The sequence below is a fragment of the Dreissena polymorpha genome, chromosome 7, assembly GCF_020536995.1.
Source record: "Dreissena polymorpha isolate Duluth1 chromosome 7, UMN_Dpol_1.0, whole genome shotgun sequence".
Lineage (NCBI taxonomy): Eukaryota > Metazoa > Mollusca > Bivalvia > Myida > Dreissenidae > Dreissena > Dreissena polymorpha.
The window spans coordinates 28,007,485-28,079,573 of NC_068361.1; the positions used below are offsets into that span (position 1 = coordinate 28,007,485).

A 72,089-nucleotide genomic window follows, 5' to 3' on the forward strand; every position below is an offset into this window, starting at 1 on the left:
GACCTAGTTTTTGACCCAGCATGACCCAGTTTAAAACTCGATCGAGATATCATTGGGACAAATCTTCTGACCAAGTTTCATGAAGTTCGGACAATAAATGTGGCCTCTAGAATGTTTACGAACAAATGTTGACGGACGGACGACGGACAAAGACCAGTCACAAAAGATCACCTGAGCAATCAGGTGAGCTAAAAACAAGAGCTGTCACCATAGGATGACAAATGCCCCCTATAAACGCTTTGATACAAGCTATAGCATTTTTCGAAACCTAAGCGCAGATTTCGAAACCTAAACGCGGACCCTAAGTTCAAGATCAAGGTCACAGGGGTCAAAATTTGTGTGCGTATGGAAAGGCCTTGTCCATATAAACATGCATACCAAATATGAAGGTTATATCTCAAGGGACATAGAAGTTATGAGCATTTTTCGAAACCAAAACGCAAATTTCGAAACCTAAACGCGGACCCTAACTTCAAGGTAAAGGTCACACGGTAAAAAATTGTGTGCGTATGGAAAGGCATTGTCCATATACACATGCATACCAAATATGAAGGTTATATCTCAAGGGACATATAAGTTATTAGCATTTTTGGAAACCTAAATGCAAAGTGTGACGGAAAGACGGACAGACAGACAGAAGTTATGAGCATTTTTCGAAACCTAAACACAGATTTCGAAACCTAAACGCGGACCCTAAGTTCAACGTCAAGGTCACAGTGTTAAAAAGTTTTGTGCGTATGGAAAGGCCTTGTCCATTTACATATGCATACCAAATATGAAGGTTATATCTCAAGGGCCATAGAAGTTATGATCATTTTTCGAAACCTAAACGCAGATTTCGAAACCTAAACGCGGACCCTAAGTTCAAGGTCAAGGTCACAGGGGAAAAAAAATTGTGCGTATGGAAAGGCCTTGTCCATATACACATGCATACCAAATATGAAGGTTATATCTCAAGGTACATAGAACTTATGAGCATTTTTCGAAACCTAAAAACAGATTTTGAAACCTAAATGCGGACCCTATTTCAAGGTCAAGGTTACAGGGGTATAGAATTTTGTGCGTATGGAAAGGCCTTGTCCATATACACACGCATACCAAATATGAAGGTTATATCTCAAGGGACATAGAAATTATGAGCATTTTTCGAAACCTAAACACAGATTTCGAAACCTAAACGTGGACCCTAAGTTCAAGGTCACGGTCACAGGGGTTAAAAATTGTGTGCGTTTGGAAAGGTTTGTCCATATACACATGCATACTAAATATGAAGGTTATATCTCAAGGGAAATAGAAGTAATGAGCATTTTTCGAAACCTAAACGCAGATTTCGAAACCTAAACGCGGACCCTAACTTCAAGGTAAAGGTCACACGGTAAAAAATTGTGTGCGTATGGAAAGGCATTGTCCATATACACATGCATACCAAATATGAAGGTTATATCTCAAGGGACATAACAGTAATGAGCATTTTTCGAAACCTAAACGCAGATTTCGAAACCTAAACGCGGACCCTAAGTTCAAGGTCAAGGTCACAGGGATAAAAAGTTTTGTGCGCAAGGAAAGGCCTTGTCCATATACACATGCATACCAAATATGAAGGTTATATCTCGAGGGACATAGAAGTTATTAGCATTTTTGGAAACCTAAATGCAAAGTGTGACGGAAAGACGGACAGACGGACAGACAGACAGACGGACGGACAGTCCAATCACTATATGCCCCCTTTTCTTCAAAAGGGGGCATAATAACATCCAACCTCGAATAACAATTAACACATAAATGAAACACAACTACACTGTACTATTGTGAAAACATTAATAATCAAAGGGGAGTAACTTCTGTAAACTTAAATGCAATATTTAGAAGAGTTGTCTCGCATGTTACATGACCTTAATTAATGATTGTTTGCAAGCCTTTTTACTATATAAATATAAGGAAAACTGCCCCGTCCCCCTGGCAACCATGTTTTTCAACTGACCGGAACCATTTTCAAACTTAACTCACGTATCTAGGAAACAAAAGTTCTGACAAAATTTCATGAAAATTGGGCTAAAAATGTGACTTCTAGAGTGTTGACATGTTTTCATTATATGCATATAGAGAAAAATGCCCCGCCCACTGGCGGCCATGTTTTTTCACCGATCTGGACCATTTTCGAACTCGTCCGTGAAATCAATAAAACCAATGTTTTGGCCAACTTTCATGATGATTGGGTAAAAATTGTGACTTCCAGAGTTTTTACATGGTTTCTCTATAGCCAAATTAGGAAAACTGCCCCACCCACTGGCGGTCATGTTTTTCAACGGACCGGAACCACTTTTGAACTCAACCAACATATCATTAAGACAAACATTTTGACAAAGTTACATGAAGATTGGGCATAAAATGTGACTTCTACAGTATTTACAATTTTTTTCTTTTTTTTAACCTAGTGACCTAGTTTTTGACCCGACACGACCCAGTTTCAAACTCGATCGAGATTTCATTGGGACAAAGCTTCTGACCAAGTTTCATAAAGATCGGACAATAAATGTGGCCTCTTAAGTGTTTACGAACAAATGTTAACGGACGGACGGACAGACGGACGGACGTACGACAGGCAAAGACCGGTCACAAAAGCTCACCTGATCAATCAGTTGAGCTAAAAACTAGGCACCAAATTGTTGGTTATCACATAAAGGAAACCCCATTTTTTGTTCTTTGAAAAAGCTAGGCACAATACATGTAGTAAATCACATCAAAACGAACCCTTTTGTTCTCAGAATTACAGAGCAGTACTAGGGCACCGTACATCATAGTAAATAACATCATAGCAAACCCTTCATTGAAGACTTGTATTCAAAATATTTTTTAAAACAAGAGCACCGCATAACGGGTGCCAACGCTCGGCTGCGGATGCAGTTTTGAATGAAAGAAAGCTTGTCAGAAAGCTTCAGTGACCTTGACCTTTGACCTAGTGACCCAAAAATGGGTGTGGTGTGTAGAACTTATCAAGGTGCATCTACATATGAAGTTTCAAAGTTGTAGGTGGAAGCGCTTTGATTTTAGAGCCAATGTAAAGGTTATAGCACAACACGGATACGGCGGACGTTGGGCAACGAGCTGGCTATGACAATATCTTGAGTTTTCTCCGAAAACAGCCGAGCTAATAAAATCATAATTGTGTTCACATCAAAGACAAGCATTAAGGTCTGAAGGCGATTCTTTGAGGACCTTCAGTCTGAAAATTACAGCCTTTCCTTCGTAGTTTTGAAAGAAAATTAAAAGCATTTTAAGGCTAAATTTGAACTTTGACCTTTAAGTGTGACCTTGAACTTTAAGGGAAGGGATACACACCACGTAGTGTTATTCTGCTTATAATTTTTGCAAGTTTATTTTAAATTTTTTCAAATAAATGGCAAAATGGTAGAGCCTGAAATTGTTGATCTGCTGCATGGCCAAATTAGACCTTTGACCTCTAATTGTGTGACCTTGACCTTATGCGGGGGCATAAAAAGCTTTGTTGAAATTCAAGATTTTGAATAATAACTTATTATTGGTGATGATCAATCCTTATTGTTATTTAGGCAGATTGCACACAACATACACAGGTAATGATTTAAATGATACATACAAATGTTATAAAGTACATAATTATTTACCGTGTTACTCACTTGAGACTAGTAAAATACATCATTACACGTCAAGTTACTGCTAACCGCTTTATGTATAACATTAGAATTTACATGTTGTGTTACTGCTTTCCACTTTGTATATGAGAGTAGAATTTACATGATGAGTAACTGCTTTCCACTTTGTATATGACAGTAGGATTTACATGTTGAGTAACTGCTTATCCCTTTGTATATAAGAGTAGAATTTACACGTTACTTTACTGGTAACCACTTTATGTATAGCAGTAGAATTTACATGTCCAGTAACTGTTAATCCCTTTATATATAAAAGTAAGGGTTACATATCGAGTAACTGCTTACCACTTTATATATAGCAGTAGAATTTACATGTTGAGTTACTGCTTATCCCTTTGTATTTAAGAGTATAATTTACATTTCGAGTTAATACATATTACTGTACACTTAATACATATCAATAGAGCTTACGTTTTCCAACAATGTCAAGCAGTACTTTTTACACACATATAACAGTATCACTTACGTTTGCCGACACTGTCAAGCAGTATTTTATACACACATATAACAGTATCACTTACGTTTGCCGACTAATGTCAAGCAGTATTTTTTCTTATTGTCGTTGTGACAGGCCCGTGGGAAAGTTTCCCACAAACAGGGATATACTGGGGCCATGTGGGTCCGCCCTCTGCTGCAGGTAGTAGCGCGTCATCTGGTTCTGACGTAACGACTCCTGCATGAGATAACAAGAGATGTGTTTGTCAGAAACACAATGCCCCCTATTGCGCCGCTTTAGAGCCATAAATTTTACCTTTGACCTTGAAGGATGACCTTGACCTTTCACCACTCAAAATGTGCAGCTTCATGAGATACACATACATGCCAGTTATCAAGTTGCTATCTTCAATATTGCAAAAGTGATGGGCAATGTTAAAGTTTTTGGACGGACGCACACGCTGACGGACTGATGGTCAGTTCAACTGCTATATGCCACCCTACCAGGGCATAAAAACATTACATAATACATGATATGTGATGCAACGACTTCTGGATGGAAAACAAGCACATTACACTTTGTGTGACACAATGACTCTTGCGATGGATACAGGTATATGCAGTGATACAAATTAGCACTTTTTACAAGCATGCTCAAATTCTTACAATATTCCTTGAAACATAAAAAGTTATCAAACCCGAAACCTTTAAAATAGTGTGCTCAGATGAGCTTAAAAAGATCTTAAAATAGGGTTAAAATACTTCAAAGTTAGTTTTATTACATTAAATAGGTCAGATATACCACTTGCAAAAGAATGACAATCCTTAGAATTACGTCTTACTTTAAAGGTCAAATTCTTTATTCTCTGGTTTTGCTGCTTAATTTATCAATAAGGCTTTAAAAATACCTAGGCTTACATACAATGGATACATTGAACATTAGATACATAAGCTTAAACAACACCCTTACCTTTCTGCAGTTTTTTGATGAGTTCCCACGGCAAGTCATTGTGTGCCAGCGTCCTCTCCGAGACCCTCTTATCCAGGAGGACTTCTATCTACCGGTACCGACTGGGATCAGAGTCCTGCAAACAGCACTTAAGAATTGATTCTTATTTTTCGGGCGTTTATGCAGTATGAACGCTCAGGGCGAGTTGTGAAAATTCTCTGAAGCGGGCTAGCGCTTCTCGGTAAATTTTCAAATTTATCACTGAATAACTACACATCAGTGTCTTGTAACCATTGGTCCAATTTTAGAAGCTCCGACTTCGAAGGCGGTAATGCCGGCTTACGGGTTATGCAAAATGAACTCGTTCATTTTTCTACAGAAAATTAAGAGTGAATGTAAATATAACAACTTAACCATTTCCCACTCAGAAGTGAAAACGGTTATTTGTAAACAGCACAAAACCAGAACAGCCTGCGAGTAACTTGCAGTCTGTTCAGGTTTTGTGCTGTTTGCTGCTCATCAGTACCTAAGGGTTGGAACTAAAACCTTTAAATCTTGGATCTAGTAAGAAAGGTTTTTAATAAAATTTAACTTTCTGTGGGACTACAAATGCATAAAAATACATATCTTAGGGTTAACATGAAATTAGAACAGAAATAAGTAGCGCTTTGGGTAAATGAGGTTTAATGCATGTGCGTAAAGTGTCTTCCCAGATTAGCTTTTGCAATCTGCACAGGTTAAATGGGGACAATACTTTTTACCATAGACTGGATTTCTAATTAGAACACAAGTTCTCTAAAAGAAAATTCCATATAACCAGCGAGTGTGGTCCCAGATTAGCCTGTTTAGACTGCACAGGCTAATCTGGAACAACACATTTCAAACATGCAATAAGCCCAACTTTTCCAAAGCACAAATCTAAAGAAGACTATTGCCAAGCAATAAAAGTCCCTTACTGGCTCCACCATTGTCAGACATTCCACCATTGTCAGAATATTTGTATTTAATGCCATAGCAACCAGAAATTTAGACTTAGGAACAAAATGAAATGACATGCATAATGTCCATATTGCCATCTACCTATGTTCCAAGTTTTCAGCAGTATTTCTAGTCTATTTGTTGCCATAGCAACCAGAATTTTAGACGTAGTAACAAAATGAAATGACGTGCATAATGTCCATATTGCCATCTACCTATGTTCCAAGTTTCATGAAAAAAGATTAAGAACTTTTAAAGTTATCACAGGATCCAGAAAAGTCAGACAGACTGACGGACACACAGAGCGCAAACCATAAGTCCCCTCCGGTGAAACCAGTAGGGGACTAATATAATTTCAAATCAGTAGGTGTTTAGCTTATATCACAAGTCACCAGAACATATTTTTTTAAGAATCTTGGTACACCATGTAACCATGACCTTTCACATCGAAATCAATACGCATTTCCATAACTCAAAAGTAATATAAATTTGGCTGATCATAGGTCAAACCATTCTCCAGAAGTCATTCAAAAATGATATTTCTGTTAAAAAGTCACTGTGACCTGGACCTTTCACTTGTCAACCTCAAAATTTAAAGGCATCTTTCCTCCCAAGTATCCAGAATACCAAATCATGAAACAGAGGGGCAAAGCGTTTTCTTGATGTGTGAAAACAATAGTTGTACTGACAAACCAATTGTCCATCAAACTGACTAACAGCTGCAAAGTTATACACCCAACTTTTTTGTTCTTTATAATGGTAAATAATCAACTAGTTTAATTCTAGTTACTAATTTGCTTTAATTTTAAACAAGAGGCCCTGAATCGCTCTACTGGCTGGAATCAATAGGGCTCAAGCCCTTGATAGTATGAACAATCCGAGTAAGTTTCAAATAAACATACCCAAAATGGGAAATTTATCGCATAAACAAGAAGAAAGGTAAAATTTTAACTTCAAATGGCTCCTTTTCAACAATAAGTTGGACAAATTTTCTTCACTCTCAATGGGGTTCTGGCCCTTGATGATATAAAACATCCGTTAAAGTTTCAAAATGATAGAACTTTATATGTAACCAAACAAGAAATGTGTTTGTCGGAAACACTATGTCCCCTGCTGCGCCGCTTTGAGTTTTTTTGACCTTTGACCTTGAAGGATGACCTTAACCTTTCACCACTCAAAATGTGCAGCTCAATGAAATACACATGCATGCCAAATATGAAGTTGCTATCTTCAATATTGCAAAAGTTATGGCAAAATGTTAAAGATTTTCATTTTTTTCTCAAATTGAAGGGAATATAATTCAGGACTTATAACTCCGATATTGCTCATTTTAAATAGGGTTTGACTCATCATTCAGATAAACACAATATGCAAGTTGGGAAATGATTGGATGAAAACTGTGGACTTTATTGCGTAAACAATCCTTATTTCACAATTTTCTCAAATTCAAAGAGAGATCATTCTGGACTTTTTACTTTGATGTAACCCATTTTCAATAGGGTTCGAGTCCTCATTAATATAACAACACTGAACAAGTTTGAAAAGAATCGGATGAAAACTGTGGACTTTATTGCGTAAACAATAAAAAGTCTAACGCACGCACGCACGGACGGACGACGGAAACCACGCCATGACATAAGCTCTTCAGGCCTTCGGCCAGTAAAGCTAAAATCACATTCCTGTATACATGCACTTTTGTGAAAACCCAGTTTACATAAACTCACATTTGCAAAATAGGAGGATTCCCGCCCATTCAAATGCGAGTTGCTAAAGCAGTTGATGTTGATGTTGCAAAAGCACAGTGTCCGAAATCATAGACCAAACCTAAATATGATGTTAACATTTTCTTAACCCTTTCCCACTCAAAGGCAAAGTAAAAATGGGTACATGCAACCAGTATTAAATAAAAACAGCCTGCAAGTAAGTTGAAAGAAAGTAAGAACAGCAAATAACGTGCAGGCTGTTCAGGTTTGATGCTAATTACTGCTCATCAATACCTAAGGATTGGAAAAGAAGGCTTTACAAATTGATTCTTGTAAAAAAGGTCTTAAATTTATTGTTATTTTCTCAGTGACAAAAAACAAACCAAAGTGCGTATCTGAGTGGTAAAGTGGTTAAGTGTACTCCATTGAAAGAATGGCTTACATGAACATCAATTCCAAACTTCTTCAAGGCTGTTCGTATAATGTCCTCTGTTGTGGATTTACTGGTCACCGTGATGTTCTTGTGACCAGAGGAAACTCTACAAACCACACAAAATGATTAACATTAATTGCAGCTTGTTCTGGGAAAATGGGGCTAAATGCATTTGCATAGTGTCATTCTGGAATCGCCTGTGAAGTCCACACAAGATATTAAGGACAATGCTTTCCACTTTAATGGAATTTTTTGTTTAAATGAAGACTCTTCTTAGCAAAAATCCAATGGGACCGGAATGTGTTGTCCCTGTTTAGCCTGTGAATATTGCACAGGCTAAACAGGGACAACACTTTATGCACATTCATTAAGCCAAGTTTTTCCAGAACAGGGCTCAATTTTTTTTTTGACAATAGGACTGTAACATTTGCTTAGCTTCATGAACAAGAAACCGTCGGAGACGGGTGATGCTCCCCAAAGGTTTTTTGTCACAATTTTGCACTATATATTCAGATAAAAGGAAATATCTTGAGGGCACAGTAGTTGGGGGGACAATAATTTGTTTATTGAAAATTTCAAAGGGCCATAACTCTGTGAAAAATCATCCGACCAGAACCCGCTGATAATATGCACATCTCCTCTTGGTAGTGAAGCTTCCCATAAAGTTTCATTGAATTCCGGTCATTAGTTGCTGAGAAATAGCCCGGACAAGAATTGCACTATATGTACAGTAAATGGAAAATTTCAAAAATGTCAAAGGGCCATAACTCTGTGAAAAATCATCCGACCAGAACCCGCTGATAATATGCACATCTCCTCTTGGTAGTGAAGCTTCCCATAAAGTTTCATTGAATTCCGGTCATTAGTTGCTGAGAAATAACCCAGACAAAAATTGTACACGGACGGACAGACAGACAGACGCACACACGGACAGACAAAGCGGCGACTATATATATAAACAAATTTTGGGGAGCATAATAAATGTACGTCTTCTGGCTTGCTTTGGAAAACTACAAATTGAGGTGACTTGTTCAATTAATTGGAGACCTCTCTTGTAAATAAATAACGGTTCAGTAAAAATTCTGTGCATGCTAACATTTTCCATTCTTACTTCTACATTTCTTTACGTAATTTATTACAAACATCAAGCTGATTCAGTAAGGAATTAGGGTTCACTGAACACGATACAACTGAAGGGTTATTTTAAATCAACAGGGGGTTTGTTTCTTTCAGGCTATCGAGTAACTGCTTCATTATTCAAATGAGTTATTTTAACATTTATAATGTAATGTAATGTTAGCCGGTGCAATCCCCACAGGCTTATCAGGGACGACACTCTCGCTTTTTCAATATATTTTCTTTAAAAAAGTCTCTTCTTAGCAAAAATCCAGTTTAGGAGGAAAGTGTTGTCCCTGATTAGCCTGCGCGGACTGCATAGGCTAATCTCGGAAAACACTTTAGGCACATGCATTAAACCCCTTTTTCATAGAGCATGGCTCATATCTGTCTTAACAAAGTCTAAATCCCACTCTACAAAATGAGACACAAGCCCAAGGTGTCAAAATTTCAGTTCAGGCTAACTAAAGTCAAGACTGTAGGCCTAATGGGTGTGTATAAATCATGATGACTGTGTATACAAAACCAGAAGAAACTCACTTTAAGCAACCCGGATAAACTTTTATATGCCCTTTGTCCGGATCACTCTCCTTGTATCTGAGGAATATTGATGGCTGCTTCGCGTCAGGGGTTTTCAACTGGGCACGTATGGGTTTGCTTTCATCCAACTCCCGCTCACCTACAAACAAAGCTGGAAGTATAAGGCCTGGAGTCAGAATGGTCACACACAAGCATGTACAAACATAGCTGGAACAAAAAGGGCTTGGGTCAGAATGGTCACACACAAGCATGTACAAAACATAGCTGGAACAATAAGGCGTTGGATCAGAATGGTCACACACAAGCCTGTACAATAAGAGCTGGAACGATAAGGCCTCGAGTCAGAATGGTCACATACAAGGATGTACAAACATAGCTGGAAAAAAGGCCTTGGTTGAGAATGGATGCACACAAACATGTTAAAACATAGCTGGAACGATAAGGCCTTGGGTCAAAATGGTCACACACAAACATGTACAATTAGAGTTGTAAATGTTCGACCTTAATCACTTTTTTATCAAAAACAAAGCATAGAATGAAGGATATGGCCTTTAACACACACAAAGTATATCTGAAGCTTCATCATCGTCAGTGACATTGGTACCACAATCAATACAAGAAAACATAGTGCCCGCCATGATGTTGGTATGGTTTTACATATTGAATATCACCAGCATATATACACACTTAAACAATTGAGCAACAACACTTACCTTAATTACTTGATAACCCGTGAAAACATTATCTTTATCATCCCTTTGATTTTTTCTTTGAAAATGACCGTGATAATTTTATAATTACAAACTTACCTAATTATTTATACCACAAATAAACATCCTTTGATAACACCACCAGTTAATTTTTTGTTAACATGATAAAGGAAGAAAATGTTTGATTTTTTCACAGGTTGAAAGTTAAGGGCATTCTCTAAACATGATTAAAGAAGGAAATAATTTGATTTTTTACAGTTTGAAAATGAAGGTCATATTCCTTCTTGTCTTCATAGTATCACATATTTCAATTATACACTAGGAAATACAAACATTTTAGACTTAGTCAGGATAAGATAGAGACAAATGGATTTTAATCATTCACTTCGATTTCAGGTAATAATAATGAATCATTTATTATTACTATCTTTTTAAACAAATAAGTTTTTTTTAGTAAAGTGCAGCCGCGCGTTTGAACGGTTAGAAAAATGTCGGATCAGTGTGGGGACTTCGTATTACAAACGCGCAGTTTCACTTTACTGAAAAAAATACTTATTTGTTTAAAAAGATTATGATACCTCACGAATAAGCGGGCTCTCCACTTTATCTCATTAAAAATGGTGAAATATATAAAAAGACATCATTAAAAATGTTAACTGGGTCGCGCTTTATTCTCCCAACACAGATCTTAAAAAGTCACGTGGTATAAGCACCGTGAAACAGGCTTTATAAGTTCCAATATTTTTGTCTATAAATCAATTAACTTTATACGTCAAAACAAATGCATGAACGTACCCTTATAATAGGCAAATGCTATTAAATGCAGTAAACTGCAGCATATTTATGTATCCCATCATCATTAATTGATAAGATGATCAAACTATTTAATGATTCAGACTTGACAATAAAAACGTGTGGTTTGACAAAATGCTGTAATGTGTTGGAATATAAAACAATATTATTGCAGGTAAACTCATGACCCTGGAAGTTGGATTTTTCTTACGTTTAGATGGCTCGTTAATTCAAATGGGATCAACCACTACGACATGTATTTACAGTCAGTCTTATCAGAACGAGTGTTTGTTTTATATAAAAAAATAATCATAGCTGCTCATATATTGTAACAAGTATTTCAACACTATAAAATTTACACTTTAAAGGGTAAACATATATAGTTTATTAAAATCAATTATTTTGAGCATTTGTTATCAGTTCTAATGTCTATAAAGCTCCTTATAAAAATCGTTAAAATGAATCGGAATTCAACAGAAAGCTACGTCTGCATTTTTGTTAAGGAATTTGCGATTGATTTCACAGAAAAATGCAAAAACTGTACTTTCAAAGCCCTAGCAAAGGTAAAACAAAGAATAACCCATTCTAAAATAACGCAAAATGTGAAACTTAACAATATGCGATGAAGCACTAATAGAGATAAAGGCATTTGCAATATAGGACGATTTGTGGAAAGAAACTGTTTTGTGTATGAGTAACTTTTAAAAAACTCCTTGAAAAATTTAAATCGTGAGACCTTCACTATATGTGCTGTAACACTTATGATAATTATTTTGCACACGTCTGGTGAAAACTGAAAGCAAAATCTAGCAGACGTTGCGTGAAGACGTTTTTGCAAACCTTTGATCGGGTGCATTTGATCAGTAATCAATTGATTGAAATAAATAAATCAATACATATTTCTGTTTTCAGAAATAAACTGAGTTGGATTCTTCACCTTTTACTTGACATAAATACTGTAAATCCCTCATATGCACTTTAAATTCATCACCCTAAATATAAACATAGTCGACAGGCCTTAGGAAGAACATATAGGTTTTCCCACTTGCCAATTTTTGCTAAATGCATCACATGCTGTTTTGGTGTGTGAATTTAAAACAGCAAACTCTGTTTTTGTTCTAAATTACTCATTTGATTTCATTTTGGAATCGAATGGCTATTGCTTGCACACTATTTAACATTTCACTCATATCTTATAAATTCTACGAAAACAAGCAAGCATGTTAACATTCACATAGTTGAACATAAATGCATTATACATACATGTATCTAAGCTTTATTATGCACGACATTAACAACATAACAAACATAAATTGTTGTAAGGTTTTTAACATTCTTGGATTAAATTCCATTATAAGAAAAATGTTTTTTCCAAGCCCTAACGGTGCCCCTCAACAGAACCATGAGCTCTTGCACTTGAATTCAACTTACAAGAAGAGATAGCCTTGCTTACTGGAACTCAATTCTGGTAAGCCAATTAACACACTGAACAAATAACCAATTTGCAAGCAACAACAGCTTTACAGCATGATTAAGATTAAAAATACAAACAGTAACAACAACACATATATAGAATAATAAACGTTTAAGCATCAGTACACGGTAAGAGTTTCTTAAACGACTTGACTTTGGAAAGTATTTTTGTTTCTTATTGAACAATCATAGTTAGGGAATGGTTTAAACGTCTTTATTTTAGCCAGATTGCATCAGAACCTTATACCTACTATGACACTCTCTTATCTATTTCCTGTGTAGAGCCAGTTCTTTAGAAATTTTCCAAAGCTTCATCAAACCTAAAGCTTCTGATTGCTAGATGTACATCATATAAACTATAACACGATGACCTCTGACACAGATTGGCACAGTGTAAGGTTATCGTAGTACAAATGTTCAATTTCAATTTGAACAGTTCTGACATCTTAAAATATGTCTACCCTTGGCAGCAAGGACAACTATATCACCATGACTATGTATTGACCTTCAAATATATTGCCTTAATGTACACAAAATAAAGGCTAGTGTGATGAACATCATTTGGCATGAAAATACAGACTCCAACATCCAAACATTGCCTTAACCTCGAGTTTACGATGACCTCGATTTAAATACATGAATTTACATGGGAAAGCACACACACTGACCAAAGGTAGAAAACTCTTGATTTTCTCAAACATGTTACACTATCAATGATTAAAGGAACCCTGAGTCTGGAGGGTTGTTGCCACGGTATGATACAGAATGGCTTTCTTGACTATAAGTGATTATTTGAACCCAGAGTCAGAAATGATGTTGTCTGGGTAGAAGGCAGTTAGCCTTTATTCTAAATAAGTGATTAATATCACCCAGAGTCCGAAGCGTTGTTACCAGGATACAAGGCAGTACGACTATCTCAAATATCAGTGATTAATGGAACCCAGAGTATGAAGTGTTGTTACCAGGGTAAAAGGTAGTATGACTATCTTGAACTGATACTGCTGTCCTCTATTGGAAACTCTCGATGTCACGGAAGCTCCTTCTATCTCATCATGCCTTGACTGCTGAACTGCACCCATATCTGCACTATGCTCGAATTCTCCAACAATGTGATAATCTTCGTCAACTGCAGAATGTTTTGCTTCGTTTCCCTTAGGAACGGAATTAGACCTTTGACCTTCCAAGTCCTCTCCTATGACGTTGCTAACTGCAGGAACGCTCGTCATCCGCGTCAGTATGTTCCTATGTGAGGAGGCTGATTTGGAGGACGGGTAAGAGCCTTTACGCTCTCTGAATGGTTCACTCAGACAGGTGGGCGTCTGCGGCTTTGAACCATCTGACAAAATTTGGAAAATGACATTGTTATATCAAAAATGAAAAAAAAAATATTATGAGTTCTTTTATTCTACTTTTTTACGTAGCACAAACAATTTTGTTTTCAGAGAATTCTTACTCACACGAAAGAGTTGCGTTTCGGATTACCAATCGACAATTACATACTCTTGAAACAATTAACTAGAGTAATATTTTGTAATATTCTACTACTATCAATTTTCTGAAAAACATATACAGAATTTACCTTTCAAAGACAATAAACTACATTTAATAATAGCGTTTTTTGTTTCACAACCATGCTAGTAGCCAGATTACTTTTAATGCCGATGAAAATCTTGGCAGGCTTCCACAATTATCCCCATTTCAGTAATGGCTTGGCTTAACTACATAACAAGGATGTGCTGTGTTTTTGTTTCAAAGAATAAATATGTCACAAAAAGTATATTAAATATGAAATATTGAACTAGTATTATGTTATGCTGCATTCTATCAGTTTCATTTGTTGTGTCAAAAAACATCGCACTCAAGTAGCATTTGTGTTTACCAATTCAACTAAAACAATTACTTTATATGAGGGTAATATTATATATATATATTTTAACCTTAACCATCCCTAACCAGAGTTCACTTTGACCTTGAACCTTTCTTATCAATGTACACTTTTACATTGACCCTTTCTAACCAGAGTTCACTTAAATCTTGACCCTTTTTCATTAGAGTTCAATTTTACCTTGACCCTTTCTCATCAGAGTTCACTTTTACAGTGACCCTTTCTTACCAGAGTTCACTTTTACCTTGACCCTTTTTTACCAGAGTTCACTTTTACCTTGACCCTTTCTTACCAGATTCACTTTTACCTTGTCCATTCATACCAGAGTTCACTTTTACCTTGACCCTTTGTTATCAGAGTTCACTTTTACCCTGACCTTTTTTACCAGAGTCCCTTTCTTAATCAGATTTCACTTTTACTTTGAAACTTTTTTTCCAGAGTTCACTTTGACCTTTCTCTTACCATAGTTCACTTTCACCATGACCCTTTCTTACCAGAGTTCAATTTTACAGTGACCCTTTCTTACCAGAGTTTAATTTTACCTTGAACCTTTCTTACCAGAGTTCCTATTTTTACCCTTTCTTACCAAGTTCACTTTAACCTTGGCCTTTTCTTACCAGAGTGGACTTAAACCCTTGACCCTTTCTTACCACATTTGACTTACACTTCGGTCCTTTCTTAACTTGATTCACATACCAGAGTTTAGTTTAGCCTCGACCCTCTATTGCCACAATTTGCTTTGCCTTTTACCCTTCCTTACCACAGTTCAGTTTAGCCGTGAATCTCCCGTACTATAGTTCACTTTCAACTTGACCTTTAATACCCCCGTTTACTTTTATCTAAACCACTTTACCAGGTCATTTTTTTTACTTTGAACCTCCCTTACTAAAGTTTATTTTAACGCTTACCCTCCCTTAAGTTTATTTTTACCTTTACCCTCACTGACCATAGTACACTTTAACCCTGACCCCCTTACCAGTTTAATTCAAGTTTAGTTGGGCCTTTATCCTCTCTTAACTCAATTACCTTGACCCCCATCCAATTAAATTTGACATTAGTCCTCCCTTACCAGAGTTCAGTTTGGTCTTGACCCTCCCTTGACTAAGATCACTTCCCGCTTGACCTCCCTTACCAGAGTTCAGTTTGACTTTGACCCTTTCTATCTCTGCATACAGCTGTAGGCTGTGTGCCTCCAGGGCCTGGTTCACACGCAGGGCAGCTCTATGCTTTTCCTCCATGCTCTGTGGAAAATATCCATAAAAAATGCATCTAACTCTTTAACAGCTGTGAAATAACGAATGAAAATGGGGAAACAAATAGACAGACATAGACATATTACAGTGACGAATATGTATATCTATCAATTTGCTAGAAAGCCTATTTTCTACATAATTGTTCATAAAACTGGAAAGCATAAAATAGACTGTTTTTACATTTTTATTTAAATGTAAGTATTTTTCAATTATAAAGTGTGAGTTTTCTCATTTGAATGAATGATGAAACAATAATTATGGAATTTCAACAATTGTTAAGAAAGGGCTGTGTAACAAACATACCTTGATCTCCTCATTAAGGTTTGTATTTATTCTGATAAACATGTGTACCTTCAACTTTGATAAATAACTATGATTCTGATAATCACAATATAATCATACCTGTATCTTGTTTGAATAGATAGGCTTGATCTTGATTAACACACTCGTGATCCTGTCTACATAGCAAGTCTTAAAATAGATGAACACACACACATTGATCTCTTCCTTATGGCAAGTCTTGATGAACACACATACCTTCATCTCTTCCTTATGGCAAGTCTTGTTGTACACAAATACCGTCATGTCTTCATTATGCTAGTCTTGAGGTACACACATACCTTGATATCTTCCTTATGCTAGTATTGAGGTACACACATACCTTGATCTCTTCCTTATGCTAGTCTTGATGTACACACATACCTTGATCTCTTTCTTATGGCAAGTTTTGTTGTACACACACGCCTTGATCTGTTCGTTATTGATAGTCTTGATGAACACTCATACCTTGATCTCTTTCTTATGGCTAGTCTTGTTGTACACACACGCCTTGATCTCTTTTTTTTTGCTAGTCTTGATGTACACACATACCTTCATCTCTTCCTTATGGCCAGCCTTGATGTACACACCTACCTTGATCTCTTTCTTATGGCAATTCTTGACATACACACATACCTTCATCTCTTCTTTATGGCCAGTCTTGATGTACACACATACCTTCATTTCTTCTTTGTGGCTCGTCTTCATCTTCTCCAAAATCATCTTCACCTCAGCCAATGCACGCTCCTTGATTGCTAGGGTCTCTGCTTGCTCACGCAGCTGAGCCCTGCAGCTTTCCTGCTCTGTCACCGCCCTCTTGAGCTCATAGTTTAGACCTGTTAAAGCATTGTGTACTATATGGAATTCAGTCGTTCATAGCTTATACTTTCACCCAAGTGGATATAATCAGACATACTTCGTAGATCATGTTTTTGAAAGCATTATATAATACATGGGCACATCACACAATATTCTGGCGACAACGCTCTATATAAAGGGCACTGCTATCAGCAGCCCACTTGCTCTCATACAGCCCTTTCTACTTAAGACATGTCGATATAACTACCGTAGACATATTTTGTAACTCATACTTCACTGTCACACCTATAGATATACTTAGACATGCAATGAAGCTCGTACATCAGACCTGAGTGTGAATATAGCTAGACATACTTTTAGGCTCATACTGCACCCTTATGGATTTAAATACACATATGGTAGGCATTGTTAACGGTATATAATATGATATTCTGGAGATAACCCTGGTGGCATTGGAATCTCACTTGCTGAGAAATCTGAGATCTGCTAAATTCCAGCTAAAACACATCACCCCATCACTTTCAAATGACAGGGGTAAACTTGGTCAGTGAATGGTCGCAAATAGCAGCTCAAGTAATTTCTTGAAAGTATCGACTTACAAGAAAAAATCTTTTACATATTTTGAGGGCATAAAATAACTAATATAAGAGATTTTGCATTCCTATTCACCAAAATCTAATACAATATACGCAACCCCACAAAGTAAACAATAACATGCTAACCATTGATTTCATTGACGAGTGTTTTCTGGGCATATTGATGTTCCAGTCGGGAAGCCTTGGATGCCTTGGCTGCCAGGAGTTTCTCACTGCTCTTGTGTTGCAGCTCTCCCATGAGAACAACCTCCTTCTGCAAATGAATCACCTACAAGGAAATAAGTAAGAATGTCATAATGCAGCTCTCCCATTAGAACCACCTCCTGCTGCAGATGAATCACCTACAAGGAGATAAGTAAGAATGTCATAATGCAGCTCTCCCATGAGGACCACCTCCTTCTGCAGATGCATCACCTACAAGGAGATTAGTAAGAATTTAATAATGCAGCTCTCACATTAGAACCACCTCCTGCTGCAGATGAATCACCTACAAGGAGATTAGTAAGAATCAGGAGAACTAAATCCTTCTGCAGATGAATCACTAATCAAGAAGATTAGTAAGAATTTCACAATATAATGTACAAGGAATTTCCCAAGAAAGCAAGACTAACAATTATTTCGCTTTGATAGTATGCATACATTTTCTGTCAGTCACATGATATAATGACCACAAAGACAAATTTGCATGCACTGAATTAAAAAAATAAATATTTAAGGGACTGTTTATAAACATGAGTCATAAAACCATTTAATGCATACTTTTAAAATCATAATCTTGTTTTTCATTAAAATACATTTTGACATAACTGCCAATATGCCCTTTCAAGTTTGAAACTAAGAGGCCAGTTGAATATAATGTTTTGAGAGTACCTGTTCTTTGCGTTTGACGTTATCAGCAGCCACTTCAGACATCTTTTCCAGTTTTTTTGTGGCATTGAACAGCTTGTCCTGACATGCATTCAGGTTCTGAAATAGGAAACTTCCTCTACAGCAAAGTAACACATTGAAATGCTTCGTTTTGCAGACATTCAGATTATGAAATAGGAAACTTCTCAGTAATCAAGTCAAATATAAATACTGTGTCAGTGTTATTAGGCACTTACTTTTTTTTAAATAACATCTAAATGTGACTAGGCCAGTAAAAAGAATGGAACTGGGTGCATGAACTCATGATGGTTAACATTTTTTGCAACTCATTGATAAAAAATTCAACAAGAGGGCATCAAAGGCCCAAAGTCTTTCACCTGAGATACAAAGGAACTGACCTGTTCTGTGCAGCCCAATATATTATAAGAACAAATATTTTGACCTAGTTTCATCAGAGTGAACTATAAATGTAACTTTTAGAGTGCTAACAAGGTTTTACTTTAGCCATACACGGATAAATTACCCGCCCCTGGCGGCCATGTATTCAACAGACCAGAACCATTTTCGAACTCATCCAAGATATCATTAGAACAAATGTTCTGACCAAGTGTCATGAAGATGTGACAATAAATGTGACTTTTAGTGTGTTAACAAGTTTGTACTATAGCAATATAAGGAAAAATACCTGACCCTTGGTGGACATGTTTTTCAACCAAGAAGAACCATTTTTGAACTCGTCCAAAATATGATTGAGACAAATCTTCTGACCAAGTTTCATGATAATCGGACAATAAATGTGTCCTCTACAGCGTTAACAAGTTTTACTATAGCCATATTAGGAAATTTTCCCCGCCCCCTGGTGGCTATGCTTTTCAACAGACCAGAAACATTTTCAAACTCATCCAAGATATCATTAGAACATATGTTCTGACCAAGTTTCATGAAGATTGGACTATAAAAGTAACTGTTAGTGTTAACAATTCTTTACTAAAGCCATCTTAGAAAAAATGTCCCCGCCACTGGTGGCCATGTTTTTCAACCAACTGGAACCATTTTTTTCGAACTTGTCCAAGATATCATTAGGAAAAATCTTCTTACCAAGTTTCATGAAGATAGGACAATACATGTGGCCCCTTGAGTGTTAACAAGGTTTAACTATAGCCATATAAGGAAAAATTCCCTGTCCCTGGCGGCCATGTTTTTCAAGCAACTTTAACCATTTTTGAACTCTTCCAAGATAACATTAGGACAGATCTTCTAAAATTAAAAATGAGCTAAGTTTAGTGAAAATGAGCTAATCTTAGTGAATATGGGCACAGATTGAAGCATAAGAGCACAGATTTGTGAATATGGGCAGATATTGATGAATATGGACACAGACTGGTGAAAAAGGGTACATGTGAGTAGATATGGGCACAGATTGGTAAATATGACCACAGATTGGAGAATGGGCACATGTGGATGAATATGGCGAATATTGTAGAATATGAGCGTATATTGATGAATATTATCACAGATTGGTAAATATGTGTACAGATTGTTTAATATGGGTACATATTGGTAAATAAAGGTACAGATTAGTCAATAATAGAAACATCTTAATGAATACGGGTACAGATTTGTGAACATTTGTTCAGATTGGTGAATATGGGCATATATTGGGCACATAAGACCAGATTGGATAATAAAGGCCAAGGAGAGTTAATAAGGGCTAATGTTGGTGCGTAATGGCCAAGGTTGGTAAATGTAAGTTATACAAGTGACTACAGTTCAACATAGGTACAGATGCCAGTCATAGGAAGTTGTAAATTGGTTGCTGTAGGAAGATGTCTCCTACAGTCAGGTGAACGCTTTTAAGATGGTTGGACAGCTAATAGTATCATTCGCATTCAAAGAAACAAACAACAAGACCTTAGAAAATTTTCTTTGTAAACAATCATCACACAGACATAGTTGGTGAATAAAAGCCACAGTTTGTAAATTAGGGCCGCATTAAGTGAATAAATCATAAAAGGCCACAGTATGTGAATAAAGGCCACAGTTAGTGATTAAGGGCCACAGTTAGTTATAAAGCGCAGACAGTTAGTAAATAAGGCCCACAGTTAGTGAATAAGGGCCACAGTTGGTAGATAAAGGCCATACTTTGTGACTATAGGCCAAAGTTTTTAAATTAGGGCCACAGTTAGTGAATAAGGGCCACAGTTTTATGACTTCGGGCAACAGTTTGATGAATAAGGGCTACAGTTTGATTACTAAGGGCCACAGTTTGTGAATAAGGGCCACAGTTGGTATATAAGGGCCATACTTTGTGACTAAGGGCCACAGTACGTGACTAAGGGCCGACTTACCTTCTGCAAAGCGTCCTGCTCCTCCCTCTGTCTCACCAGCAGTGTGTTGAACTCCTTCTTGGCATTCTTCAGGTCCTCATACTCCTGTAGGTAGGCACTGCCATGGAAACATATGAGTGATTTCTTTTTATTTGTTATTGTATTAATAATTTTTTATGGTCAAAGAACAGCTGTCATTTAACCTACGTATACTTTTCCTGGCCATATCTTAGTGATCAAAGAACAGCTGTCATTTAACCTACGTATACTTTTCCTGGCAATATCTTAGCTAAAATAAGGCTAGGAAAAGTATACGTAGGTTAAATGACAGCTGTTCTTTGACCATAAAAAATTATTAAAAGTTACTCCTGTGGGCAGGCACTGCCATGAGAACAAGTGAATGATTTGTATTGCTTTGATTTGTCATTGTGTTAATATATGAGTCGCGCTCTGGGAAAACTGGGCTTATTGCAGGTGAAAAAGGTGTTATCCCAGAATAGCTTGTGCAGACTTTGTACCTAAAATAGATTTGTATTAACAGTGGTTTTTTTCACCGTTGGGTGAATGGGGTCAGCTCCCTATGGATTATGAAAAATCGCATAGTTCTGAGTTAAATTGGGAAACATGTGTTGTTGTCTTTTGGCTAACAAATACTTTAACATTCAGAATATAAGTTACTTTTCAGTATAATATCTACTATAAAGGTTTACCTTATACATCTTGATGGGAGATGAAGTGAATGTTGAGACTTATTTAAAAAGGTCCAATTTTGGAAAAATATATACTTTTTCCATTGGGAACAGGTCCTTCTACAGGCCCAAGATTTGAAAGAAAAAAGCACTGATTTAGAAGAGATTAAAACGTTCATAAAAGCGAAGTGTCCTCCATGATAAGCCTGTGCAGACTGCACATGCTAATCTGGGATAACACTTAAAATACATGCATTAAGCCCAGTTTTCCCAGAATGAGGCATATATATTTGTTTAGTCACATTACAGCTGTCAGTTCACCTACTCACATTTTACCTGGCTTATCTTAGGTGATCTAAGGGCCCAGGCTAGTTAACCAAATACAGCCCAGTGATGGGTGCACTACGCCTCACTTATATCAGTTAACTGAAACTACCCTACTCAGTTATGGACGAGAATAACATAGAATTCATTTTCTGACCAATCTCCAAACAAGTTAAGTGGTCGAAGAACTCAATACAATTGTTAGTCCTTAGCTTTTAGTTTTGAACAAACTGATATATTTTACAAACTATTTCACTCACAATGATTTCTTATTTAGCTCAGAGTTTATGTCAATCACAAAAAATCACTCGAATGGCCCAGATAGATCACAAACTGTCTAAACCTCAACTTTTTCTGATGAAGCATTATGCCACCAGTTTCCAATAAGGCTAACAATGTATGTCAATTACACCAAAAACTTGAAGAAAATATTTTCTCACCTCAGTTGCACTAGTTTTTGGTAGCGCTGGCTTCATTGTTCATTGTTTAACTTCCTGTTCTCATTCTCAAGAAGCTTTATGGACACCTGCAGATCTCGAATCCTGAGATCGCGCTCCTGTAGTTGCTCACGCTAAAATTCGTAACCATGGTTTACATATAAATGATAAACAAATATTCCAGGAACAGGCTATGACACACCAAAGTCAAAAATACCTACATCACTTCACCATCCTTAAGCGCTCAGCTGAGTTAACATACACCAACTGTTGAAGACTTCACCTTGAGATCTTGTTTTTGACCACTTTTTACCCAGATTCAAACATGACCTTCATAATTTCACAATATTAATATAATATTCTGACTAAGTTTCATCAAGACTGAGTTATAAATGTGGCCATTAGAGTGGTACATGTATTAAGGTATTTCTAAGATTTGTGACCTAGTTTATGGACAAGTGACCCATATTCAAACTTGTCCAAGATATTCTCCAGATAAACATTCTGGCCCAGTTGCATCAAGATTGGGCAACTTATCTGGCCCTCCAAGCTTATCATAATAGCTTATCTTGAGCAATGCGTGCTCAGTTTATTAAACAAGAGCTCTCAGATGACAGCGCGCTCGACTATTCGAGTACTTGCAGTATAAAGTAAGCCATCATGGAGAGAGGGGGGGTATAATGTGGGTGTGTGGTCATTTACTAGAAGATCTTTCAAAAATAAGGAAAACAAAATATTCTTATTTTTATTTTTATTTTTGGCGGGGGGGGGATTCTGGGGTGGGGCATGGAGGATGAATTGGGTGGAGTGCATTGTGGTATGTCAGGTAGGTGTTGTTTTGTCAAAGTATGAATCAAATGTGATCATAAATAAAGAAGCTATGGCAATTTAAGCAAAATGTTCAATTATCATAGTATAAAAGAGGCAATAATTCTGTAAAAATGCTTGATACAGTTGTCTGCTCTTGTTTATAGATTGGGATCATGTTGGTAAAGAAGTATGCAAAATATGAAAGCAATATGTCAAAGGACATAGAAAATATTTGAGGTGGTACGCAAACTTTAACATAGATTTATCAATAATATGCATATTGTAAGTATAAAAGGGGCAAGAATTCTGTCAAAATGCTTGATACAGTTGTCTGCTCTTGTTTGTAGATTGGGGTCATGTTGGTAAAGAAGTATGCAAAATATAAAAGCAATATGTCAAAGGACATAGGAAATTTTTGGGTTAGTATGCAAACTTTAACATTTGCACGCTAACGGGAACGCTGATGCTGGGGTGAGTAGGATAGCTCCACTATATATATTTCGTATATAACAGTCGAGCTAAAAATATTAAAATGAAGAATCTTGCTTCTGTAATCGGCAAATTAACTACTATTATGACTGTAAACAAGCGCTAAGAAAATATCACTGGCCAAGAATGCAGGTATTGCGAATTCTTAACATGAACATTATTTTTATTGCTCTATTATATCCAATTAGATTCAGTTGAAACCTTTCTAAGATTGTTCAGAAGCAATGTGCACCAGTTTTTTATTTTTGCTTATAATGAAAACACGATATGCACAATCATACCTTGGAGTGGTTCTGTTTCTTAAGCACTGTTTGCAATTTGACATATATTTAATATCCACTACGTCATGACGACATTTCAGGGACCTATAGCTAATGTGCTGCAGCAAGTTTGTATTCAAGTTACCATGGAGTTGTTCTGTTCCTCGAGAGTCTTGCTGTTGGCAATGTGACGTAGCAGACGTCTGTTCCTCTTGGCGTGCTGATCACGTCTGTGTCGCTCATACATCAACTGGTTGTGCATCAGCTTGAGCTGCGTACGCAGGATTGAGATCTCGTCAGCCGGGGGCATGCCTAGAACACCAACAGAAAGGTTTGTTTTTATATTTTATATTCCGAGCAACACCTTTGCATGAAGCTTAGTTAAGCTGATATTTTTTAACTTATATAAGTTATGTAAGATGAGATTCCTCATTGTTTTTTTCTAATTCTCTTAATTATTATTTTGTTACTATAACTATACTATTAATGTCAACAAAATTATTTAAAGAACTAACCATGTCATGTTATGATACTTATATAAATTGTGAAAGGTATCATGCTTATTGAGGGGGACAATAACAGTTTAAAACAAGAGATGTATTTGTCAGAAACACAATGCCCACAATTGCGCCGCTTTGAAGCCATATATTTGACCTTTGACCTTGAAGGATGACCTTGACTTTTCACCACTCAAAATGTGCAGCTCCATGAGATCAAGCCAATCGGTCAATTCGTTGACAAGTTATTGATTGGAAACGAACTTGTCTACTGACCGACAGACAGGCAGTAAGACATCCGGAAAAACATAATACCCCCTCTTCTTCGAAGGGGGGCATAAAAAACAAACAAAGCAAGGTTTGTTCACTGTCCTAGGCAGGGGACCAGATAAGATACTTCTCTGTGTAAAATACGCATGATACATGTATCTAAACAGGCATGAGTGACAATTGTAATGAGCAAAAAAAATCACAGTACAATAGACCTTACACATCAATAGTTATTTATAGACATTGTGGATTTTGCTTTTAATAAAAAATCATCTTTTTTATTTCGCTTCTGAAGTCATTCATCTTTGCAAACAAACACTAAAATACATTGAAAACACAGTCAATGATATAACACCTTTTAAATTGTGAACTGTGGAAATTATTCAGAACAAGAGATGTGTTTGTCAGAAACAAAATGCCCCTTATTGCGCCGCTTTGAAGACATAAATTTGACCTTTGACCTTGAAATCTGACCTTGACCTTTCACCACTCAAAATGTGCAGCTCCATGAAATACACACGCATGCCAAATATCAAGTTGCTATCTTCAATATTGCAAAAGTTATGACCAAGGTTAAAGTTTTGATGCCGCTTTAAAGCCATATATTTGACCTTGACCTTGAAGGATGACCTTGACCTTTCAACACTAAAATGTGCAGCTCCATGACATGCATGCCAAATATCAAGTTGCTATCTTCAATATTGCAAAAGTAAATCGATATTGAACAACTTTTACCAAGTTTAAAGTTTTCCACAGAATGACAGACCGACAGACAGACAGGCCAAAAACAATATACATCCGATCATTCGGTCTGGGGGCATAAAGACAATGTTAGTAGGAAAATGTTAGTAAGAAGATCTAAGAAAGAGATTGCATTGATTAATGATTTTTTTGTAATGTTTACCTTTGACTTTGAAGGATAACCTTGACCTTTCACCACTCAAAACGTGCAGCTTCATGAGATACACATGCATGCCAAATATCAAGTTCCTATCTTAAATATTCAAAAAGTTATGACCAAACTTTAACAAAGGTTAAAGTTTTAGGAAAGAAAATACAATATTTGACCTTTGACCTTGAAGGATGACCTTGACCTTGACTTTTCACCACTCAAATGTGCAGCTCCGTGACCTACACATGTCTGCCAAATATGAAGTTGCTATCTTCAATATTGCAAAAGTTATCAAACATTAACCAAGGTTACAGTTTTGGGACAAACACGTACAATGACAGACAGACAGACAGGCCAAAAACAATATACCCCCGATCTTCGATACGGGGGCATATAAAAAGTTCTGAGCAAGATTCATAATGAGTGAGCAAAAGATATGCATTCTAGACTAGAGGGTTACCAAGGTTTCAATGTAGCCACATAAGGAAAACTGCCCCAACCCTTGTTGACCTTTTTTTAAATGTACTGCAACCATTTCTGAACTAATCAATGACAGCATTCTAAGCAAGTTTCGTGATGTTTTAGCAAAACTGTGATTTCTAGAGTGTTCACGAGTTGCATGCAAATGGACGTCCTCAAGAGGGTAAATAAGGAAATGTTGAAGACGCAAGGCACATCACAAACAAAGACAATCACAAAACACAGCACAACATGTTCATCAAAACACAGCACAACATGTTCATGTTGTGCTCAGATGAGCTAAAACAATCATGGAACTTAAAACTACATTAGCCCATTAAAAAGAAATATAATGTTTGATGTATGTTGGTAGGATTAACATCAAATGCAGACCCACCTCCAAAGTGTGTCCAGTTGACGTCCTGCGTGCTGGGGATGGGTATCCTACTGAGCTCCTTGGCGTGAATATCATGTCCCAGCTGTAGGTGGCGGTCCAGCAGCTCCGGGGGTGAGTACGTCAGGAAGAATGGCTCGGCATGATCTGGAAAAACAGGAATGAGTCTTCTTCTGGGAATACGGTGCTTAATGCATGTGCCTATAGAGTCCTCTCAGATAAGCCTGTGCAGTTTACACAAGCTTATCATAGGAGACACTTTTCTGCTTTTTAGAAAAAAAATCTTTTTGAAGTAAGCCTCTTATAAATGAAAATCAAGTCCAGGCAGAATGTGTCGTCCCTGACAAGCTTATGTGGAATGCACCGGCCAATTTGGGACAAAACTTAATGCACATGTATGACATACTTAATATATGACATGTTTAATTTATGGCATATTGAATATATGACATTTAATGGTTACATATTAAATGCATGACATGTTTAATGTTTCAATATATTCCCTTGACAAATATGGTACAACAAGAACAAAAATATAAAGCAATTACCCTGGGGATTTTCCGTTACTTTTCCCTTGCACTTTGCACAAGTATTTGATGCAGAGATGTTGAGCACATCCCGTAACACTTGCAGCATACTTCTCTCCTCAGCTGTCCTTGGATGGGAGGACCCTTGGGCCCGGTCGGCAAACACGGGGCACTGAGGGACGACACCCACCCCCATATCACCGAACTTAGTGGTTGTCATAGTCACCGTGGTCTCTTGTCGGACGTTCACACATACTGTCGTACTCGTGCCAGAAATCAACGAGATTTCCGTCGGATCCGCTGGCTGCTTCGCAAAGCTGTCCAAAATGATGGGCTTAATGACAGAGGGACCCATGTCGGACACTTCAAACTTACACGGCTGAGTTTCGCCGCCTCGAGCGTCGGTTGACAGGCTCCTCACAACGTCCTCTTCACCATCTTCATCGTCTTCGTAAGTTGTGGCCACTTTCGGGAACTGGGGACAAGACCTTGACCTACTTTTGGAGCTGTATTTGGGTTTTGCAGGTTCCACGGTGTTTGTGGCTGTCAGACTGTTAAAGCGGATTCTGTTGACACTCTTCATGAATTTATTCACGGATTCCGCAGTCAATGTAGGATGAGTGCCCTGTGAATTTGATGTTAGTTCCGACACCTCATTATCATTCTCTTCTGCAATATACACCATACATAATATAAGCTTTGAGCCTCATTCTGGAAAAACAGGGCTTAATGCAAGCGCGTAAAGTGTCGTCCCCAATTAGCTTTTGTAGTTCGCACAGGCTAATCATGGACAACACTTTCCCTGTTTATGGAATTATTCACTCATAGTATATATGTGTATCCAAAATCCTACCTAGGCGGAAACTGCCGTCCCTGATTTTACTGATTGCGCAGGCGCAGGCTATTTTTGGAAGACATTTTTAGCACATGCATTAAGCTCAGTTTTACCAGAGTGCTGCTCATATTTTGCCCAATTTAAAAAAGTACCTGTTCAAGCCCAATTGGGCATATTTATTTTACAAAAACCCTTGAAATAGGAAACATTTGCATCGTGAAGTCTTCATATTGAGAAATTGTTGAATTGTATGTTTTGCTCCCAAATACTTTTAAAGGGATCTTTTCACGCTTTGGTAAATTGACAAAATTGAAAAAAGTTGCTTCAGATTCGCAAATTTTCGTTTTAGTTATGATATGTGTGAGGAAACAGTAATACTGAACATTTACCATGGTCTAATATAGCCATTATATGCATCTTTTGACGATTTTAAAACCTAAAAATTATAAAGCGTTGCAACGCGAAACGAATGTATAATTTGGAGAGTTCTGTTTTTGTCGTTAAATTTTGTGAAACTACGAAGATTGCTTATATAAGGTATAAAATACGTCATATATGTGTACTCGGCGGAATAGCTCAGTAGGCTAAAGCGTTTTTACTTCAGGACTCTGGCAGGACTCCAGGGGTCACTGGTTCGAAACCTGGTCCGGGCAATGTTCTTTTCCTTTTTTAAATTTTATTCTTGATTTTTTACTGGAGCTTTTACGATCCAATGTTTACATTTATCGATATAAAGCATTTAATGAATAAGTTAAAAAATGCCAAAATCTGTGAAAAGGCCCCTTTAAATTGTTAAATAAATGTTGTCAAATTAACAATATAATGTAATCCGCCGTTGCAGGTACTACTTACATGTACCCCGGGTACTCTTAAGTATACTTACATGTATTCCGGGTACAGAAAATATACTAAAACGTACCCGGTAAATTTAACACTAAATCGGTCGTTGTCGATTATTGTTTTATATCAATTAGGCCACAACAAATTGATGATGTGTTCTATGGATTGTAGCCAACCGGAAATGGAGCAAGCGAGCGAAATAAAAATAAGTTTATTTTTATTCTATTTTTTTAATAGCAGGCGAGCGAAAGGCGCAAACAAATTTTTTGTTTATATCAATTGATACTATATTTTAACATAGCACGTATATTGCTCTAATTTGAGTGAAAAAAGACTAGTATACATTCTAGTATAATGACTAGTACTATTGTATATCTTTATAGCAATAGCAGTGCAGGGAACACTTTTTTAATCAAATCAATTTAAACAAGCATTACTGTTGCATTGAAATCCCCCGCCAATATACTTCTGGACACAAGTTTTCTGGACGGATGGACAACGTCAACGTGCATCATCCTCTTATCCACATATATACTCATACCAAGTTTCAATGAAATCCGTCAAAGCACTTCCAAGATATGGCTCAGGACAAACACACACACACGCGCGCATTTTTACAAGATATAAAGGGCCATAACTCCGTTATTATCCAATGGTGTACACTGCCATTTGGCGTGCATCATTCTTAATATGATTATAGGTGCTGCCTAATTTACGGGCAAAAGCTTTTAAGTTTTTTTGATAACCATGTATTTTTAATAAATATATGGACATGATTGTGTTCAAAATATTATAATTGTTGCAGTAATTAAGTAATGCATCCAAAAAAATCAATTTAAAAACGAGTTACATGTTCCAAGCTTAAATATCTAGCATCTTATTTTTGTTTTCTAGCCACAGGAATTTCAAGCTGGTTCGGTGGCTGTGGTATAGTGGATGGGGTGTCTGCTAACTCAGAGCTCCATATAAGGGTCGTATTTTCGTAATTACGAATTATTTTCAAGTCCGTTACGTATTTTTTTTTAAATCTTGTCGTACCATTAAGAATTACAAAATCAAGTTACGAATATTATTTTTACATAGGTTCGTATCGATTTTTATTGAGTTCTTTTCGCGTAATAAATAGCTTTGCGGTGCTTATATAGAATGGTTATCGGGTTTGTTTAACAAAGCGCATTTTTTTCCAATAAAAGCGGCATATACAGTCTATCTGTCAAAACAGGATTCAGGTCGTTTCGCCCTAAATCCCGTTCGCCCTAGGTCACCGTGAGTCGTTTCGCCCTTGGTCGTTTCGCCCTTACAAGTGTGTTGTTTCGCCCTTATTTAATTATTTTGTAAGATTAGTGAAAGGAGGTTGAGAATTATATATCTTTAGGGTAGGGGTAACCTATGGTCTTAAATAATCAATTAGGTATTTAAATGATCTATTGCTGACTTACGTTTTTGCAGGTTTTTAGTGTATAAAATCAATAAGGTATTTATAAGATGTATTTATTGAGTTAGGTTTTAGAAATAATGTCTTATGGTTGTTTTAAATGATTCTTTAATTATTCAGATTTTTTATTGCAAATTTGATTATTAATTGCAATGGTAATTTAGTATTTGTTTATTTATGGGCAATCAAGATTATTTTATTATTACCAATTTGATGATTGCGCAATTATGCGTTTGATGTTAATTGCAATCAATTAACGGAGACATTATAATACATTGTGTTACAAACTAAGTATAACGATTAATTAGTTTGGCAGAGGCATTAAGCGTTGATTTGCCAATTAAAATAATTTCGGGACCAACTACAATTATCAAACAAACTTAGATCGGAAGACGTGTGATCAGATGATTTGCTAATTACTAGCACAGAAACATTAAAAGAAGATATTATAAAGGCGTAATATAGTTTTTATAAACTTTTAGCTAGTTTGCATCTTTTGATCTCAAGATATTCGCCGAAAGTGTATATAGAAAGCAACTTGGCTATGGCAGCGTCATTCGTGAATTTATATTTCGACACGTTCTTATGGCAGACGAATTGTGTATTTCGTGTGATCGGATTATCACACCTCGCCAACATGTCATCACATGTGATTTATGTGACAGATGGCAACATCAGACATGTGATACAGGTACGAGATGCTTATCTAATTTATTTATATTTCGTGTCGGCGCTTTTTGTATGCATGTTGTCGTTGTTATAACATACGCTGTTTTCATAAAATGTTATATGTAATAAGATAATCACTTTAGAGCTATCAAAATATATGCAATATAAATAACTTTGTACTTTGTTTTATTTCATAGCGTCTCTATCATTGTAGCACTTGAAGCAAAAGACAAAATAAACAGTAATTAAGATAATAGAATTCTGTAGTAAACAATATCCCATTCAGCTTCTGACAAGCCAAAGATAAATCCTTTAATATCGCTATACGTATACAAATTAGGGCGAAACGACCCAGTAATTAGGGCGAAACGACCCAGGGCGAACGGGACTAAGGGCGAAACGACTCGGGGGCGAACGGGATTTAGGGCGAAACGACCCGGATTCGTCAAAGCACAATGGCGGCGCCCAGAGAGCATCCTAAAAAACTGCAAAGCGTCCAAAAACACGCTTTTAACATATTGTACGCAAAGTGAGCCGAAGTTAAATGTTAAGAAAGACATTATAGAAAAGATCTTAAACGATGTTGTATGTTCAGTTGCCGACACAGTCGGAAAAGCTAAACAAAAACGCGACACGACGGGTCCAAACTTAAACACACAAAAAACATTAAACGAGTGGTAGGGACAAGTCCCGTGGCTAATCGTTGAAAAGATTGAAGGGGAGACCCGTTTTAATTGTGAAATATCTAAAAATTCATCTAAGACATGCAATCTAAGCACAGTTTGGGCATATGACGGTATTTGAAAAATAAAATTGTATAATACTGAAAAGACACTGTTGAACTCGTATAAATAAAGTTGCTTGAATGTTTATTTTGATTTTGTTTGCATGAAAATAACCATTATTTATTTTTAGGTCATTTAGAAAAAATAAGAATTATTTTTCAAAACTTAGTAGTAACGTTAAGAATAAAATTTCAGAGTTAAGAATTCTTTTTGAAAATCTGGTAGTAATTTAAGAATTTCACAAAGCCTTATCTGGAGCTCTGTAACTGGCTTAGTCACTGGGACTTGGAGGTCTCTATATTGATCCCTTAATTGGGAGCATTCTTAAGATAACCCTAAAAACATACTATGGCGTACCATTCGGGTTGAAAGTCAAGAAGACCTACAAGGTAAAAAGAGAAATGTACGTCGAAGAACAATAATTGTACGTCAACATACAAATACAAAATACACTTCAAAGTATATATTTGTACGTCAAAGTACAATTTGTACTTCTACATACATGTTTGTACTTCGACGTACACATTTTCTGAACAGCCAATCAAAACATTTGTCTCTTGAGCCGCTTTTCCTTCAGATTTATTCATAATAAATGTTTAAAATCTCTTTTAATTGAGGAAAAAATGAATAAAAATATTAGAATAACAAAAAAACACATAGAAGTTTCAAGTATTTAATGCCTTGAAATAGATTATATACACATTTTAAGAAGATTAAACTGTTACCTTTTTAAAATAAAAAGTATTCAGCATATTGTGAGTATTTATTGATCATGCGGGGCGGAGTATCACGACTGTCCAGCGCATTACTGTGTAGGAAATTCCCAACGGTAACCAAACAGTTACCAAGCATTAACGGGATAAATAATGTATAATAACCTCCCCGTTGGTCGTATTTTGTGATAACCATAACTTGCATAAGTCAGAGGTTAATTCCGCACGCCAGGTCAATAAATACGCACAATATCTATGAGTGAGCGGTTGATAGTCGCATAATTTGGTATGAATTATAATAATAATAATGTTTAATAAATACGCACAATATGTATGAGTAAGCGATCGATAGTCGCATTATTTGGTATAAATAATAATAATGTTCAATGTCAAATGTCTCTAAAAGCAACAGATGTAAGGTGTCTTCTGATTGGCTAACACTCAAGGGTCGGTGAAAATTGTACGTCGAAGTACATTTCTGGTTCAACCTAGTAGGTTTTGTAGACTTTCGACGTCATGGTACGTCGTATAGACACTAAGTACTGGTCCTACCCAGGAAACAGTTTGTTTCATCAATTGTCTCAATTCAACTTGACAGCTTGCTAAAGCAGTTGCATTTAGCATACAGTTACTGATTTAACATAATCAAGATCATGTGATGAGTCAAATCAATTTTGATTGACAAATTTGACAGGATTGTTTTTTTAATCCAATAAGTCTTAGACTGTCAAATAACACACACTACGTATTGAAAGCCATACCTGGAGCTTTCGTCTGTATACCACTGACTTCATCAAAAGAATGATTTCTACTGTTGGGAAACGTTAACACCGCTAATTGTCTTCTTATTTATTATCAATGTATAATTATGTGTAACAGCATAACAACATACTTGTTTCGCAATTAAAATATTTAATAAATACAGGTATCTTGCAGGTTTCTAATTTTCTTTCGCAAACTATTGTTGAATAGTTTTAATTTTGTCGCCACTAAAAAAATAGCCATTTTGTAGCAATTCATAATTCACAGTCTAAACTGCATACACTTAGCTCTATAGTTACAATTTGAATGCAAATATTAGAATGCATCATGTTATATCATCCATATATTTTTATTTAAACATTCAAACAACACATAACACAGTACATATGTAAAAAGGTATGTGGTATTGTGTGGAGATACAAAACACTTCACATCATTTATTTGCACATAAAATAATAGTGACAAAATGAGTAATACTAAAACAGTGTCATCAACCTACAGTACAAGAATATTTACGTATATGAAATTACAAAGTGGTGTTATTTTATTACCTTTTACAAAATTAACAATGCTGGTTTTCTACTAGCCATTAAACATTTATCATGGATTAACAAGTAACAACCAATTTATGAATTACCAGGCTTGGCGAAATTGGAAAAAATCTTCAGGTCATTCGGACAGGCATTTCAGAAAATGTGCCGGTCCGGAGAAAATTTAGCCAGACCTAAAAAACAACAACACAACTATGTACATGTACATTAATATTAACCCTTTTTTTAGCTTTGACAACAAGCCCCTGCCAGTGTTTTATCCTAATAAGATAAGTTTTTCCAGGGGGGCACGCGTATACGGGAGCTTACCGCGTTTAAGTGAGAAAGTTGTTGCAAAACTTCAAAGATGGCGTCGTTTAAGTGTTTTTCGTAAAGGAAGGGAGGATATTTTTACCCGGTAAGCCCCTTTGTATTTATAATTATTATAAATGAATACGCCGTTTCGGCTCTCCGGTGTTTGTGCTTCCCTCGGTTTTTTGTTTCAAGATCGTAGACGTCGGGATAAAAAAGTTATTGAAGGAAAACGGTCCACAAATCTGTTGTCTACTTACGGGACGTTCGAGAAATTGGATGTACAAATATCATTTTCTCTTATAATACACAGTATTGACACACGTGAACAGTAAAATATAAATAAAATCATGATTATTTCATTTTACCGACGCCGTTTTATCACTGATAATTAATTTATTGGCAAACATTATTGGTTTAACCCCCTTATTTGGAACTGACTTCCTTTTAAGCACATTTTGGGACCTGACTTCCAAATGACAAACAGCTCTTTGATATGTAAAAGAGCTTGACACATTATACCTACCCATCTTAATTAAAGTGTATATGTGTACTTCAATATTATAGTTTTATAGCATGTTATGTGGTGCAATAGAAGCGTTTCTTAATCACGTTACTTACTGTAGAATAATAAAAATGCTGTTCGAAAAACCTGCCGACCAATTGAATCTTCTATTTTCAAGAAGATGGGTTGTGTGGTGGCTGATGTACGAGATAATAGAACGTTTATCTTTCAGTAATATTATAATTAATTCCATGTATTTTATGACGTGTCGACCTTATTCTGCTATGAACTTTTTTTAACCATTCTTTTACTGTCTTTTCAGATGATGCAGGTTAAAGGGCGAAAATAAGTGCATCTTTCGTTGCAGTATATGTAATCAGGAATTTTACATCAGGGGAGGATTGAGATATCATGCCCCATTCATGGACCACATGAGTTTAAATGTAGAATATGCAAGAAAAATCCTTCAACAGAGCCGGACTAAAACAGCAAATAAAAAACACGAACATAACAAAACATGTACAGCTGATGTTTGTAGTGTTTTTGTTTTATTTATAAAGTCTACATAGTCACGTCTGACATATAATTACTATGAGAGCTATTTACTTACACGTTTTATTCCGTATAAGTCATGATGCTAGTTTCTCACTTTGTTATGAAAATAAACCATTATCTGTGTTACGTCATTTCTTCCTACGATGTCTCTGCATAAATTTTCAATTGTATTCAGCACTTACATACATGATATAAAAAAAAGATTTGGGTCGGATTTAATTCGTTATGCATTTGACATATTAACATTACTAACGATTAGAAGGCAATGTTAGGAACAAACGAAATAATCTTTCTAAGTGAACCAATACTTTATTCCCTCAATACAACAGTCATAAATAATATGTATTCACATAGGTATAAAAGAGAAAAAAACATACATGTATACAAATTATATTGATCACTTCTACTGAAATCATATCGTGTATTGCATTTGCACAAATCTTTCTATCCACTACAAATTCACTTTTTGCGATAATAACATAGGGACCAACTCAGAACTGGTTTAAAAGAAGGTCGTCCAAAATGTGTCACATCAAAGTCACATACATGTATCAGTATCGTTATGGTAAAACGCGTCAAATGTCATTGTATTAAATAAACAATTCATATTTAAGTATCATAAAAAAGCATCCACCGATATGCATCTTCTAAGCAGATGTCAGGTATTCCAAATTGCTTCATGTATTCCGAATCGCAACAATGGCAGTATTTGGTTACATCAACCTTATACTAGTATCAAACCGGCTTCACCCTCTTCTGTTTTTCATTACACTTTTATTGCACGTATATGTGATTGTTAGGCAAGGTACTTCGACGTAATCGTTTTTGTTTGATTGGTGGGTTTTCATGTACCTATCGCATTCTAGAGCGGTACACACTTCGTTACGCCGTCTTTTTTAATCTTGGCATCCTCAACATATATAACTGGCGTCTAGATATCTGGAAATAGTAAGCATAGTATTCCGTTGGATGCATATTCAAACATAAGTATGTCCATATGTGTTAAAATAAACAGGTAAGAATTACACTGTGTTTATAATACCGTCGAATGTCTTATATTGCACACACTCAATGTTAGCGTTAAGAACGCGATAAAACATATAATAATACAAATTAATAATAAAACAATTAATAGAAAAAAGAAAACTCTTGATTTCTTCAAGTGAAAATGTTTTCCAAGACATTCGCATCAATGCGGAATTTATTCATGAAAGTTATTTCGCATAAACCTTGTAACATAGTAAAGAGATGTTTATCAATTGGAAGTCAGGTCCCAAAATGTGCTTAAAAGGAAGTTTAGTTCCAAAAATGGGGGTTAACCCGTTATAATTCGGAATTAAATGAATTAATAGACATAACAACGCGTCGAGATAATAAAATATTCGTGATTTATGTTATATTTTACTGTACACATGCACAAATACTGTTTATTATGAGAGAAAATGATATTCGAACATCCAACATCTCGAAGGTCAAGAAATTAAACAACAAATTTGTCGACGGTTTTGCTTCAATAACTTTTTTATTCCGACGTCTACGGTTTTGAAACAAAAAACCGTGGGGAGCACAACACCGTAGAGCCGAAAGGGCTTATTCATTTAAAAGAAATATAAATATAAACTGGCTTACCGGGTGAAAATATCCGCTACTACTTCACGAAAAACACTTAAACGACGCCATCTTTGAAGTTTTGCAACAACTTTCTCACTTAAACGCGGTAAGCTCCCGTATACGCGTGCCCCCCTGTTTTAAGTCTATTGCCTTTTCTTTTGTCTCATCTTCGGTAAGCTGTATTTTCATCTGGCTTTGCACCATCCAACGAAATATATAACAGGGCATCTAATTGGTCAAACTATATTTAACTGACCAATGATATACATTAAGGCATTATAACAACGTAAACTAAAGTAAAAAATAAGTATCAAAAATAAAATAGCGATTAACAGACACTAAGTTGTACAATTTAAAATTATAAATTTTTTGGAGACCTGTGGCAAGTGTATGATATAAAGATATCACTAGAACATTGTTTATATTTTATAAACAACCTTTTAAAGCCTTGCTTTATAACGAAATTCATATTTTAATGTTCTTATCTACTCGAAAAATATGTCTAAGTTACCAAGATCTTTTTTGTTAGAACGCAGCTGCCAATTTTGCGACTGAGTTTGAAAGTACAGTGTAGGTGTTGTGTAACCAGTTGGATTTGCTATTTGTACGTAACAAACTTTTTGCAAACATCAAAACAATGATTTCATTTTCATGATATAGCAAGGGGTTTGCTCTTTGAATTTTCAACTTTGAAAAAAATATGATGTGTGCATTCATTTCACATTTTGCCGGTCATCAGGGCCGAAATTCTTGTTAAACCTGCCGGACCAAATGGATATCTGCCGGTCAGGACCGGCGGACCGGCAATTTCGCCAAGCCTGAATTACACAATAGAAAGGAAATCATATTAATTGCACCGCATTTACTAAACAAGTTTTTTTCTACTGTTTAGAATTATACTATCTTACTAAAAATGATCACAACAGGTACTTTGCGCTTTTACATACTTGTGGTAAGTTTTGTATTACTAGTTTGACATTTATTGGCAGACACTTGTCGATATACAGACTAAATTTGCATAGGAACTTTCATATTTGTTCAGCATAATTGCCTTTTAATTGTTAATTTAACAACCCTTTGACATTGTTTGCACATCTGATCTTATTATACCATAGCTGATTTTTGTTTATAGATAGACAGATATAGACTTTTCAAAGTTCTATAAAAAATCACACATGTTCCATCCAAGTAAACCAACAGAACCAATAGAGACCACCACAGATAATAACTGTGTTTATAGCTTGGAAATTTTGATAGTTCAGGAATCCCTCCTTTGTTGATTTCTGTAAACCAAAACTGTCAGTTTTGCTGGATAGAATGGTCTCTTGCCTTGGCAAAACAGCTTCTAAAAACGGAGGACCTACAAATATCTTAGAATTTGATCAATAATGCAGACAATTTATAAATGTCTTGTTTTTTGTTGATTTCGAATCTGGAAGAATTTTTACGTAAGATTGTGGAACGATATTCCAATGGTATCGGATTTTGTGGTTTTAGGCTTAACTTATTATAGTGATATGTAACCTTGCGGGATATCGGTAAAGTGCGAGCAGACGAGGTGTAAATACGTAAAAAATTAAAGCTTAAAGACTAAAAAGTTAGATCAGAATATGTTTTAATTTTGTGAATAAATGTGTTTCTGATGGATAACTACGACAACTAACCAGAATATTGCTCATGATCACACGTAAAACTTCTTTCTGAGAGGGAATGGAAAATGCGGATTCTGACAAATAAACAGTAGGGTGTCATTATTGGAATACTGCAAGAATACTGGAAGAATAGAGATGCCAACTATAATGTTTAAAACAAATATTTTTTTACAAGCGTTTGTGATTTGTAAGGATAATAATAGCAATATTAAGATATCGAAAAGATCAAAGCAAATAAATTTCACAAAAATCTAAGATTCGGCAATATATTTAAGACGGGTTATGTTCACGTAAATTGTGTTTGGTAAAGACTGTCACTATATGTAGTGAACCAGTCTTCGGGTTATACCCACTGAAGAGTATTCAGGGGAGATAATTGAGTAATGACATAATTCAGGAACGCTTGCGAAGAAAAACAATAATGCGAGAATATTAAGTGCGATTCGCTACACAATTATGACGTCATTGATATAATTTTTCCTCAGGTATGCATTAACATGTGATTTAGCGTATGTCAAAGTGTTTTTGATTTGTTCAATGTCATAAATAGCATCGCGAAAATATATGTCGCGTGGCAATTTTTTTTGAGACGCATCCCTATATGGAATTCTTATGTAATTTTATGGTATAAATTTCCATTATGTATGAACGGTCAACGCCCGCTCCGCAGGCTTTTGCCCGTAATATAAACCTTGGACTTCATCATCATAGATTTGAAAGCATTGGGCTCACTGTAAATGCTAGGATGAGGAAGGTGCTCATTGTTTATACGGGCAAAAGCCCGCGAAGCGGGCATTGACCGTTTATTTGTATCAATTTTCTGAAATACAGAGAGACATTACCTTATAGGCTATCAAGTCAAATAATTCCTGCCGTCATCTATTTTCGCGATGGAAAATCAAAGACCGCTGGAGCAACATAGGCACTTCGACAAACGCTACATGGCACATAGATGCATTCCTCAAGAAATAATACGTCATGGCAGTGATTATTGTGTTGCGAATCGTACTCTATGTTATTGTATTATATGTTTTTCAATGCCAAATGCGATTTTATGTTTTTTTTCCTGTTTTCCTGTTTCCCGGCCTAACGCCGTTACGGGAATAAGCCAAATACCAAACACTGCTATACTAAATTTCGCGTTCACTTTTTCCAAACATAATGTTCAGAAATATAACCCGTCTAAAATGTATTGCCTTAATCCCGACGCAATTAATCAAATAAGATTAGTCTCGAATCTATTTTATTCGTTCAATTCTGCACCATATTTTTATTAGTATCCTCATAAATTAATAAAAATATATATTTAAAAAGCCTTTGTTGTTAAAATCATTAACCCCAGCGTTGTTTAGTGGTCTTTAATTTAAAGGGAGGTCACCACTGTGAAAATAACAATACCCAAATCCAGCATCCAGTGTGTATTCCCTTATTTCGGTCGCGAGCGGTGCATTTTTTAGTATTCGACTGCAGCAGATATTGAGGGAAGAACTGTCCTGTTGAGAGCTCCTGGTCTTGGTATATTTTATTTAAAAAAAAAAGGTTTATTTATGAATTATAATTGAGAACTAAATAACAACAACCAAATTGTCCAACTTAAATATAAATTGGTATAATTATCCACATAATCAACAAATTTCACATAATTTCTTTATTCGAATCCACATTTGTGTTATTCAAAGTACTGGTAGTCAAGAAATTTCACGTATTCATGTATTTATGGTATAGAAATTTCAACATTTAATTTCATATTTACATGTATGTAATTCAGTTGTATATATTATTTTTACTGGCATTTTTTCACTACTTACTAAAGACTTATTCCAATTATTATAACATTGAGAAATAACCATTGACTTATTCAATTTTCTGATACCATAGGAAAAGTAGCATTTGATTTGATATTTCATTTATTTTTATAAAAGCGTTATTTTGGCTCACTAAAGTAATACATTTCCCATTATAAAATTGTCTTCTACAATCGCACTGAACATACTTACTGCATCCCTACGCATATTGAAAATAACTCAAGTTCAACGAAAGCAACAAAAGCAAATTCTAGAAAGCGTACTTACGCCGAAGTTACAAAAAGTAATTTAAATAACCCAAAGGTCAAAACTACAGAAAATAATATTTGTGTTTCACCAGACCATTCTTATTTTAGTCACTCTGTTCAAAGACCTCTTTACTTCACCACTATTTGTGGTAATACAGATCATTTCCAATTTCAGCCTCAACATAGACCAGGGCTCACAACCAGTTTTCAAACACAACATGCGCAGCCTGCAAGATGAGTTGTGAGTATAAATTTTTGGTTCTTTTATAATACTTGAAAACGTCTTACTATTTATTTTTTATTAAACCAAACTTTTGTATTTTCCTTAATGTTTAAAGTTGTGTGTTTCCAATTTCAGCCTCACCATAGACCAGGGCTCACAACCAGTTTTCAAACACAACCTGCGCAGCCTGCAAGATGAGTTGTAAGTATAATTTTTACTGTTATTACAATCAAACTGTAATTTTTAAATAGCTTTAAAATAATTCAGCTTTTGCTCGAAAATTAGGTAGCACCTATAATCATATTAGCAAATTCGACAACTTTTTTGTCCAATTCCACTGCGACACTAAGTTGCATGTTAATGTTCGACATTTTTATTTTATCACTACCGCCTAGTTTACCACAAATTTTTACCGCATTGACGCATTCTGGTGATATTTCGCATCCCGATGCAGATGCTGCTGCGAGGAACAAAGCACGAAAATCATCAGCAATGCGATGATTTATTACAACTGGCGGAAAAATAAGATTCCGTTAACATCTTTCGCTGAAGGCAACATTACACTAAATCATTGTGTATCCCTCCGTGGTCCATTCGAAAGCAGTACCTATTTCTAAAGAGTTCCTTTTCTCTTCTTGAATATAAGCCATTTAACAATGTGAGACATGTCTTTTGTGGTTATTTGTAATATCCTGTATGTGTCTGGAGTACTTTGATGCCTTGGATTGGAAGCTAACTTAAAAGATGAACTTTTGAGGGTGTGTTTTCTATTGTGTGGGGCTTTTGTCGAAATTAGGATTCCGAGACACGTTTTTCCACGGTGGGTTCATTCGACAGCGATTTACTTTCTTAGAAGTTGCGAGACGGTATGTTTTTGATTGCAATTATTGGAAGATGACAGATCCCTCTTTAAAATGGTACCAGGTTCGGAAAAATTGATACGTTGAAAAGGCAAGAAAAATGCTGTGAAAGTTGTCAGTTTTATAATGGGACCCTATGGGAATCGGAATTAGTGTAATTTAACCTTTAAAAAGCACATTTACTGCAACGTCAAGGTCACATGGATTCGTCTGCAAGCGAGACAAGTAGAAAATGATTTTTAATGAATGTTTTGATGATTTGGGTACTAATATAGATGAGATATGTCAATATTTTGGTCCAAATGGATGTTTTATGTGGTTTTGGACTGTTCCTGATGGTTGGGGGACATGGTATGGACAAGTAAGGGTAAGATTTCCATCAAATCTTAAATGTAAATATTATTATGTCCATAGATTGAAGTTTCAGGTGGAGAGCAAGATGAAAAATATGCTAAATTACATGCATGCAACCCATTTATGCCATTTTTCCCTTTGTTTGTAGGCCTGACCATTTGTCCTTGAGCCGCAGATGTTCAACAATCCGCTAGCTGTCTTGCTCTGACTGGTGCACTGGACATGATTTCAATGTGAGTCATTATACTGATTGTTTAATTAACACATGAATATCAGTTTGTTCGTTAAAGTACTAACTTAGCTGCGTATTTACAGTGGACGTAGTGGTGCGGTGCATGCGGTAGACTAGGTATTTCCATATATGCACTATGTTTACAGAATTGCGACCAGTGGAGAAACATAGCTGATGAGTAAATAGCAATAGTTCTTCAGACAAATAACTTTATTTTCAACCTATAAAGCATATTTAGCTGTAGATGGGGCCATTAAACTGTAAGTTCTGGCGTTGGTTCTGTTAAGCCCTTAGAGTAATGAATTTCAGAGTGAAGACCATAGCGCCTTTTCCTAGTCAAGTATTGGGCAGCTGTATGTCTTTTCAGAAATGCACATGTCTTCTTTAGCATGTCAGTGTGTTTGTTTTTAATAAGATAGGCAATAAACTCATAATCTTTAGACAAATGAGCATCTGTAAATTCAGATTTCACTATTTCAGAGTCAGCCTGACCATTATTGAGCTTAAGGATTGTGCTGCGGATGCGGCCTGTGCAGTTCCGGGAGAAAGTCACTGTCTTGGGAAATGCGGTCTGGTATCAGGTAAGCACTATTGAAAGCCTCACACTTTTGGGGGGTCTGAAGCATTGTGCTGTCAATGCAATCTGATTCAAGTACAATTAGAATGCATTCTTAAAGCAGTACTTCATCAGATATGGTTATCTCAAGCTTACAGTTCGCGGGCAGATATAACTTTGATTTGCTCTTGCTAGCAGAACGCCTACAGGCCAAACTATGCATTAAGCACTATTTTCCACAGCAACCCTTGCAGACAGAAAAACAATACTTGAAATTACTTCTGGCATTTAATTTCTAATTTCCTTTATATTTCTGTATGTTTGTTTGCTCTTTTTAACTCTGACATTCCATCTTGCTCACATTGATGGAGTTTACCTGTTTTTGTTTAGAGCCAAGTCCCCAGCTGCTCGAGTTTGCCGTGTCAATAATGAGAAAGCCATGGAATGATGTCTCCGCTATGTGTTTCCTTATCTCAGTGTTGAACATAATTGCCAGTTTCAGGGGCCTAAACATTTTATTTTATTAAAGGTCTGGATGACCCTTGCCTGACTGCGAGTTTGTGTACACCTCAATCCGACTCTGTGTCCTGAACAGAGGCCGCAGTGGTGCAGCGCTTGTGGACGATCCATCAACATCCTGAAAGGTCAACACTTCACAATGCTGGGAAAATTGATCCTGATAGTCATCCCCAGGTAGTGGAATGAATGTACACTGAACTACAGAGGAATCACACCCAAATGACTTTCCTGCCACGACATAAGTGTGGCCCCTCGCGTAGGAATTCCTTAGCAAACATGCTCTTTTGCATGGTGACTGTGGGATTTTTGCAAAATTTAAGCTTTCAACACTGGATTTTAAAGAGAAAACTTAATAAAATGTCGCTAACAGGACTTATTTTTATGAGAGAGACTATCTGGATGCGCAACAAGTGTCACTTTGTGTCGTAAGCTGTTGAAGGAGCGATTTGCGCCTTTTTAAGTGTTATTTTTGGGTAGCAGGCTTGTATCGGCTTGAAAGCTGCAAATTATGCCGCTCATCATAATAGCATTAATTTTTGTAATTGCAATGTGTATGTTTGGATTGTTAGTGAAGCTTTAATAATAATTTTCTTGAAAAACATGATTTTATATGTTGTCAGTGAGTTTTTTTATTGAAAAAAGTTCTTAAAATAAAAAAAGTCTCTTTTTTCATCAAGAAAAGTACACTGATTCACAATCAATACATTTATTTGGGCCTTTTGCTGATATATTGGTGAATTTCGCATGCAATGATACCAGTTTTTGCCATAAAAGTTACGCGTAACAATAATTGGAGACACAAAATCAGCTGTCGTCACTTAGACTAAAAATTATGCATTCCGACTTGACTGCGGCCAATTTAGTCACCGCTTTAAATGGCCATTTTTAGGCCTTTACCCCCATCCGAATGCACTGAAATTGCATATTCATTGTGGAAATAGTTCAAATCTCATGTGGAGAAAGTTAAAAAAGATAGGACAAAGTTGAGTTCCCTTAAAGGTTACATTACACTAAATCATTGTGTATCCCTCCGTGGTCCATTCGAAAGTAGTGCCTATTTCTAAAGAGTTCCATTTCTCTTCTTGAATATAAGCCATTTAACAATGTGAGACATGTCTTTTGTGGTTATTTGTAATATCCTGTATGTGTCTGGAGTACTTTGATGCCTTAGATTGGAAGCTAACTTAAAAGATGAACTGTTGAGGGTTTGTTTTCTATTGTGTGGGGCTTTTGTCGAAATTAGGATTCCGAAACACGTTTTTCCACGGTGGGTTCATTCGACAGCGATTTACTTTCTTAGAAGTTGCGAGACGGTATGTTTTTGATTGCACTTATTGGAAGATGACAGATCCATCTTTAAAATTATACCAGGTTCGGAAAAATTGATACGTCGAAAAGGCAAGAAAAATGCTGTGAAAGTTGTCAGTTTTATAATGGGACCCTATGGGAATCGGAATTAGTGTAATATAACCTGAAACAACGAGGCAGACGGACGTCGCCATTCTTTTACCATAAACCAATCAATATCGGAAAGCGTGATAATAGTCTATATCGTAAAATACCTAGGCTAAATTAAACGTAATCATTGATACAAGATACAAGAATCTTTATTTAACGTCGGATGTGAATAACAATAAACATTAGCTCATGAGCTATTTCCCGACAAAACAATTGTATATATATAACAAGTGTATTTTTAGCTGAAAGAAAGAAAGATTAAGCATATTATATAAGCATTTATAGCACAAGGACATATTTAAAGCATATAAAACACAAAATTAAGTAAAAATGTTCATTAAAAGCATAATATTTTATAACTTACACACAAATACGACAAAGGGAAATATACCGAAAAACTATATTGGAGCTGTTTTTGCATAGTTCATAATTAAAACATATGTTATACACTTTTAAGTTGTACAAACAAAGCATTGCAGACCTATATTAAAATTTAAGATATTAAAACAAGTATAGCACACAATTTATGTTTAAAAGCAAAAACAAGCACATGCACAATAACTACATAGTACAACACATAAATAGAACATATAAACACATGTATACATGTTTATAACATTAAAAAAACGCACACAAGATGTAAAAAAGCGTATTAAGCACATGAAAAACAACTACATAGCACATATATACACATATATACATGTTTATTTTTACTTTTATTTTTTTTGAATACACAAGAAACTCATATACACTATTTACAAGGAGAATAAACAAGGGGTTAACTGACCGATAAATAAATAATATAAGCAGGACAGCAAAAACAAGCAAGCAAGCAAAAAATGTGAGAAGCAGGTTTCTCACACATGGCGCATTTACATTTTGAACCTGTCCAGGTGCGGATCAGCCGTACAAAGTCTTTATTTTTGTCGACTGTGCGAATGTCCTCTGGGAGGCTGTTCCACATCTGTACAGCCTCAAAACGAAAGGAATATTTTCCATACCTTGTTGTTCTTACTTGTGGTGTCTCTAGGATGTTTGAGTATCTGAAATTATAGGTAGAGGATTTAACTTTTACCAAGGATTGAAGATATTCTGGACGAATATGTGCGGAGCACAAATTGTTGCTGCGGGCGCAAAATAAAAATAAAAATATTTTTATTTTGTTTTAAGATTTTTAGGTGCGGGAAATCCATCGAACATGTAATCAATTTCCTGTAAAATGGCCTCTATATTATTGAAATTCATACTCAAAAAGTACGTTGATGCAGTTTTTTTAAGAGAATTTTGTTTAAGATAATCGGTTGCGCGTTTTACGACATCGGATTTTGGACGGGAATACAACTAGGGTACAGTCTAATATCGACCAGGTACGATAAAGTATATTTACCGTACCCGGGGTACTTGTAAGTATACTTAGGAGTACCCGGGGTACATGTTAGTAGTACCCGAGCCGACAATGACCAATCGAGCCTTATTACCTTGCATGAGAGCCATAACTTGCTTTGATCTTTTGAAAGTTATATTATTTTGTTAATTTTGTTATACAAACTTCGGTGATAGCACATTTTGAAGCATGAACTCAAAATTTGAATAGGTAAATAGATCTCAATGAGGGTTATTGAAGTGCACAATAACCAGAAATCTTGCTTTCATAATTGTACAGTTATTACCCATATTAATTTTAGCATATTAGAACCATGACATGAGGTATCATGATTGAATTTCATGTGTAGGAAGCACACTACAAAGTGGAAAACATGGGGTATTTCAAGCACAACCGTGAACGTTCTTCATCATGTTTATTTTTGTGACGTGAAACATTTAATTTTATTGAATGACTTTGCTAAAGAGATATGATTGTGAAAATTCATTTTATTGAATGACTTTGCTAAAGAGATATGATTGTGAAAATTAATTTTATTGAATGACTTTGCTAAAGAGATATGATTGTGAAAATTAATTTTATTGAATGACTTTGCTAAAGAGATATGATTGTGAAAATTAATTTTATTGAATGACTTTGCTAAAGAGATATGATTGTGAAAATTAATTTCATTGAATGACTTTGCTAAAGAGATATGATTGTGAAAATTAATTTTATTGAATGACTTTGCTAAAGAGATATGATTGTGAAAATTAATTTTATTGAATGACTTTGCTAAAGAGATATGAGTGTGAAAATTAATTTTATTGAATGACTTTGCTAAAGAGATATGATTGTGAAAATTAATTTTATTGAATGACTTTGCTAAAGAGATATGATTGTGAAAATTAATTTTATTGAATGACTTTGCTAAAGAGATATGATTGTGAAAATTAATTTTATTGAATGACTTTGCTAAAGAGATATGATTGTGAAAATTAATTTTATTGAATGACTTTGCTAAAGAGATATGATTGTGAAAATTAATTTTATTGAATGACTTTGCTAAAGAGATATGATTGTGAAAATTAATTTTATTGATTGACTTTGCTAAAGAGATATGATTGTGAAAATTAATTTTATTGAATGACTTTGCTACAGAGATATGATTGTGAAAATTAATTTTATTGAATGACTTTGCTAAAGAGATATGATTGTGAAAATTAATTTCATTGAATGACTTTGCTAAAGAGATATGATTGTGAAAATTAATTTTATTGAATGACTTTGCTAAAGAGATATGATTGTGAAAATTAATTTTATTGAATGACTTTGCTAAAGAGATATGATTGTGAAAATTAATTTTATTGAATGACTTTGCTAAAGAGATATGATTGTGAAAATTAATTTTATTGAATGACTTTGCTAAAGAGATATGATTGTGAAAATTAATTTTATTGAATGACTTTGCTAAAGAGATATGATTGTGAAAATTAATTTTATTGAATGACTTTGCTAAAGAGATATGATTGTGAAAATTAATTTCATTGAATTACTTTGCTAAAGAGATATGATTGTGAAAATTAATTTTATTGAATGACTTTGCTAAAGAGATATGATTGTGAAAATTAATTTTATTGAATGACTTTGCTAAAGAGATATGAGTGTGAAAATTAATTTTATTGAATGACTTTGCTAAAGAGATATGATTGTGAAAATTAATTTTATTGAATGACTTTGCTAAAGAGATATGATTGTGAAAATTAATTTTATTGAATGACTTTGCTAAAGAGATATGATTGTGAAAATTAATTTTATTGAATGACTTTGCTAAAGAGATATGATTGTGAAAATTAATTTTATTGAATGACTTTGCTAAAGAGATATGATTGTGAAAATTAATTTTATTGAATGACTTTGCTAAAGAGATATGATTGTGAAAATTAATTTTATTGATTGACTTTGCTAAAGAGATATGATTGTGAAAATTAATTTTATTGAATGACTTTGCTACAGAGATATGATTGTGAAAATTAATTTTATTGAATGACTTTGCTAAAGAGATATGATTGTGAAAATTAATTTCATTGAATGACTTTGCTAAAGAGATATGATTGTGAAAATTAATTTTATTGAATGACTTTGCTAAAGAGATATGATTGTGAAAATTAATTTTATTGAATGACTTTGCTAAAGAGATATGATTGTGAAAATTAATTTTATTGAATGACTTTGCTAAAGAGATATGATTGTGAAAATTAATTTTATTGAATGACTTTGCTAAAGAGATATGATTGTGAAAATTAATTTTATTGAATGACTTTGCTAAAGAGATATGATTGTGAAAATTAATTTTATTGAATGACTTTGCTAAAGATATATGATTGTGAAAATTAATTTCATTGAATGACTTTGCTAAAGAGATATGATTGTGAAAATTAATTTTATTGAATGACTTTGCTAAGGAGATATGATTGTGAAAATTAATTTTATTGAATGACTTTGCTAAAGAGATATGATTGTGAAAATTAATTTTATTGAATGACTTTGCTAAAGAGATATGATTGTGAAAATTAATTTTATTGAATGACTTTGCTAAAGAGATATGATTGTGAAAATTGATTTTATTGAATGACTTTGCTAAAGAGATATGATTGTGAAAATTAATTTTATTGAATGACTTTGCTAAAGAGATATGATTGTGAAAATTAATTTTATTGAATGACTTTGCTAAAGAGATATGATTGTGAAAATTAATTTTATTGAATTACTTTGCTTAAGAGATATGATTGTGAAAATTAATTTTATTGAATGACTTTGCTAAAGAGATATGATTGTGAAAATTAATTTTATTGAATGACTTTGCTAAAAAGATATGATTGTGAAAATTAATTTTATTGAATGACTTTGCTAAAGAGATATGATTGTGAAAATTAATTTTATTGAATGACTTTGCTAAAGAGATATGATTGTGAAAATTAATTTTATTGAATGACTTTGCTAAAGAGATATGATTGTGAAAATTAATTTTATTGAATGACTTTGCTAAAGAGATATGATTGTGAAAATTAATTTTATTGAATGACTTTGCTAAAGAGATATGATTGTGAAAAGCTACTGACCTTACATAGGAAAAATATGGTCACCTGTGACCCAGTTTAACAAAATAAAAACTAACTTTTGTATGAGAAAATCTTAGCCTTATTCTGGAAAAAATGGGCATAATACATGTGCGTAAAGTGTCGTCCCTGGTTAGCCTGTGCAGTCCGCACAGGCTAACCAGGGACGACACTTTCCACTTTTATGTTATTTTTAGTTTCAAGGAAGTCCCTCCTTACCTAATATCAAGTTTAGGCGGAAAGTGTCGTCCCTGATTAGCCTGTTCGGACTGCACAGGTTAATCTGGGACGACACTTTACGCACATGCATTAAGCCCCCTTTTCACAAAACACGACAAATATGAGCCTCATTCTGGGAAAATTGGGCTTAATGCTTGGGCGTAAAGTATCTTCCAATACGGTGCGCACAGGCTTATAAGGGACAGAACTGTCCGCTTTTTGAAATGTGTATGCACCCGGTTGAAATGATGGGGTATATTGTTTTTGGCCTGTCTTTCTGTCTGTCTGTCATTGTATCTGTGTCCCAAAACTTTAACCTTTGTTAAACTTTTGCAAAAACTTATGCAATATTGAAGATAGCAACTTGATATTTGGCATGCATGTGTATCTCATGAAGCTGCACATTTTGAGTGGTGAAAGGTCAAGGTCATCCTTCAAGGTCAAAGGTCAAATATATGGCTTCAAAACGGCACAGTGTGGGGGGGGCATTGTGTTTCACAAACACAGCTCTTAATGTTTAAAGGAAGTCTGTTCTAAACATAAATGCTCTTTAGGCGGAAAGTGTTGTCCCTGATTAGCTGACTGCACAGGCTTTTTTGGGAGGACACTTAACGCACATTCATGAAGACCAGTTTTTAAGACAAAGGCTCAGATGAATGCCTATATCCTACTGCCTGTGTTGCAGTGAATGTGAGGGATGATGAAGAGCACACTCCGATCCACTTCTGCTGCAAGACTAGTCACCTGGTGGTCCTTCACTACCTGCTGGAACAGAATGCCGACCCACATTGTGTCAATATCTATGGCGACACACCACTGCACCTGTGAGTATGACGTTAACGATTCAAAGTGTTTTAAAAAGTAGGTATTATGTGTTGGACCAGTGACAGGGTTTGATTCAATGATTAGATAGATAACACAGATAATTGGCCAATGGCTGTGTTATTTGGCTAATGACCTCAGTAATTTGGCAAAATATCTGCACTAGTTATCGAATTATCTGTGTTATTCAATTATGTAACCCCCACTGGCCAATTTACTATTAGGCTTTATATGGAAATGAATTTATGATGATGCAGACTCAGCATGTCTCACGATTATTAAAAGTCTTTTAAAGCAATATCCTGGGAGAAAGTATTCATAAACGTTTTTGTTTTCATTTGGAACTTAGGGCTTGTTAACCATGGTTACCTGGATTTAGGGAGACAGCTTATCTCCAGGACGGGGTTGGACAGCGTTGCCAAGGAAAACATCTTCAGTGAGACACCACTGCATAGGTAGGAAGCCAGTGATTTTTTTCCAAATTAAGCAAAGTACCCTTGCTATACCAATTGGGAAAAATAAGCGCGAAAAACCCTGAAATAGGGAAAATTGGCTTCGTGAATTCTTGAGAGTGGGAACTATGGGTCTTTACAGTTTCAGTGCTTATTTTAATTGTTCACTTGCACTTTTGGAACAAAATTGACCCAAACGATTGAATGAAGAGAAGACTCTTGAGAGCAACATGAAATAAATAATATTTAGTTTTTATCTCTATAGAAATTATGGGCCATGCTCTGTGAAAAAGAGGTTTAATGCATTTCAGTGTTGTCAGGGATGACACTTTCTTCTTTTATGATATTTTCTTTTTAAAGGAAGTCATTTAGCAAAAATCCTATAGGCGGAAAGTGTCATCCAAGATAAGCCTGAGTAGAGTGCAAGTGTGGTCCCTAATCAGAGACGACACTTTCAGCCTAGACACCAATTTTGCTTTGAAGAGACTTTCTTAAAAGGAATAAAATGCCATGAGCGCGGAAATTGTCGTCCCTGATTAGCATGTTTGGTCTGCACATGCTAATATGGAATGACACTTTAGGCACATGCATTTAGCCCCATTTTCCCAGAGCGCTGCTAATATATGACTGTTATCACAGTGCATGCACAAGTGGGAGGAGTGTGGAGATGATCAAGTTCCTGCTGGACCAGTCTGGAGTCAAGGCAAACTGTCAGGGCAAAGACGGGCATACCGGTAATTGGACCTGTATTTGAAAGTGATTAGACTATGAAAAGTATTTGAGCTTCGCTCTGGGAAAGCGTTGCCCTATGCATGTGTGTAAAGTGACGTCCCAAATTTGGCTTGTGCAGTCCGTACAGGCTAATCAGGGTCGACACTTTACTCCGTAAATGGATTTTCTTTAAGGAGAGAATTTCTTTTAACAAAATATTCCATGAAAGATGAAAGAGTCGTTCTTGACAGACTGATCGGGGATTACAATTTACGCACATGCATTAAAACCTTTTTTCCCAAAACAGAGGCTCATATATATTACAAGCCTTAGAGAAGATAAGCTTGGTCTCTTGTTTGACCATCACTTACAAGAGTATTTAGTGTAGTGTTTACCATCTTTCCCTTTTAATCATTCCTTTTCTGGCAGATTGATTGATACAAATATTCTTACGGTATTATTAGACTTGTTTAATGAGCTGAACCCATGCACTTATTAAAAGGAGAATAGAAAACAGTGCAAGCTGCTAATTTATATGAACAGTGAATTACAACTTCACAAGTTACATACATGTGTATTTCGGTAATCTTCTGCTTTCCGCTAAAGTTCACAAGAGCCACTAGAACATTCTTATATGGACATGATTGAAGGCAAAGTGTCAGGGGCAGATACCGGCATACCAATAATGTGACCATTGTTTGAAAGTAAATTGGCTGTAAAAATATATATAACGTATAAAAATATATTGCTCTTCTAAATACGTTTTCAACCATTTTCTTCTGCTTTCCCTTCTAGTTTACGAGTGTCTGGTAAGCATTTGCATGCTAAGGACTTAAAAAACTTAATAAATAGATCTAAAATATTCTGCTTCCCCGTCTGCAGCATTGCACAGTGACTGTTACCATGGTCACCTGCGTGTGGTTCAGTACCTTCTTGAGAAAGGCGCCGACATCAACCTGGTGGAACATGTCAGCGACCAGAACGGGGGCAGCGAAAAACGAGAGGAGCAGACGGCGCTCATGTGGGCATATGAAGAAGGTGGGGTCCATGAATGGGCTATTTGAATTCTTATGAATTTGACCCCTCTCTCCCCAAATCTGATGTTTTTGTGTCCTCTGTACTGATACACTGCTGTGGACCTTATTATCTTAACAAAAATTATTGGTGATAAGTTATGGCGTAAATATGTGTACTTACTACTGGTACAACAGCTAAGCCAGGAAATATTTGCGTAGGTCAACTGATAGCCATGAAATGACTGAAATTCTGTTGAAAATGTTTTACATCCAAACAAACACAAACTAGCCAGATTGTTGCTGCAGGTCACGACGCCATAGTAACACTGGTTGATTTTTGCTGCATGTCATGACGCCAAAGTAACACTGGTTGATTTTTGCTGCAAGTCATGACGCCATAGTAACACTGGTTGATTTTTGCTGCAGGTCATGACGCCATAGTAACATTGGTTGATTTTTGCTGCAGGTTATGACGCCATAGTAACACTGGTTGATTTTTGCTGCAGGTCATGACGCCATAGTAACATTGGTTGATTTTTGCTGCAGGTCATGACGCCATAGTAACACTGGTTGATGTTTGCTGCAGGTCATGACCCCATAGTAGCACTAATTGATTTTTGCTGCAGGTCATGACGCAAAAGTAGCACTGGTTGATTTTTGCTGCAGGTCATGACGCCATAGTAACATTGGTTGATTTTTTCTGCAGGTCATGACGTCATAGTAACACTGGTTGATTTTTGCTGCAGGTCATGTCGCCATAGTAACACTGGTTGATTTTTGCTGCAGGTCATGACGCCATAGTAACATTGGTTGATTTTTGCTGCAGGTTATGATGCCATAGTAACACTGGTTGATTTTTTGCTGCAGGTTATCATTCCATAGTAACACTGATTGATTTTTTCTGCAGATCATGATGCCATAGTAGTGCTGGTTAATTCTTGTTGCAGGTTATGACGCCATAGTAACGCTGGTTGATTTTTACTGCACGTTATGACGCCATAGTTACACTGGTTGATTTTTGCTGCAAGTCATGACGCCATAGACACACTGGATTATTTTTTCTGCAGGTCATGACGCCATAGTAACGCTGGTTGATTTTTGCTGCAGGTCATGACGCCATAGTTACACTGGTGAAGCATCACAAGCGACCCCATGATGAGTCTGCCCATGGTGACTACAGCCAGCCTGGCGGGGAGGGCCCCTATGTGTCCGTACCGTCGCCCATCGGCAAGCTCAAGAGCATTACAAGAGGCATCAACCCTTTATATATCATAAGCAACATTTGACATGACAGCTCCAAATCACTTTTTTAATAATGTTGCTGAGGCGTAATGGTTACGGTTTTCGGCTATCGAAGGTGATGACATGGGTTCAATCTCCAATTTGAGAGCAATTTTTAGATCTCCCCCAAAAGACACCATGTACTGGTTATATCCAGGAAACAGACTGGATAACGTCTCAAGAAATCTTTGGCTTTTGACGCAATGGAGCTTAAATATAAAGAATTATTTTTAATCATTTTTTAAAACATGACAAAAGGAAACAATGTTCAATGTCCTATTGAATGGTATCAGCTAGCTCAGGTGATAGAGTGTTGGACTACAACTTATACGATTGCAGGCCCTGGTCTTGTAGGCATTGGTCGGGAAATCCTTTCTACAGACATTCTATCCCTACCTCTGAATCAAGTAGGGCAGCTGTAAGTTAATGACATAAGAGTGTGCACCTTTTAAACCAGCTAACCCAGGAAAAGTGTAAGTTGTTTAACTGAACGCTCTGATATGACTGAAATAGTGATAAAAATGGCAAAAAACAACAACAAACAAACACAAATCCATTGATGTTTCAGAGAAGATAGACGTGCTCCAGCTGCGTGCAGACCTGCCCCACCAGTTCCACATCCTGATCTCAGACATTGACTTCCAGGACGTGATTGGCAGTGGGTCCTTCGGCAAGGTCTACAAGGGACGATGTAGGAGCAAAACGGTCGCAGTCAAAAGGTAGGAATAAGGGACGCAGTAGGGGCAAGCGGGTCACAGTCAAGAGGTCGGTACAAGAGACGCTTTAGGGGCAAGACGGTCACAGTCAAGCGATGAGGCTGTTGTGATGACCTCAATCATGTAACCACAGATGATCAAAGCACAAATGATTTTTACTATTGCATTGACATTTTGAACAATCCTTCCAGAGGTTGGACTGTGGCGGTTTCCATGGCAATGTTTGAGTCGTTAATAATGAATATGCAAATAATTGTGTGTAAAAAGATTTATTGTCAATCTTTATGAACTGTAGTCGGAATGTTTATCTTAATAGTGAATAGTTGTATTTTAGATACAAGGCGAGCTGTTTTGGCACGAAGTCAGATGTTCTGTCGTGAGGTTGCCATACTTTCTAAGCTGAACAGCCCCTACGTCATACAGTTCATGGGCGCATGCTTGGATGACCCTAGTGTAAGTTAAAGAGAAATACAACTAGACTCTGTCATTTGAAGGTCACTGGGAGCTTACTTATTACCCAGAAATAGCTGTTGTTCTTAATAGTGAATAGTTGTATTTCAGATACAAGGCGAGCTGTTTTGGCACGAAGTCAGACGTGGACATGTTCTGTCGTGAGGTTGCCATACTTTCTAAGCTGAACAGCCCCTATGTCATACAGTTCATGGGCGCATGCTTGGATGACTCTAGTGTAAGTTAAAGTGAAATACAGCTGGACTCTGTTATCTTAACCCTTTGCCCAATAAGAAGCTGTATTTTTGTATTGAACAATAAGTTATTTATTTATTAAACATCAAGAATAAACAAGTTGTGGCTACCTATACTTTATTTCCAGCAATTTGCCATAGTGACACAGTACGTTGTAGGCGGGTCTCTGTTCAGCCTTCTTCATGAGCAGAAAAGGTAAAGTGTTGCCTTATAAGTTGGGAAGTATGAAAAAAAGGACAGTCAATAAACACAAACTAAAAACTGTTAAAGAAAAAAATTATTTTGATTTCATTGCTTTATTTCAGGTAAAATTAATAATGTTTAATATAATATGAGAATATTTCTAAGAAAACAGAACTTTTAAGTTGATTTTGTTCTGTGTAAAAATGTTATTAATCATCATTGCAAAGTGCCGACGGAAATAATAATTTTCTCCCTCTACAGTGATCATATAATGGTGTCATACATGTCATACATGACATTAACAATAAAGCCTGATACCTAATTTCCATGGTAATACACACTTGATACTTTGTTTCAATGGTTACTGTGAAGACGATGTAAGTGATAAGACGTTGTGTTCAGGTTCGTTCCTTTAATTCAACTAACATATACATAATATAACAGGATATGACGTTACATTAAAAACAACGTTACATAAAGTGTCGTGACGTTGTGTTAACGCGCCAAAACTGCGACAGTTACAAACTACTGCAGTCACATGACATAAACAATAAAGCCTGATACTTATTTTCAATGGCTATAGACTGTTGATACTTTTTATGCCCCCGAATGGTCCGTCTGTCCGTCCGTCTGTCTGTCCGTCTGTCCGTCACACTTTGCGTTTAGGTTTCGAAAAATGCTCATAACTTCTATGTCGCTTCAGATGTAACTTTCATATTTGGTATGCATGTGTATATGGACAATGCCTTTCCATACGCACACAAATTTTAACCCTTTTGACCTTGACCTTAAACTTAGGGTCCGCGTTTAGGTTTTGAAAAATGCATTTAGGTTTCGAAAAATGCTCATACCTTCTATCAAAGCTTTTATCGGGGGCATATGACATCCTATTGAGACAGCTCTTGTTTTTCATGGTAACAGACTACTTGAGTTATATGACATTAACAATAACACCAGATACTTAATTTCCATGATAATAAACTGTCAATACATTTGTTTCCATGGTAACAGATTGCTGAACATCCACTCAAAGCTGATCATAGCAACAGACGTCGCTATGGGCATGAAGTACCTTCACACTCTTCCCCAGCCAATCTTTCACCGCGACCTCAATAGTCAAAACATACTTCTAGAGGAGAACGGAAGGGCGATTGTGGCTGACTTTGGAGGTAGCAGACTGTACTAACTGATTAGACGAGCAGCGTTCCCGGACATCTGATCTTAATGCTTGTGTTGAGTGTAGTCCCAGATAAGCCTTTGCAGTCTGTACAGGATAATCTGAGAAGACACTTTCCACTGTTATGGAATTGTCTGTTGAGAGGAAATCTTTTCTAAACAAAAAATCAGTCTAGACGGAAAGTGTCCTCACTGATAAGCCTGTGCCCTCTGCACGGGCTAATCTAGTTCGACATTTAACACACAGGCATTAAACCCAGTTGCCCAAAAACAAATTATTAAGTACAGAGGATAGTGTGTTTGGTAAAGTGTATTACTACAGCACCATTGATGCTAACTTTCGAGATGTAAGCACTTAATTGCAAAGAGGGTTGGATTGATTTGTGTGGTTAAGTGAAAAAAGCCTTATTTCTGACTTTGGAGGAATTTTACTGTGAACACTGGGTAAATTATTGAGCCGGTTGGATTAAGTGAGTATTGTAATATTGAGAATAGCCACACTTTTGTCGCAAACTTGCTGGTCAGGCTATCGTAAAATGTGAACGAGGAGCTATGTGATTGGCATGTTACATTATGGCTGCATCTTTATTGCTGATTTCGAGGTTGCCTCATTTTGCCTACATGGTTAAATTTTGAACATGTGTGGTTATGTATTTAGTATATTGCAGAAATACTGTACCATGATGGCTGACTTAATAGTTTGTTGGTTGTGGTAAAATCTGCATCACATAGACAGTCATATCTATGGGGCAGATAACTAACTTTTTTTGGTAACTGACCTATCTTGGTTGGCTGATTTGACAAATGAACAGTTGCTCTGGTGATTCCAAATTATTTGACTAAAACATTGTCAAAAAATTTAAAAAAGTTCAAATTTCAGTTCTAATGCATGTATATTGACCCAATTTTGTTTGATGTCTGAACAATATTTTATCGTAATACATATATTGCTGTAAAATTGTAATTACAGAGTCCCAGTTCCTGCGGACATAAGAAGACAACATGACCAAGCAGCCCGGGGTAGGTACATACTGCCAAGATCTGGACAGGGGCTGGTTTTCACATATCATTTATACAGAAAACACCCAAAACTGGAACTTAATCTTTAAATAATACACATAAAATGTATACTGGAAACATGTTTAAAACTGCTTAAAAATGTAAAAGATTATCTCTCCAACTTTGTGCTTTCTTTTCCTTTTAGCTAATTTCATCCTTTTGCATTTGAAGATTGCCTCTTAAATGGCCTGAATAGTTCTATTTAATAGCTGTTACTTTTGGCCAACCCAGTAAGAGCGTCGGCGTACTTTCACCATGCCCAATTTTGCCAAAGTAATGCACTGGCTATCCGAACCCTATGAGCCCAGTTCTATGAAAACGTTAATTCCCCACAGGCTATTCATGAACTACACTTTCCACTTTTATGGTATTTTTTGTTTAAAGGAAGTCACTTCATATCAAAATCCAGTTTATACAGAAAGTGTCGTCCCAGATAAGCATGTGCAGACTTTTACCTGCTCCAGAACCTGCGCTGGATGGCTCCAGAGATCTTCACGCAGTGCACCAAGTACAGTATCAAGGCGGACGTGTTCAGCTTCTCCCTGTGTTTGTGGGAACTGTTGGCTGGGGAGCTGCCCTTTGCGCACCTGAAACCAGGTGAGCGGCCCTTTGAACACCTGAAACCAATTGAGCTACTTTTAACACACCTGAAACTAGGTGAGCTGCCCTTTGCTCATCTGAAACCAGGTGAGCATCCCTTTGCACAACTTAAACCAGGTGAGAGGCCCTTTGTGCACCTGTAACCAGGTGAGCTACCTTTTTATGCCCCGGTAGGGTGGCATATAGCAGTTTAAATGTCCATCAGTCTTCCGTCCGTATGCCGTCCATCCGAAAACTTTAACATTGGCCATAACTTTTGCAATATTGAAGATAGCAACTTGATATTTGACATGCATGTGTATCTCATGAAGCTGCACATTTTGAGTAGTGAAAGGCCAAGGTCATCCTTCATTGTCAAAAGTCAAAAAATACAATCCAAGGGAAGTAATAAGCTTTAAAAGGGAGATAAATTGTAAACTTGCCAAATGAGATATTTAAATTTTATTTCAAAGCAGCGCAATAAGGGGCATTTTGTTTCTGACAAACACATCTCTTGTTTACACCTGAAACCAGCTCAGCGGCCCTTTACACACCTGAAACCATGTGAGCAGTCAGGGAACAAAAGATATAGGGATGTTTGTTGAGCCCACATATGGAAAGCTTGATATATCTGTCACAATGTCAGGTGTATGTGGGTAATTGATTGCATGCGTCCGTCCAAGCTGTTGCAGACTTTTATAATTCATCATTAAATTGTAAAATATTAACACATGTTCACCTGATGGATAAGACATTTATATACGTTTTAATACTATATTTTATTATTTACTAGTTCGGGGATTCTGTTTGTAAGCTAGAATTTGGTGAGCTTACTTCTCTATATCATCAAAGAGTTTAATAAATCATGGTATGAAATGAGATCTTTTTTATCACATGCTTATATATAAGCAAATAAAATTCATAATTATGTAAGTATTATGATAAAACCTGTATGTTTTTTAAGTCCACATGTTCATTATTTCTTTTGCATAAACTTGATAAAACAGCGGATATTTAAGAACATCTCTGTATGTTTTCAGCTGCTGCTGCAGCCGAGATGAAAGATCTTTTTTATCACATGTTTTTATATAATAAATGGATGTTTAAGTACATCTCGGTAACTATGTTTTCAGCTTGATACAACAGTGGATGTTTAAGTACATCTCAGTATGTTTTCAGTTGCGACTGCAGCAGAGATGGCCTACCATCAGACCCGCCCACCCATAGCTGTCACATTTCCGAAACCACTCGTGTCCTTGCTGCAGTGTGGATGGAATCCTAACCCAGAGGTATACTGGGTATACGAAAGTGTGAACATCTATACAAAGTAAACGCGGGTTAATGGGAATCACCAGGAATTTCTGTCCCTCAGTCCGTGGACACACATTTTTCTGCACAAGTTCTCTTTCAAAGTACAACATTTAAACTTTCTTGGATTGTTTCTTAAAGTATAGAGTGATGCATGTGGAAGTCCTGGCTTAAAAACTGGGAGTAAATTTCTGTGAAATGTCATGCAATGTAAGCTTCGCTATCCAGGTACATTACTTTTAATTATTATATATAACTGACCTTGCTTTAAAATGTCCTTCTATGCCATCCTCTACGGAAGTAAATAACTTTAAAGTGCCCTGTTATTCAAGCACTGCTACATAGGTTAATGACTTATATGTCCCCCAAGGCAATCCCTGCTACCAATGTAAATTACTTTAAAATAGTCCTTAATTAAAAACTTGCTACCCAGGTAAAATTACTGTCAAATGTCCCGCCATGCAAGCCTTGCTTCCTGGATAAATAACTTTCAAATGTCCCACAATCCATAACTTTCTACCTAGATAAATTTCTTACAAATGTTTTGCAATGCAAGCCTTGCTACCCAAGTGAATAACTTTCAAAAGTCCACCCCCCAGAATCCAAGCCTTTTCAATCAGCCAGATAAAGGATGTAAGACTCTGAAATATATAAATGCCTGCTGTTTTCAATACAAATTATAAAAAATAAATATCTTCAAACTATACCTACCATAAATGCATGCTCTAAACAGTACACGTTATTTCAGCCTAAAGCATAACTGTTATCTATCAGGACAGACCAGATTTTGCAGAGATTCTGCCCATACTTGAGGAATGTAAACAGTCCGGCACAGTGATGTTGCTTAGCAACCCCTCTGGGTACCAGTCTCTGTCGCTGTCCGCCAGTCTCCCAGCAGTGATCCGGGACCACGATGGTATCCTTGACGATGGCAGGTACACTCCGCCGTTGGCGGGAAATGTCAGTGCTTTGAAGAGCCGCTGGGAACAAACTGTCCAGCAGCATAGGTGAGTTGGTTTTCACTCATTGGGTCTGACATGGGTGAGTTTGTTATCCATTCAACTAGGTGAGTTGTGTTGTCCACTCAATAAGTCTAGTGACCACCCAATATAGATGAGTTTGTCGTCCACTCAATACAGGTGAGTTTTGTTGTCCGCTCAATTAAGATGAGTCTAGTGTCTACCGGTACTCAATATAACTGAGTTTGTTGTCCACTCAACATTGGTGAGTTTGGTGTCCACTCAATATAATTGAGTTTGTTGTCCACTCAACATAGGTGAGTTTGGTGTCCACTCAATATAATTGAGTTGGTTGTACACTCAACATAGGTGAGTTTGTTTTCCATTCAACATAGGCGAGTTTGTTGTCTTGAATTGAATAGGCCCAGCTGTGTAACAAACTTGTCTTGTGGCTAATAAAGTTGAAATATATTACACACTTTGCCATTGTTCAATATTGTAAATCTGAATTATGTTTGATATCTACACTGATCATAGTTTGTTGTGCCAGATACCAAACTAAGGAGCTTGTGCTCCTTATACTCTTTGTACAAGAAATATGTGAGCCCTGCATTTAACAAACCATGATACATTGAAACCTACAAGTTGATATTCTACTTTGTAACATAAGTATATTCTGATAGGACATTTTGATATCAGTCTTTGGACATGCACCTCCTCTAGGTTTCTTAATGGTTGGTATATCTCAACAACATTTACCTTGCATAGGTTACCTCCCATTGGCATAATTATATGCATGATTTGTTTTCTATATTTTTAATCTTATTTGTTAGTGAACGTTTTGCATGAGTTTAATTAGAGCCTAACAGTATAGTTAGTGAGGAAAACTTCAATTGATTTCAGTCGCTTAATATATTCGCTGTTATGGTATTAAAATATATTCATACATAAAGGTTAGTGCCAGGTTATTGTTGGTGCTCTATATATTGAACACTATAAAGCTGTTACACAGAGAACTTTCATGGTGGTATCCTTGAAGAGCTATTTAAAGGCAAGATGTTTATTATTTTATTATATTTTAAGAAGCTTTTTACGAGAAGTTTTAGTGATTCACCAGTCTTTCATGCATTTCAAAAATCATGTTCATGAGATTTTTTTCTCATGTCATCTCAATATTGGCGTTTTAGTAAATTAATGTATGACATGCATCTATGTTAAATTACAACTTTATATGGTTGTATTTACATTTGTTTTCTTTTTCAGTTGTTGGATTCTTTAGTTGTTTTGAATATTAATGCTGTATGCTGATTTTTTTAACGTATATACTTACATACTTATTAGATATGTAATACACATTCTTTATTCATATTAGATATAAATTGAATAGATATTTATATTATTAGTTTTTAGGAGGTTTACAATAAGGAAATTAATGATGTATCAAAGATAACTCGATTTTTTTGTGTTAAGATATGCTGCATTAGTCTGTATTTACCTGCGTTTATAGTCTGATTTATCTATATAATTATCAATGCATATTACAGCACACATTCATTTTTACCATGTGTATGGTTGAGCAGTACCCATGATGTGCTAACCGGTATTGTTTGAAAGTCAACAATATTGAAAGTAGTTTGTATGCTTTTGAATGATTTAGTCATTTAACAAATATTTTTAATTAAATTGATGATAATGGTGTTCAATATTTTTTACACCTGTGCAATAACTTGTTAATTGTGTTCATGTTTTTCTTGAGCCTTTGAAATGTTTTCGATATATTTGCCTAATGAAACCTGTGCCAAATTATGAAGTAAAGCATTGTTAGAACTGCACCAGTTCTGAACAGTTTTAGTGTTTTACGTGTGTGTTTTTTATGCTCCCCATATATATTTATATATATATATATATATATATATATATGGGGAGCATATAGTTGCCAGTTTGGGGTTCCTTACTTACTGCCGTATCACTTTTGTTACCATTTCTTATAGCGCCTTCAATATTTTACCGCTCTCTTACATATTTGGCATGTAGGTACCTTGCATGGACCTCTACCTTTTGATGATGTTTGAGGTCACTGGGGTCAAGGTCAAGGTCAATGAGGCTTATAATAGATTTTTCCGTCACAATTTTGTTAGTTTCTCATAGCACCTTCCATATTTTCCTGATCTCTTACATATTTGGCATGTAGGTAACCTCTACCTTTTGATGAGGTTTAAGTCATTAGGGTCAAGGTCAAGGTCACCAAGGCGAATAATAGATTTTCTGTTACAGTTTTGTTACAGTTTCTCATAGCACCTTCAATATTTAACAGATCTCTTACATATTTGGCATGTAGGTACTTTGCATGGACCTCTACCTTTTGATGATGTTTGAGGTCACTGGGGTCAAGGTCAAGGTCACTGAGGCTTATAATAGATTTTTCCGTCACAATTTTGTTAGTTTCTCATAGCACCTTCCATATTTTCCCGATCTCTTACATATTTGGCATGTAGGTAACCTCTACCTTTTGATGAGGTTTAAGTCATTGGGGTCAAGGTCAAGGTCACCAAGGCAAATAATAGATTTTATGTTACAGTATTGTTACAGTTTCTCATAGCACCTTCAATATTTAACAGATCTCTTACATATTTGGCATGTAGGTACTTTGCATGGACCTCTACCTTTTGATGATGTTTGAGGTCACTGGGGTCAAGGTCAAGTTCACTGAGGCTTATAATAGATTTTTCCGTCACACTTTTGTTAGTTTCTCATAGCACCTTCCATATTTTCCCGATCTCTTACATATTTGGCATGTAGGTAACCTCTACCTTTAGATGAGGTTTAAGTCATTGGGGTCAAGGTCAAGGTCACCAAGGCGAATAATAGATTTTCTGTTACAGTTTTGTTACAGTTTCTCATAGCACCTTCAATATTTAACAGATCTCTTACATATTTGGCATGTAGGTACTTTGCATGGACCTCTACCTTTTGATGATGTTTGAGGTCACTGGGGTCAAGGTCAAGGTCACTGAGGCATATAATAGATTTTTCCGTCACAATTTTGTTAGTTTCTCATAGCACCTTCCATATTTTCCCGATCTCTTACATATTTGGCATGTAGGTGACCTCTACCTTTTGATGAGGTTTAAGTCATTGGGGTCAAGGTCACCAAGGCGAATAATAGATTTTCTGTTACAGTTTTGTTACAGTTTCTCATAGCACCTTCAATATTTAACAGATCTCTTACATATTTGGCATGTAGGTACTTTGCATGGACCTCTACCTTTTGATGATGTTTCTGTTACAGTTTTGTTACAGTTTCTCATAGCACCTTCAATATTTAACAGATCTCTTACATATTTGGCATGTAGGTACTTTGCATGGACCTCTACCTTTTGATGAGGTTTGAGGTCACTGGGGTCAAGGTCACCGAAGCTAATAATAGATTTTCTCAATGTCACACTTTAGTTACAGTTTCTCATAGCGCCTATAATATTTGATTGGTCTCTTATATTTGGGATGTAGGTACTTTGCATGGACCTCTACCTTTTTGATGAGGTTTGAGGTCACTGGGGTCAAGGTCACTGAGGTTAATAATAGATTTTCTCAAGGTCACACTTTTTTCCACACAACCCATATATCGACAAAGCATCAATGGGGAGCATCCATCAGTTTTACTGATATCCTTGTTTTTCTTAGTCATGTGTTCTTTTATTTGTATGCAAACCTTAATAATTATGTATACAGTCCTGAAATGTGGATATAAAAACATATTTCCCCCAGAGTATAGCAATATATAAAAACCTATGCATATTCACTCTTTTAAAGAATATATTTATCAAGTACTTGAAATGCATGGATACAAACTTTGAGAAAAGCATATTTAATGCTTTTATTTTCCACACGTGCCTTTTGAGGTATTAGAATTGACACCTACAATATTCATATAATGTTCTGAAAATGTTATGCCACTGTAAAATAGTTACCTGTAGTGTGCATGTGGATAAATGTACTGTAAGTATAATAATTGTATAATAATTTTGCGACTACTACATATTTTTTGTGTTTCTGTGCGTTTGCAAGAACAGGAAATTTCTTTTGAAAACAATTTTATTTATACTTATTTTAAGATAAGTGTGTCTTTGAAACTATTACATTTGTATACTGTATTAGCGCTTAATAAGCCCCTTAAATCAAGCTCATACTTTGTTTTGTACAATTTGAAATTTGGAATAGTTATCACTTGCAAAAATATTTACTGATATGTTAATTATCTGTTTTATTTTGAATGAATCTCATAATCTCATACTCAGGACCAGAATTCCGTTCTAGCCTGGTTTCAATTTTAGCCATTAACTATGGAAATATTGGGTTTTAAATAGGTAAGATTATGTTTTTCTAATAAGAAAACTCTGAGTTTAAGCACAATGACATTTCATAGGTCTGTTACTTCAAATTATGTTCCAACATGTGTCTGGCTTATGCGGTTAAACATGACATATACCGCTGATTTATCAAACCGAAGTAAATTTCAATTTAACAAATGCAATGCTGCTGACTTTATTGCATATTAAAAGCAAAATAAATTGCTGCACCATCCACGAAAACTCAATACCAAGTGGTACGTAGGCAACCTTTTATGACTGACGCTTTTGTTACGACAAAGACATTAATTTCGATGATGAAAAGAATAATATTCAACAAAGACATCTTAACTTACCTAAAAAATTACTTAAATCTAGCATCTTCCATCAGTAGCAGACGATCAAATCATGTCGCTTGTATACCGTGCGTCTGAGCATTTAATCTTCTACGGTGGTTATTTAGTGCCATAGAATATTTTCACAAGGGGCCTTTTCACATATTTTGGCATGTTTTGAAGTTTGTCATTAAATGCATTATATTGATAAATGTAAACATTGGATCTAAAAAGCTCCAGTAAAACATCAAGTATAAAATTAAAAAAAGGAAAAAAAGTAGCCCGCAGCAGGGCTCGAACCAGTGACCCTGGAGTCCTGAAGTAAAATTATTCAATCGTTTCCTTTTGAAGTAACACTTAATCAGAGGAATCTTTTCACGTTTAGGTAAATTTACAAAATTGAAGAAAGTTGTTTTAGATTTGCAAGTTTTCGTTTTAGTTATGATATTTCTGAGAAAACAGTAATATTGAACATTTACCACGATCTAATATAGCCATTATATGCATCTTTTGACGATTTAAAAACCTATAAATTATAAAGCGTTGCAACGCGAAACGATTGAATAATTTAGAGAATTATGTTGTCGTTTAATTTTGTGAAACTACAAAGATTGCTTATAAAAACTATAAAATACGTCTCACCAACATACTTGGCAGGATGGCCGAGCGGTCATATTGGTTTTTACTTCAGGACTCCAGGGGTCACTGGTTCGAGCCCTGCCAAAATCTGTAAAAAGGCCCCTTTAAGAGTATTTTTTCGGTAGTTTGCCCTAGCTAGACTTTCCTAGACTTTTGATATGTTGAAGAGGTGGTATTTATCTACAATATTATCGCAAAATCATTTCTGTTCGGTCTCAATAAAAATGACGTATCTTCAGCTTGTGAAAATCCCTACGGTACTCTTTATCAAATAACAGTCGATTCTTGTAATCTCCCACTCGCTTATCCCGAAACTCTGGTTTTGTAAAAGAAAATCCCATGTCCCAACTTCGATCCTTCTTTATCTTATACAGATTTTGATTTTTACATTGTATATATCAAAGCGATTTTCTTGAAATCGGTTATCGCCAACTAATTTTGAGATGAATTTTATTTTCGTATACATGATTTTACCTGTAACGGTCGTTTGGTGTGAATATTAGGACCCAAATGACACAAATCCGCAACAGCCTAATCAATGTATTGTTGTAAAGGTGTGGCAGTGGGTATCTGTCACAGGTTATTGTTTACTGCGTACATTACGGCAGCCAAATTTACATCGTGTTACACTGCGGCTACTTTCGGTTTTCCTTTTTCTGTTTACGTCTGCGGTTTTCCTCGAATGTTTATCTCCAACTCCGGATATCTCCAACTATCTCTTTTGTGTCCTTACAACTTCAAGATAATGAGAGTCGACTGTAAATCAAATCATATTGCATGCGTGCAATTACATAAGCATCAGACTGGTAAAATTTAATATTCCAGAAGAGGTCATTTGCCGGTCTTTACCAAATAGGCTCAACATTTATACGATTTGCAGGATACGATCTTAAAAGTGGAGTTGAATCATTGTGTGAAAAATGTCTTGTTTTGTTAGAATGTTTCCCTACTCCTTTAATTGATGGGTCGTTTAAATGTATAATTAATACCTTCGCCCCTGTTAAAATTTCAACATACTGTTTTAATAAGTTCAATTATATTGCAGATAGAAATTTGAATGTGAAGTGCGATAATACGATGACGACAGTACGATAACGCGATAGTACGATGGCGACAATGCGATAATACGATGACGACAGTGCAACAATATGATAGCGACAGTGCGATAGTACGATGGCGACAATCCGACAATGCGATAGTGCGATAGTACGATGGTGACAATGCGATAATACGATGACGACAGTGCGACAATATTATGGCGACAGTGCGATAGTACGATGGCGATAATCCAACCATGCGATATTGCGATAGTACGTTGGCGACGATGCGATAATACGATGACAAGTGTGCGACAATACGATGGCGACAATGCGATAGTTCGATGGCGACAATGTGATAATACCATGATGACAATACGATAACGCGATAGCACTGGAAAATGGCAATCTGCAGTAACTGCAAACTGCATGTGCTATGTCCTGAAATGGATACAGAAACTTCGTTGAGTAACCTTTACATTATATTTGTACTTCGTTGCACAACCAATACATACTTTGTGCGAAACCTATACATAACGCGACTTGTAATTTCCATCGAAACAAAGCATTTAAATATATAAAATATATGTTCGTAACCTGTTTTGTACTTTCAAATGTGTAAATGTACACTGAATCAAAGAAACATGTAGTTTTATTTAAGTAAAGTAAGTGTTATTGATTATTTAAACAGAATAACCACCTTATGCATTGCTTCAAATCAAAATATTTCGATTTTAGCTCAAAATAAACGTAAAAGTTGCAACTACGCGCATTTGTTATTAGTTTGTTATTGAAAAAAGTACCTACCATTACTGGATGTTCCGTTCTCTAATCGATAAATACCAGAACAGATGAAACTATCCTATTAAGTAGTGTATTTGCACAATGTTTTCGTAGTAAAACATATACCCGACGTCGTAGAGAAACGGACTACGCTTTGACCTCGTCAGCCCCCAGTGTATATATATTCGCTGAAAAAGGGCAACAGCTCTGACATGCAATTTAGCAGAGAAGTGCCTCTTTTGTATTTATTTGTATTATAGAGGTTAAAGAGAATACACAATTTCAGATTTTGGACACAAAATAAGTACTTTTTACTATTTTTATGATGGCAATCTGGTCAAAATGGGGCTTCATAACCGAATCAAAGACAAAAGTGCTCATTTTGGGGGTTTAGAATGGAAGGAAAGGTTAAAATGAACAAGACACACACATTTAGGAAAGCATTACAAGCATATAAATGAGGTATTATGTTGTAACAGGGGCAGAAAGGCAGCTCAGATCAATGCAAGCTTCCTGAAAGGGGTTTCTGGTACTTCTTCTGGGGACACAGCTTCCCGCAGAATTCTCAACACAACAAATATCATTGATCCATGTCACCTTAGTATGCAAAGACAAGCGAATAATGTCAATACTTCCCTTCAATCACTGAATGAGAGAAGCGTGTACCAAATAAAAAACAAAACAGGTTGCTGAAATGCCAAATTTTGGCAGAAAGATCCCTCTAAGGTAAATGATGAAGGGGACACTTGCTACAACAATCCTATGTTTAAGTCGGACGCCACATCCTTTCAAGCCGGGACCTTCACTGTAAGCATATTGTGAGAAAACAATACCAAACACAAGCTTATTGTAGGGTTACAAGTAGCATATCAACTCAGATGTACTGCATACATGCTTAGGAACAAGGATAAACCTGTGAAGTGCCAACATCCGCTGCCAACAAAGCACGAGCTTTACGTGTCAGGACGCGGCGCTATCAATACAAACTGCACGGGGAATTGCACGACGGCAAGGATTTGAGTGACCACAAACCTTATTATGACAGTATTTCACACCTGAAGCATCATAACTATGCTTATGTGCTTGTGTACATGATAATAATATTGAATTATTACCTGTTTTGCCATCAACAACCCTTCTCCAGTTGCCCTCGGCCAAGTCCCCGACATTTCTCTACCTGAAAAGGTCAAAATACCCAATAGAAATAGGTATAAAATGAATAAAGAAAATGCATTTATGTATTTTATGTGTATTTCTATGAATAATAGCATGTGGTAAAGCGTGTTATGTTTATGATTGAACTAAATATGAAAGCTGGCTTAGTTAAGCGTCTTCTGCACTGTCCAAACTGTAAAAATGTCCGCCATTCCATGTCGGTGACATTGGGCTCTGTTTGAATGTTCCTGCTTTACACACAAGCTATTGTTGCGTTACTGGATCACGGAGTTCCTGGCGTTGAATTCTGACTTCATGTTGCACAGTAACGCTACACGGTAAACCAACATGCCTTTGAATTTACGTCGGAAAGCATTTAGCCCTTATTCGGCTACATAAGGGTGGGGGTCAACTTGAAAAACAACTATTTCAGGTCAAATAGTCAAAATTCATGCATTGAATGCACTTATATTCTTCTCTTTTGCTAAGAAATGACCAAAAATCAGCTTTTCCAGTCATATTTTGCACTTGCAGATGATTTTTCATTTTTACCTAAAGTTAGTTTAAAGGTGAAATTTATTCTGATTAAAATGTGTTTTTCTTGCATATTAGTATCTTCATATGCATATTGCAGCAAAATATTAAGTTTGACTGGATTATCTGTTCATTTGGCCATTTTATATCATATTTTAATACGCGGGTGTTTTCGGTCCGAAGAAGGCAATTTTAGGCCTGTTAAAGCTTAAATGTCCCTTTAAGATTAAAAGTTGTTGTGTTCAATATATGCAACAAAATACCAAAGAAGAGAATACAAAATTTCATATATTGGGCATATATTGGGCACAAAATAAGTACTTTTGACGATTTTTATGGTGGCAATCTGGTCAAAATGGTGCTTCATAACCGAGCCAAAGACAAAACTTCTCATTTTGGGGATTTAGAATAGAAAGAAAGGTTAAAATGAACAAGACACGCACATGTAGGAAAGCATTATAAGCTTAGAAATGAGGTTTCATGTTGTAACAGGGGCAGAAAGGCAGCTCAGATCAATGCAAGCTTCCTGAAAGGGGTTTCTGGTACTTCTTCTGGGGACACAGCTTTCCGCAGAATTCTTAACACAACAAATATCATTGATCCATATCACCTTTGTATGCTAAGACAAGCGAATAAGGTCAATACTTCCCTTAAATCACTGAATGAGAGAAGCATGTACCAAACAAAACTGGTTGCTGAAATGCCAAATTGAAATTGACAAGATAACATTGGGAGATTAACTACTATTTCGTACAAACTTTGGTATACATGTATATGATAGTAAATCATATAAACCAGAATATTAAAATCTTACTAACACGCGGAAAGTTAACTGTAAATAAAACGTATGTTTGCTTACATTAGCTAAAAGATAAAGTCAAAGATCGTATGCGCTTAACGATATTATGTCATCAACATAACTTTATGTTTTATGCTTAACAGTCATAAAACGTTCTAAATACGAAATACCGGCTCAAACATCAAGCGCCAAGTAAAACCTTCGTTGAAACTACGTTAATACATTTAACCCATTTTCATTAAACTTACTACACCCATTTTTCATTTTCATCAAATTGTCATATCTAGAGGTCGAACACTTAACATGTATTACGCGCAGCTTTGAATCCTTATATTTCAGTCTGTTTACTTTCCGTCAAGACTTGACTCGATAACTACGATAACATCAAATATAGAATCTGAATAATAACAACTTATACGGATAACTACAATTAAAGGTAGATGTTTACCCTGTTTTATTTGAATGTTAAATGTATAATATTAATCCAGTCTTATCAAAGATTGGCACACATATATACATAACATTAAACGTACTGTTGATTGTCCTATGATATTTGTGACATGGCTGCTCAATTTTGTTTTGATAAAAACCGACCATTGCGTTTTAATATGGTATTTAAACCAACGCCATCAACCAATTGTTTTAAAAGAAGGCAGCAACGTGTATAAACAACAATATATGATGTACATGAGGATGAATACGGCTGTTGCTTTTAAGTCTCGTGTATAATGCTCATTATTATATGTTCCAGAAATAACATAAAGATGGTGCTAGAATTTTACTACGACCTCTTTTCTCAGCCGTGTACCTGTGTTTGAAAGCTGCGGGTATTGATTTCGAGCCCAAGGTCATCGATTTGCTTAAAGGTAAGGCTACAATAGAAACATCACCGTTATCGATACAGTGGCAACAATGTATGTGTGTGTGCGTGCGTGTGCGCGCTTGTATGTGTGACTATTTGAAAAATGTATGTGGCCATTCCGTTCTGCGAATTTGCAATAATTGTTCAGATTGTAATTAGTTATAATACCATTTGTTAAGCAACAACATATACTCTCGCATATTTGTTTAAAAACAGCAAATCCAATATTTATGTATACAAACAATCCGCATGGTTGATCAGTAAATGATGTTTGTCAATTAAAGATTTGAAATAAATTATATTGTATTTAATTCTTATTATTAGGGATTGCAAAGGCACATGCAGGAGTCAGTTTACAGAAGGACACTTATTAAATGTCCCGCTTTATGCGATTGTGGGTCTTGTGGTATATACTGATATTTAGAAACCGTGCCTGACTGCGGAGCTTCCGACCCGACTACGCCTGCGCATTTGAGAAGTCTGGTCTGGAGCTGGCCGCAACGCATACAAATGTTTTCGCATGTCGTGGCTCAAATCATTTGATAATAATGCTGCACGTTTGAATGCTTCTGGTTTTAGGAGAACCTTACCAACCTGAGTTCGTCAAGAAAAACCCTCTTCGTAAAGTGCCCCTCATAGACGATGGAGGTTTCATTTTGGCTGAAAGGTATACTTTACAACATGGATTGAAAACAAACAACAGGCTCATGCAGATTTTTTCACGACATAATGTATGATGACCTCATCAATTGAAAATGAATTTTTCCTTCGTAAAAACGCAATATATATAACAAACGCTTCAATAACAGTTGTGCATGCTTTATATCATGTAAACATGTAACTGCTTATACGATTTCGAATATCAAACTGACTGGCATTTATTTCTACTATTCCAGCGTGGCCATCATGCGTTATATAGCGATATAGTACAACTTACCCGCGCACTGGTACCCACGGGCTGATGCGCGCGCACAAGCTCGCGTCGACGAGTTCCTAAACTGGCAACACCTTTGTGTTCGTAAGCATTGCGTGGAGCTCTTTCTTAGTTTGGTAAGTAATCGTAATGTGTTAAGTTTTTGGTCTGTTATTTGGTTGAAGTTTTCGCCATTTTCAACAGTTGTTTAGTCAGTATCAGCGGATTATCAGTGTACCAACTCAAAATTTCCTGCGTTAGCGGGTTAATCAGTACTAAGTGCACATATTAATGCCAGTAGCTGACAACTTGAAGCAGATGAAGGCAGGGGAGTGCCCAAGAAAGGATTTCATAAACAATCACAAACAGTTATACAGCCGGGTTGTGAATCGAAACCGCCATGCTTGGCTTTGAAGCTAACCGCTAGCTCTCACTACACACAGCTGTATTGATTTTGATTAAGTATAGAATAATTAAAGTAATAAGTAGATTATGTAAAAGTCTGGATTAAATTTGCATTCCATTTTTCTTTTAGTTGATGTAAAGTACAATTAACGGTATATTTATTTATACACGAAATACTATCAAGTAATATAATATATCGTTTTTAAACGAACCTTTACAT

General features: G+C 35.9%; 2 protein-coding genes and 1 pseudogene across 2 annotated transcripts; 1 reads left to right on the top strand and 2 right to left on the bottom strand.

Annotated features, from left to right (window-relative positions):
* Window positions 1–4,245: 4,245 nt before the first annotated feature.
* Window positions 4,246–17,967, bottom strand: LOC127839570 (uncharacterized). The gene is made up of 8 exons (XM_052367961.1): window positions 17,819–17,967; window positions 16,956–17,113; window positions 15,776–15,947; window positions 13,784–14,157; window positions 11,893–11,902; window positions 9,847–9,985; window positions 8,200–8,296; window positions 4,246–4,365 (listed from the first exon to the last, which is right to left on the bottom strand). Exons 1-8 carry the CDS (start codon window positions 17,928–17,930, stop codon window positions 4,246–4,248), a joined length of 1,182 nt encoding a protein of 393 aa, XP_052223921.1. The 5' UTR covers window positions 17,931–17,967.
* Window positions 17,968–20,907: 2,940 nt separating this feature from the next.
* Window positions 20,908–27,532, bottom strand: LOC127838865 (uncharacterized). Its single transcript, XM_052366887.1, has 5 exons — window positions 26,956–27,532; window positions 26,411–26,554; window positions 24,041–24,207; window positions 22,340–22,470; window positions 20,908–21,004 (listed from the first exon to the last, which is right to left on the bottom strand). Exons 1-4 carry the CDS (start codon window positions 27,515–27,517, stop codon window positions 22,372–22,374), a joined length of 972 nt encoding a protein of 323 aa, XP_052222847.1. The 5' UTR covers window positions 27,518–27,532; the 3' UTR covers window positions 20,908–21,004; window positions 22,340–22,371.
* A 3,149-nt stretch (window positions 27,533–30,681) lies between these two features.
* On the top strand, window positions 30,682–60,236 carry LOC127839571 (serine/threonine-protein kinase TNNI3K-like; annotated as a pseudogene).
* The last annotated feature ends 11,853 nt before the right edge of the window (window positions 60,237–72,089 follow it).

Coding starts and splice junctions, on each gene's coding strand:
- LOC127839570 (XM_052367961.1), bottom strand. CDS start 17,930: ATGGGAGAGCTGCAACACAAGAGCAGTGAGAAACTCCTGGCAGCCAAG. Junction 17,114..17,818: donor ACTCGTCAATGAAATCAATG/GTTAGCATGTTA, acceptor ATGCTTTAACAG/GTCTAAACTATGAGCTCAAG. Junction 8,297..9,846: donor GTTTATCCGGGTTGCTTAAA/GTGAGTTTCTTC, acceptor TGTGGTTTGTAG/AGTTTCCTCTGGTCACAAGA.
- LOC127838865 (XM_052366887.1), bottom strand. CDS start 27,517: ATGAAGAGTGTCAACAGAATCCGCTTTAACAGTCTGACAGCCACAAAC. Junction 26,555..26,955: donor AGTAACGGAAAATCCCCAGG/GTAATTGCTTTA, acceptor CTGTTTTTCCAG/ATCATGCCGAGCCATTCTTC. Junction 22,471..24,040: donor AGGAACAGAACAACTCCATG/GTAACTTGAATA, acceptor TACGAATTTTAG/CGTGAGCAACTACAGGAGCG.